The sequence below is a fragment of the Gobius niger genome (assembly GCF_951799975.1).
Source record: "Gobius niger genome assembly, chromosome: 6".
Classification (NCBI taxonomy): Eukaryota; Metazoa; Chordata; class Actinopteri; order Gobiiformes; family Gobiidae; genus Gobius; species Gobius niger.
Genome location: NC_136857.1, coordinates 33,288,606 through 33,340,543, shown reverse-complemented (window position 1 = coordinate 33,340,543; position 51,938 = coordinate 33,288,606). Strand labels below are relative to the sequence as shown.

The window sequence follows — 51,938 nt, the reverse complement described above, 5'->3', positions numbered from 1 at the left end:
TCACATTTCATTTACAATGGGTCATAGCCGAGTGGTTTTCTCCCGGAGCTAACAAGCTAGCCGCGACAAGCTAACGGGAAAATTCACTGAATACAAGCAGCATATTATGCATTGAAAACGTCACTAAAACAGGCAACTGCTTGAAGCAGCCTTTATGACGATCACACACTGGGCCGGGCTTGTTGATTTCGTAGTTTATTGCTCACATTTCATCTACAGTGAGTCGTAGCCGAGTGGTTTCTCCCGGAGCTAAGGCACTATTAGCCGCGACAAGCTAACAACCTTCACCTTCACAACATTCGTTGAAAACAGGCAGCATATTATGCACAAATAACGTCAATAAAGCAGCAACTACTCGAAGCAGCCTTTACGATGATCACACAATGAGCCTGGCTTTACACATTTGTGGTTTATTGCAGACTTTTCATCAACAATGAGCTGTAGTCGATTATAACAAGCTAACGGGTAACCTCGAAAAAACATTGTCCACCTGCACAGATAATGTCCGTCTTTTGAATCGTATGGGCTCCTGCAGATCCTGGTGTCGTCCATGGGGGTATAGTTAGAGATCCATAGGGCATGGCAGATGCAAAGAGAGAGCCTCCAAACAGCAGTTATTTTTCAGGCAAGAGCCCCTTCCAAGCGTCCGGTGTGGAAGGTTCGTCTCCAAAAAATATCCTGTGTGGCCATTGTTCACAAAGTGATAAACAGTAGCTCCTTTCCAACAATAAAAAATAAAATGCACCGATCGTAGTTTCAGTACTGTTGAGACAAGCGGAGTGTTGTTGTGATGCCACAGACAGCGTGTGGAGGGGGCGTGTCGGAAAGGGTCAGAGGTTCTTAAAGAGACAGAGGCCTATTTCAAGTCATTTGCTACAGCCATTTTGAAAGAGCAATTTTATACAAGGCAGTTATTCTAATTTACTGCATTTACAGAACAACAGAAGGTTTGGTCATCATTGTAGTGTGCTATAGACTGGTGCTATGTGGCTGAAAAAAGCATAATACCCCCTCTTTAAGAAATAAAACATGCAATATTGTTAATGCCACAAACATGACATTTGGGCATTATAATGGCATTAAAAAGTATTACATTTGACTTGCTGCTAACCCTGATGGATGTATTTTCTTCTAAATGAAGATAACACAAAGTGGTTCAACAGCCCAAATGACATATTATATTATAATATTCTAACGTTAGCCTCACACTACCTACGACGACTGGCTTTGAGCGCCTCTGCCTTCTGTCATCTGTATCAATGTATCTGTGGCTTTAATGTGCTTTTATTTATTCTATTTTCCATCACGGTCCTCTGGCCAAACGCCTTTGAACTGCTCGTGTCATTCAATGATGATTTTCTGAGATGTCATGCATTGTGCCAAGCTGTATGTTTAAACATGTTATTGATTATTGTCATTGTTCACAGAAAACATACAAAACTCAATAGCATCATTGTTTCTGTGTTGAGTATGGAATTGTAGATATTTCAGTTTTACGCGGTCAAACAAGCTCTGACCAACTCTCAATGTTGAATTTGGTGAATAAAGATTATATTTTAAGCCACACCAATCGAAACAATCTGTTTTAATGGTCATTTTCTCCCCACATAGACTTGAAGTGCACATGAATGGTTAGACTTAAACTTAACACACATGCTTTTGAGAAAAGGTCACATTAATTAATAATAAACATTTATTTTCATGTGTATTTGACCTTTCTGTGGTTAGCATAGCGCCTTTGGCCTGTAGGAATTGTTTTTTAGCTTTCTGGTCGATTTTAAGTGTTGATGGAACTGTCTCCATGGTTACGGATATATTGCATTCTTAGGGGCCACCGGGATGGAAAGTAAAGGCACTAAACTAAACACCCATACACCCACTGGGTCACTGAAAGGTCAAATAGGCAATAATATATAACTTTTTTGTACATAAAAAGTTGCACAGTGCACCTTTAAGTAAGCGAGTAATGTAACGGGATTACAATTACAAGACTGGTAATTAGATTGGAATTAATTTATAAAGTAACTTTAACTTTTTGATATACACTGCTCACAAAAACTTAGGGCACACTCAAAAAACACATCCTAGATGTCAATCAATTCGATTTTTCGGATGAAAATCTTTATTTATAGTGTAGGGCAATGTGTTAAGAACAAAATAACATAAGAATGATAAATGGAAATCAAATTCTCAGCCCCTGGAGGTCTGGATCCAAAATTATAGTCAAAATCAAAGTGACAAATCAGGTCACTGGTTGATCCAGATTCTGTAGAAATTCCTCCAAACGAGTCTGTATCATCCTCAGTAGTGTGTGTGGCCTCCACGTGCCTGAATGCACTCCCTACAACGCCTGGGCATGCTCCTGATGAGACCACGGATGTCCTCCTGAGGGATCTCCTCCCAGACCTGGATTAGAGCATCAGTCAGCTCCTGGACAGTCTGTGGTGTGACGTGGCGTTGATGGATGGACCGAGACATGATGTCCCAGATGTGCTCTATTGGATTTAAGTCTGGGGAACGGGCAGGCCAGTCCAGAACATCAATACCTTCATCATGCAGGACCTGCTGACACACTCTTGCCACATGTGGCCTGGCATTATCAGGCATCAGAAGGAACCCAGGGCCCACAGCACCAGCATATGGTCTTACAATAGGTCTGAGGATCTCATCCCGGTCCCCAATGCCAGTCAGGGAACCTCTGGTTAGCACATGGAGGGCTGTGCGGCCCTCCAATGAAATGCCTCCCTAGACCATCACTGACCCACCACCAAACCGGTCATGCTGGATGATGTTGCATCAGCAGAACGTTCTCCAGGGCGTCTCCAGACTCTGTCACATCTGTCACATGTGCTCAGGGTGACAGTCTGATATCCCAGAAATTTGACTGACTTGGAGTTACATTGTGTTTTTTGAGTGTGCCCTAAGTTTTGGTGAGCAGTGTATATTTTTTTCAAAGCTTAAGTAACAAGTAATCAGATTACTTCAGAAATAAAATAATCAGTAACTAGATAACTTCTAGAAGGAGCAATCAGTAGTGGGACTACATTTATGCAGTAATCCCAACAACCCTGCTGTGCAGGAATACTGTGCACACATGAGCAATGGAGGTCTCCCTCTTCCTTTGTGTTTTAGAACAGAACCACTCTGGAGTCCTATGAGGTTCATCAGCTCTTCTTGTAATGATGCAATATCAGAATGTGAAAAGGAAATATTGCACACGAGCCACCAGACGATGAGCAGAAAGAGCAGCTGAAGTCACAGACACTGCAAGAGAGAGCGCCTCCTCATGGACGGGACAATGGCCATGTCCTCAGCGCCGAGAGCAACAAACACCAGCGCTGGATCAGAGAAACCATCGATGAACCATAATCAGTGCTTCATTTGTAAGTTAGTATTTTCAGGAACACTTTTGGTCTAATGTGATGGATTGGGGGAACAGTCCAAAACATTTGCTGTAACACTCTCATTAAACACCATTATATCAAATACATTTTTTGCCGGATCCTCCTAAATATTTCCCGGATCCTTTACACAGAGAAAAATGTAATTGGGGGAATAAGTTCCCCGAAATGGGGGATCAAATTAAGCACTGACCATAATGAACCGGGACGAGGGGGCGTACCAACTCTCCAACACCTGGGACACAGTTCTGAAGAAGTCAGACTGCAGATGGCGCTGTCTTCCTGACTGAGAGAATTGTGTCAGTGCCTCAAAAAGTCTTCTACCTCGAACATTTAACACCCTTGTGTTCCATTGGAAACACTATCCTCCTGTGCCATTAGCAGCTTTGTATGACACGTTTTGACCGGTATAAAATATTATAAACAGCAACGACTTTGATTTGAATGTTTTTTTTGTTTATGTAAAGTGGAGTTTTCATGTTCTCCCAAGTGTTATACGTTAGCTGCATTGTCCCATTGACTTCCATTATAAACTCACTTTTTCATCGCTCCGCCATATGACTACAAAATAAAATACATGTGGTTCCTTCTGTTCAAAAGATGTAACATTTGTAATTTGTATAGTTCATAGTGACATGTGAGTTTTTACAGTTCAAATAGGACTGTGTAAAGAAAGCTGTGTTTCCCATTCATGTCCTATAGGGCCCTGTGTAGCAGACTGTGCGTCAGAGCGAGCTGATGTTTGTGTGGAGTCTGGGACAGCGGGCTGTGGGTGCGTTGAGTGGATCTGGGGGTGTTGGAGGTGCGTGTGAGAGTATTAGTACTTTCTGTAAGCCTTTGTGCTCTGCTAGTTGTGCTACAGATAATCTAAAGCAGTCATGGTTTGCCATAGTAACCAGCCACTACGGAGGAGACCAGGGCTTGTTCAGATGGGCCCCTCGGAATACAACGGTGCATTCAACATGATTTTAATAGTGGTTAAATAAATACAGCCAATCAGGATACAAGCTGAATGAAATTGCATCAAATATCACGTAAGGTGCTGAACAAGGCCAAAAATGTGTAAAAAGTGTAACAATTTCTGTGTACAAAACGTATCCCCTACAAGCGAATGCAATCCACGTCAGTCCAGCAGAGAAGTCCGAACCACCGAACCTGAAAACCTGTCTTTGGTTCAAACAGCAGCACTTTGGAAAAGCCACCACAGAAGATCCCTGAAGAGAGCAAGTGTCCTGGAAGCCCTTAGTCCAACGCCGTGGAGCTGGAGGGAATGGAATGCTGGTTTTTCGGAAATAAGTCCCATTGGAAACAAAGGCAAGCAGTTTGTACGGTTGAAAGCGGATATTACCAGACACTGTATAAAAACACACAACACATGTTCCCCACTGTCGGACATCAAATTAACGTTAAATTCCTCTGCGCCCATTTCGTAAGAATCACCTAAAGCTGTGGCGGCGGCCGTTGGATGGAAGCGTCCCAGGTGATGGTCATTCGTGGATTGAGAGGAAATGTGGCAAAAGCAGGTCCACACTCTGAACCAGGTGTGCAGAATTATGACGCTGCTTCTTTTCTCACACAAAATGGTAAGGAAAAGACAAGTCAAAAACGGTTGAAAACAAACACATGCGGCCCTTCGGGAACTCCAAAACTATTGGGACCGGGCCACAGAATCATCAAATATTTTGTTAGTGATTGTCAACAAGGTTGTAAGAAGCAAGTTTACAGGAAAAAACCATAAGGTGACCATCACAGACTGAAGAAAAATGAAATGGTTTCCACTTTTCTCCCTTTGAGGATGTTTCTGAGCACTGAACACCTTGTATTTCTGGACACTTCAGGTGGGACACTTGAGCTGCTGAAAAGGTCAGCACTGGGAGATCCTAGTGGTTCCATGCTGGATTGTTCGTCAGTCTATGACGGTTACTTTGTGTTTTTATTTCTTGCTTCTTCCGACCTTGTGGGCTGTGGGCAACAAAATGTTTGATGGTTCTGTGGTCCCGTCACAATATTTAAGACATTTCAAGAGTGCCACACTTCTTCCAAGTCCACAGATGGATCACCTGGGACACTTCCTTCCAACAGCCTTTCAGTTTCACAGTTTAGAGTTGGTAATTACACTTTCCTAAAGATCATGTATGTACTATAGGAATCAGCAAAATTAGAGCCTGGCGCGACAGCTTCTCCTACTTTGTTTTGGAATACAGGAGGAGGTGGCATGAGGAGGTAAAGTAGTAGGGCAGATTAAGACATTTTTTTGTGACCAAGCCCCTCACTACTGTGTGTGAAGCAAGAGCAACAGTTTGCATAGATGTTGCCTTGAGCCATGCGCACAAATCCAGAATAACACAAGACATTATAGCCCTTTTGGCGGCACATGTGGCGGCCATTTTGAGATTGACTTTAAAACCAAATTATAATTGAAAGAAATGTAAAAAGGGGCACAAATCTATGAAGAAAAAAAAAAATAGATGCTGTGGTGATTTTGGGGTCACAGACAAGTCCATCTGTCTTTGTCAGGACATGATTCTAGTGAAAGGTGAACGAGGAAATCCAAACACAGCCCAGAATGTCAACACACTTTGGATACATTCCACAACATGGCCGTGGATCTTGTAGTGACCCTGCAGATGTATGGTTAGCATGGTGCCTTTGCTTTCCATCACGGTGACTTCTACAGCGCTCCAGGATCAGTTGTTTGGATCAGGCATACATTGAAGTACACTTAAAAGAAAAGAAGTGTAGTATTCAAAGTGTACATAAGTTCTTGATTATAATGAACAGTCACAACCTGGACCCCAGAGCTGGACATTATGCTGCATTCCAGGCAAATGGAAACTAGGAATTGGAAACGACGACTTGCACCTTATTACATTTGACCTGCAGTTTGACAGAATGAGCCCAGCCTACATTCAGCCAGTGGGATTCCTTGTAGTTTGATGTCAGACAGTGGGGCAAAAGGCTGTGTGTTTTTACAGTGTGTGTAAGTATCGGTTTCAGCAGTATGTGCGAGAAGAGTCCGGTCCCGAGTGGCGAGAGTGAACAGTTCCTATGGTCGCCCCACGTGTGTGGCTCGCCTCATCTCTTCCCGGACTTCATGTAGGACGGGATGGCCCCTCGCGCCGTCAGCCCCTCGAAGCGTTTGTACGTGTAGTTGATGAAGACCCAGTCCTTGTTTTTCAGCTCCGTCTCCGTCTGGTTGGACACAGTCGTGGCTGCAGACAGGACAAGAACATACATTCAAGTTGACCGTGATGTGGACTTTTCTAACAGAAAAATACTATCTCTTTAGCACAGGGTTACATTTCAGTGCAGCGATGAATGAAATGAACGCTGAGGGCTCCAACAATCGGTTAAAGACTGAAAAGAAAACGTGCATCTCAAGTGGAAAATGCACTATCATGAAACCAGACTTTCAATGTTTTGCACCTTATATAATCATAAATGCTCATTTTTAGGAACCCCTGGTCTGCCCCAGTGTTAAATCTTAAATAGACCTAAAACTCTTCAGATGCGGGTTAGCACCATAGAAATATATACACCCCTGGTTAGCAGCTAGCGGCTAGCTAAAAGGCTAACTGGATAGAATAAGTGCAGCATAACTTTAAAGGCTGCTTTAAATGTAGGCGATGGTTTTAGTGACTGTATTGGTGCTGATCTTGTGATCATCGATCAGATGATCAGCACTAATGTTAGCTGTGGCTCTGGTGATGTGAGTCTTCGGTCTCATGGCCCAACACGTTCTCAGCGCTGATCCAGCCACTAAAACGATCTCCTGTCTTCTGTGTTGTATTAGTGCCTGTTAGCCTTGGAATTCTCACTGACCGTGGTCCGTACTTTATTAATCTCCGTACTGAAACTGATTCTCTGTATTTGACCCATCCTCAACACAGCTGGGGCGACCTGTAGGAGCAGTAAGCTGCCAGCATGGGCCGGCCCTCAGGGACCCATCTCCAGATGTGGAGCCAGGCTAATGGTCAGAAACACCTGGCTGGAGGAGTAACCTATTGTACATGTTTTAGTGGTAGGGGAAACTGGAGCACAGACACAGGGAGAACATGAACTCCACACAGGCCCGTCCAGGTGGGAATCGAACCCGGGGCTGCTGTGAAGCACGAGCGCTAACCGCTGCGCCACCGACTCAAAGGAATGATCGGATTTTTTTCACTTACTGGAGTTAATATTTAGGCCACATATTTTTACTTGCATTTGTAAAATAATTTAAAAATTCTGTAAATATTTCTCTACCCACCTCTGATTGTGGGTGAGCCTGTACCTGGGTGCAGGATGTCGGAGTCGGGGAACTCATCAAAGTGTGACGTGTCGTCGATGCTCTTGATCTCTATGGGGATGGCAGCAGGACGCTCTCTGCACAGGACACACAGGAAACACATGGGAGAGGACATTTACATGTATCCGCTTATACAAGCCAATACAGCCTTTATATATTTATTTTATTATTGCTCTACATTTGGGACCCAATTTATTTTCGATTAGCACAAACATTTATTATAGGCTACGGCAGGGGTGGCCAACTAGTCTCTGACTAGTTACTACCAAGAGCCGAAATGTTCAACCTTGATCCTGTGAAGAGCCACGAACACACATTCGAAGAAACTGTATCCATCATCTGAATTTGCAACAACATAACCACCTCTTCTACATCATAAAGACACTGGTGAAACGGAGACGCCGTTTGAAAAGAGGAGGAAAAGCTTCATGACAAGCGCTTTAAAATGCCTTCCCGAGTCCGGCATTCGGATCAGAGGAATTATACGCTTCAATAGACTTAATCTGTTTTAATAAACGGACACGAGCGCAATAAAGAACGCACTGGATTATGTCTAAAAGGGGATTTCATCATGACATGAAGCTGGACAGACAGATAATGCACACTCAAACCACACATATTGAAATAATATCCGGGAGAGGGAGTGAGGAAAGACGTGAGGTTTACGTTAAGTGTCGAGTGTCAGAGAAAGGTAGTAAAACTTTCTCTTTGCTTGTCCCAAAGCACAAGCAAAGAATCAGGAAACTATTTTCATTCACATCTTAGTGTTTCCATACGTTCACCACCCTAGTGTACAAAAATGTACACGCCTAAAAGCAGCCAGTAAAACCTGAGGGAGACACGTGAATAAATCCAGACTGCAGCTCTTTGTCCAGCTTTTTTTGTGTGTTGAGGTCACCTTCAGCTGCTAATGACTATGAGTTTAGGCTCCGCCCACCGCACTCTGGTTATCACATAAACACAGAGGAAACAAACTGTGGAATATGTCAGAAAAAGGTAGAATTTCATTTCATTTCATCAAATTTAACACATTTTCTTTCAGATTAAGTGATTTTGTGCAGTATTTCAGTGAGATTTAAAAATGGAAGTTTTCAGGGTAATTGGAAATGTTATTTTCATTATATTCTCTAGGAAAAAATACAGTAATTTTATTCAAGCTCCAACAATGAGAATGAGGTCCAATCTGATGAAATTCAGTTTAATTTCACATTTTACAATGTCAGCATTTCATTTGGAAGAAAAGGAGTGAAGTTTATGTTAAACTCCAAAGATTTTTTAACGATAATGCTAATGCGTCAGCCTCATTAGCTAATGCTAAACCAGGACAGAACAATAGGCAGATAACTAGCAGTAATCCACTGAGATTAGGGCCATTCAGACTGAAACTCAGGTGTGAGTTAGAACTACAAAGATGTTTACCCACAGGTGAGAGCCGCCGTTAATAGAGGTGAGTGACTGAGCAAAGCTGAACTCCTTCCTGTGGTCTATATATAGTCTGCGGGCTGAGCTTTAACTGTAGTTTGCTGAAGAAGCCTTTTGGATGAGAGGCAAACGTTCGATACTTCAGCTCCAGAGTACAGAAGATGACTAGAAAACCTTTATTGAACACAGAGACTATTGGCATGTTTTATTTTAATAACGTTGTTCAACACAGCTACGTGATGGTGATGAAAATAAACACTGGAGACAGTCCTGGATCCTGCAGGTCGCATTTGCCTACATTATAAACTCGAGGCAAAAGCTGCATTTGCATTAGTCTGAACAACATCAAAACAGAGTGAGCATGTTGGAATATACAGCGCAAAACTTTCACCTCAGCATTACAGCGCTGACCTGTCTCGACCTACGCTGCTCCCTCGAGGCGCACATGGACTGTTGTTCTTTCACAAATGCCACGTTTACTATCTATGGTGCCATACTCGACTACAAGAGAATCACTTGGTTACCACAGCTTTAACCGTGTTTGATGTGGCCGCCCCAGTACCTGATGTGGTCGTAGTCCACCCCCTCAAAGAAAGGGTTGGTCTTGATCTCCTCCACTCCAGCCGCTCCGACCCTGTGCTCCTCCTCACAGCAGAACCTGCAGGACACACATGAGTGAGAACCTCCCGTCATCACACCGTGCGACCAGTGGGACCAGTGGGACCAGTGGGCCAGCGTGCATCAGCAGCAGCACGTGCCTGAGGATGAGGTCTTTGGCCTTCTCTGAGATGGGCACCTCCGGGGGGAAGATGAGCGTCTCTCTCCAGTTCATCACCTTCCGGTAGGTCTCCTGAGGCGTCTCCGAGCAGAACGGGGGGTACCCTGGGACAGAGGGACACAGGATCTTTTACACTCCTATCACACTCTTAGCATTCTTAATCAGTGCAGCATAAAGTAAGAATAAATCAACAGAGTGTGCAGGAATCTTGAAGACAAATGTCACACCTTTTTAAGAACCTCACTCACAAAACATCACAGCAAATTATTTATTCATTTCGTCTTACAATAGATTTTAGGGGGAAATAAAATGCAGAAGTTAAGTTATTGTCTGGCACATGTCATGCCATGTGCGTGGTATGAGCCGTCCACCTTATTATGACCATGTTATAATCGCCACAATAGTGCACGCATGCTGTATCATATTAAGGAAAAATAAATAGTGGAAATTACTGCACCTCCTACTTTGATTAGCATAGGTCCTGCGACTTTAAGGCCCTGTACTCGATTTATTTTTGTCCTTGAATATATTGTAATTTGCCTTACATGGTTCTCAATCTCAGCCTTTTTTAGTTTGAGATCAAATATAGTGCCAGTGAAGATCTGCCTTGCTTCTCCTTGTGTGGTGTGAGAAATGTGTTTGGACCACAACTGACTAATTAAACTTGACGTTCTCCATCTTGTTTTTAAATATCAGCCGGTCCAGGGCCTTTAAACGTTTGAAATGCTATTATACAGAACACTATCTGCAAAGAGTACACAGTGAAACTATTTGTCACAAGCTACAAAATAAAGCTGGTTAATGCGGGCCACGTGTGTGTGGTGAACAAGTGAAGAGACAGAAGATGGCTTTACCTATGAGCATCTCGTACATGATGACCCCCAGGCTCCACCAGTCACACAGCTTGTTGTAGCCGTTCTGCATGAAGACCTCTGGGGCGATGTAGTCAGGGGTCCCCACTGTGGAGAAGGCCTGGGGAGGAAACAGACACCAGTGTTCACCATCGACTTGTAAGGGCTTAAAGGAGCTACCAAACTGCAGTCCAGTGACCCCCCACGTCTCGGGCAGTTCCCTACAGTGACCCTCCACGTCAGGACAGCTCCTACAGTGACCCTCCACATCAGGACAGCTCCTATAGTGACCCCCCACGTCAGGACAGCTCCTATAGTGACCCTCCACGTCAGGACAGCTCCTACAGTGACCCTCCACATCAGGACAGCTCCTATAGTGACCCTCCACGTCAGGACAGTTCCCTACAGTGACCCTCCACATCAGGACAGCTCCTACAGTGACCCTCCACATCAGGACAGCTCCTACAGTGACCCTCCACATCAGGACAGCTCCTACAGTGACCCTCCACATCAGGACAGCTCCTATAGTGAACCTCCACTCACCAGTTGCCTCCGGTTCCTCTTCCAGGTCTCTGCTTTCCTCTTGGAGTTCATGTTCTGGGCTGTGGGCAGAGGAGTCTTAGTATTGATGGTACAGTATTAGACACACATGGAATGGAGGGGTCTGCAGAGGGATGGCTCACTCTGTTTGCTCAGGTCGCTGGGCAGGCTGTGGTTCAGGTTCTTGTAAAAGTCGGTACGGTGCGCCCTCTTCAGGCCGGTGCAAAGGCCAAAGTCTGACAGCTTCACGTGGCCCTACAGAGCACAGAACACCAGTCAGAGGAGGATGAACCCTGTACTTTAAAGCTGGATGAGAGGGTTAGTGACGATCTGATTTAAGCTGAGCAAACTCTACACTACTATCTTCACGGTTTTAAACTTTACCACATGAAATTAAATATGTGGTGTTTCCGTGTACAGGCACTGCATGAGATTCCCTTTAGAAACAGCAACTATTTGATCAAAACAGGTGTGTTGAAATAATGAAAGGGAGAGAAAGCTGTTCTCTGACCCTGGAGTCCAGCAGCAGGTTGTCTGGTTTGATGTCCCGGTGAATGAAGCCCAGCTGGTGGATGGAGTCTATGGCCAGGACAGTCTCTGCGATGTAGAACTGAGTGGCCTCTTCGCTCAGAGTGTCCATCTTCATCAGCAGGGTCATCATGTCGCCTAGCAACACACAAACAACACTTTACAAACAACCCAAACCCCAGACCGAGCCCCACAGCCGCCCAGTGAGCGTGAGCATGAAGTGGAATGCTGGAAGTTGTCAACAAAATGCCTTGGTCCTCATTCAAACGCCGTGTGGTGGGCGACGGCTGGGTACCGGTACCAGTTCTTTAAAGATACTCGGTTTTCGATACAGACACCTGAACGATACTTTTTCCGATATTCATACAATAATATTTGTCATCCAGAACCAGATTTTGCAGTTTACAACATCGGGTTCATCTCCAATGTCAAGAAAATGGGAAATAATTTGGGCGGATTTGGGGGGGGGGGCAAAATGTGGGAATTAAAATTGGGAGAAAATGGGGCAAAAATAGGGGGAAAAACTTGGGCTAAACTAGGGGGAAAAATGGGCAAAAATATGATAAATTGTGTTAAAATGGGGCAAAAATTGGGAAATAATTTGGAGAAAAAACGGTTTTATTTGCGCTCAAACAACCAAGTCACTTCCTTTAACGCTGTCCCTGGACCAACAGCATTAAACGTTGGATTTAAAGAAATACGTTTTTTTTTAGTACCTGCTTTCGATACTTTCATTCTTTCCACACTGGTTGCATCGTGGTTGTGAAAACCACGATGCAAACGCAATTAAAGGCTAATAATATAATAATATCCTATTTCTCTCCCTCTCCTGCGTGTGTTTCTGAGGCTGTGCGTGTAGTGTGGTGATGACAACTGGTAAATACTGTCCCGTTCACCCACTGTTTCATAAGCATTACGTTAAAATCTAGATCATTGAGGTAGTAAATAATAAGCTCCACTTTACATTTGTATTAATGGAATATGAGCCTTGATATTGACGAGCTGATGACGCGCTGAATAAGTCGTCCTCCTTTGAGACTTAACGAGTTTATACACATTTCTGTTACAAAATGTGTGTTCCATAACTGTTTAGTTTAGCTCCATTTATCCTGCGATCTCACATTTTTCCTAACATTAACGATATGCAGCCTAGATAAGGTATATATATAGTTCTTTAAAAAAAACGCTCATGAGAGATAATTAATGACGGATAAACGTAGCTCATGACAGATTTTTTACAACCCTGTCCGTCAAAATAAAGGAGAGAAATGATCCCTGACGAAACCACTGGGTAGTACCTAAACTTTCTTCCAATACCAGGCTGGTACCGCTTAACAGTACCCAGCCCTAGAAGTGGCGGTCTCTAAGCGTGCGGCAACTCTGTACTTTTATCAAGTTGAGCAAATGGTGCACATAAAGTGACACTTGCAACATAATCAGCCCAAGGGAGCCCAACACCTCAAAAACAGGGGGTCGCGAGACAGATTTGGGGGGGTTGCCAGAACATATAGATAAAAATATATATTATTATTAGTGTATTGTAGCATACATGCTATTTTACAAGGGTGCTATTATTTGTTCTAAATTCGATTCATTTTATTTTAGCCATTGTTTATTCTTTGCTTTTTAAGAATTATATAGGTCAATGTCCCTGTTATTCCCATGGTCTGACCCAGGTGGGGGTCACCATCCTCATGAACTGTTATAATGGGGGTGGCGGCTCCAAAAGGTTGAGAACCACTGCTGTTGGCTGCAGTGCGGTGTTTCACAGTGAAGAGGGAGCAATTACCTCCGGGCAGGAACTCCATGATGAGGTACAGGTTCATCTTGTCCTGAAAGCTGTAGAACATCTTCACCACCCACAGACTGTCGGCCTCCACCAGGATGTCCCTCTCTGCTCGGATATGTCCCAGCTGCACACAGGAGCGAGGGACGCGTGTCAGTCCACAGCTACAGTCGCCAGAGCTTTTCAGAAGGGCTACTCTGGCAGAAGGCTTGGCTTATTTGAAACCTAAACTGCCAATCCCAGTCTGGGAACATTGTGGTTTCTGACAAGTTCGAGTCTGGTTTTCACTACAACACTAATTATTACATTGGACACTAAGATGCTGAATACATGTTGAATTCGCTACTTGCGCAATACCATAATGCATTGCACCTAAACAATATGGCGTTGAGAGCTGTCATCGAAGAAACTAATAATCTTCCAAATACCATAAAAAAAATATCCAATTCCTCTCGTTAACCTCGTGTGCAGTGTTTTGTAGTTCCAGTTTACGTTTTTGATTGTTGGAGCAGTTATGAGCGCAGCAGAAGTTGTTCTTCGTCATTCACTCGCACTCAAAGGCCTTCAGCTCGTAGCTACTCCCCCCAAGGCGCAAAGCATTATGGGTTATGTGCAAGTCGTGAAGATTGTTTGTTGCTACAATCGTGTCACACTGCGATCAATCAATCCTGCGCGGAGGAAAAGCATCAGTTGTGTTTTATTGAAGAGGTCAGCAAGTTAAAGTATCACACGTTAATCAGCTCCGTGAATCCTGATTCATTTAGCCGTTTCTTCTTCTGCGGTGTCAGCGCTTTGATCTGCACTTCCTGTATACTATGGGCACAATGGTGCCCAAAGTGCGGCCCAGGGGCCAAATGCGACCCTCTGGCCTTCTTATTGAAATGGCACCCTTTGCCAAAGATGGTACTTTTAAAAGCATTATTGTTCCATTATTGAGCCTGTCTTTAGTACTTTTTAGTTTAACTATTTGTTAATTTGTGCAGGATATCGCAAATCACCTTAAAGATATCAGAGACACAATAAATAATACAAATGATTGAATAGAAGTGGAAAATGAAAGCTAAACACATTTCCAACTGTGGAAGAGAATCCACTTGCTAACCCTGCGCTCCTACACACACGAACCTGCTCCTTCTCCAGCATGTCGGCCTTACGCAGGATCTTCATGGCGTACACATGACCTGTGTCCTTCTTCTGCACCAGTCGAACCTGAAACAAAGAGGAGCACACCAAAATGCATCAAGAACTATTTCACTTCATCTTTACTGCACCGCTTTTTGACTGAGCAACAATGATAGACCCACAGCGCAATCAGTTTCTTTAACGTGAACGGATCACATGGATCTCATTTGTGAAGAGCATCTGATCTTTGTCTTCTTCTTTGTTTAAAGCGATCAGAGTGTTCAAACATAAAAAAGAGCATGATTTATCTGTGGCACCTGCTGTGTCCCCTCCTGACAGTAAGCAGTGCCGTGAACAGGAAAAGTGTATACTAACTTCCTGTCCCTGATCTTGAACACTTTCTGGTTTGCGTACTACAGATGGAGCAACGTCTACGTTACATCAGTGGTGCCAAAAGGTTAAAAACAGCAGGAGCTGTTGAAATGAATGAGGAAAGAACTGAGAAGTCTGAGAACTTTTCATTTACATGAAAAAATGTGTATTTGTTTTATTTGTTCAAATGTGAAAAGGAAGCCATGGAAGTGATCTGTGGCTTCAGAGTGGTGTCTGTGTCCTGTGGGTGCTCAGGTGGAGGTGTGGTGTCTGTGTCCTGTGGATGCTCAGGTGGAGGTGTGGTGTCTGTGTCCTGTGGGTGCTCAGGTGGAGGTGTGGTGTCTGTGTCCTGTGGGTGCTCAGGTGGAGGTGTGGTGTCTGTGTCCTGTGGGTGCTCAGGTGGAGGTGTGGTGTCTGTGTCCTGTGGGTGCTCAGGTGGAGGTGTGGTGTCTGTGTCCTGTGGGTGCTCAGGTGGAGGTGTGGTGTCTGTGTCCTGTGGGTGCTCAGGTGGAGGTGTGGTGTCTCTCCTGGGTCAGTGGCCTGTAGTTGTGCTGGACTGCTGCTCCTCAAATGGGGTTTCCACACTAATCCTGTAATCTGTACGTCTGTGTGTGCACGTGCGCGTGCGTGAGCGTGTGTGTGTGTGAGTAAGGGGGTGTGTGCATAGACGGTGAGGCTAAAGTTTGAGCGTGTGTGTATATATCCGGAGGGATGCGAGGGTGTGCCATTGTTTTAAATGTTGTAATCTGTAAAGCACTTTGTGATACCTTTCGCTATGAAAAGCGCTTTATAAATAAAGTTTTATTTGATTTGATTATTGGAGCAAAACACCAGCGCAATATCCACCAGATCAAGGCAAAACGTATTAAAAAATGTAACGAAGGGGTCAGTACAGAGGAATATATTCAGGATAGTAAGTAAGTAAGTGCTTGATTGTCATTGTACAAGTGTACAACGAAATAGTGTTCAGGGGTCAGTCTGAGCCGCGTATCCACTGTGTGTCAGCCTGACCCGCATGACCTTGGAGGTTGTAACTATATTGTAAGGCCTAATAATACCAGGAGTAGTTCGAAATCCGCGCAGTGACATCTTCACTTTACTGTGCGGATACCAAACTACTCCTGGTATTATTACGCCTTAAAATATAGTTCCCTCTTTTATCCGCTTAGAAAATCCACATTGTTTAATTTTGTGTAATTATATTTTGTTGTTGCTTCACGTAACCATATTTAAATAGGGAACATGTGGAAGAGCTTGGTAGCTTCTATCTTGACCTGTTTTGGAGCTATAGTGGAGAGAGGGAGAGGCTAAATGCTAACGCCGTCTGTGCTGTGTTTACGTGACTGAGGGCACATGTGAAGACCAGACAGGTCCTAAAGAACTTGTCAAAGCTAAGGTAAGAACATATCTCAGCAGGCAAAAACGGTGGCTTATTCCTTTAAATGAAGGTCAAATGAAATACACATAAATAGGGTGCCCGTCGTACTGCTCAGACATTTAGCATCCTGTGCTCTAATTTATAAAGTGTCTTACTTTTCATTGTAGCCTACCCGCGAATTCTTAAGAGAGATTCAATATTTGATTTGTGTTTTCTGCTTGAAAGGGCTTTGTAATACAGTATACAGTGATTTAAAAAAGTTGAAATAAACAGACGAAGCGAGCCGGGAGTCGGGTGGGCAGTCCTCACCTCTCCAAACGCTCCTCGGCCGATGACTTTGAGCGACTCGAAGTCCTCCAGGCCCAGCCGCGTGCGCTTCAGACGCAGGAACTCCGTCTCTTTGCGAGCGTGTTGAGAGCGCCGCATTCGCTTCTGCGCACACACACACACACACACAGATTCAGCTCACTGTGACATCTTTGATAGAAGACTGAAACATGAACTTAAATATATATATATATATATATATATATATATATATATATATATATATAATACACCAATAACATGCATTTGAAAATAGGTAGTGTTTCATTCTTATACAAGTCTCTCTCTTCTACACATTATTATAACCTTATCGCAACATTTATCAATTTGGATTTAGAGCTGTGTTTGTGTCTTTCTCACATCAGAGTTAGAAATAGGTGAATGTATCAGAGCGCTCCACCAGTGCTATAACACCTGCCTTTAAAAAAAAAAGTGAAAGGAGCATGAAAAAAATGCAACAAAAAAGTGACAAAAAAGCATTGAAAATGCAACAATAAAGCCACAAAAGAGCAACAGAAAAGCAGCAGAAGAGAATCAGAAAAGCGACGAAAATGTGACAAAAAGGCACAAAAAAAGATAAGAAAACAATTTCTACAAAGTGACTACAACGTTGCAACAATGCGAGGAAAAAGATCCTTCTGGATCAGCTTTGTAGGTCTTGGCTTTACTCTGGCCTTTAGGCTGTGACCAAATGTCCAAATGTGTGGTGCATAATCCTGTAAAAACCAGCAGAGGCCGATTTTATTTTATTACTTTAGGTGTCTGTCCCAGCCTTGATTATTTGCGTTAACATTAGCATGCTGTTGCTAGCCATGGCATTTTTCAACGCAATCAAAAAATGCAATTGCGGAGGTTAAAACTAACTCACGATTGAATTCTCCAGATTCTGTGTTTCAAAGTGGGCTTCTCTGTTCCCCTGAGGCCTAGGGAGTTGTGGGGAGACTCATCTTAAAATCCTGACTTCGCTCTTTCCAATCTATCACTTTCGGTCCCAGATATATAATGGCTGTTTTCGGTGCTAGATCGGCTGATAGCTGATATTTAAAAAATCCAAATATCAGTCGATCTCCACTGATATAGATAGATATAACACAAAATTATTTTCCAACTCAGCCGGCCAAAGTGTCCGGCAAAAACAAAGTCTAGCTGAACCTCTGGTCACGCTCGAACATTTCCTTCGGGCTACATGAGTGACTGACCTCCTCGTCGGCCAGCCCCTCCTGGTCCATCACCTTCTCCAGCTTCTGCTGCCTGCAAACACACCACAGAGGCACTTAAAGGGAGCACATTTCATTTCAAATCAACAAATCAGGTCAGTCTGCAGATAACAGACCCAGGGACCTGACAAACAAAGAAACAGAAGAAAAACATTGACCAACAGTCGACTGTACTGTGCCGTTTTGCCTCTCCGCTGAAGGGGTATTTACAGGCAGGACTTTGAAAGGGGCTGGATCCAAGGAGCTATCGTACAGTATTAGTGCAGGGCTGGCTCACTAGTCGGCTACAAATGCACCAATGACTGGTGAGGTCCAGAGATCAGCATCACATCATATTCAATCAGAATAAACAACATTTATTCCTGGTCTTAAGTCAATTTATTAACAAACGTGGTCCTGACTGGACGGTACAAAGACGGCACTTGTCTCGTTCAACTTTAATCAGCCTCTGCAGGACGTATGAGATTCTGCTTTATGTTGTACAGTATATAAAACATTTAAGGCGATGCTGTGATGTCATGTTTCACATCATGTTTTGTTAGAGCTCGTCTTTATCATTTGCTAATTTGGATCTTTTTCAGTGAATCATCATCAAATAAGGAATGATCAGAGAGTTGACAATCACAGAAGTTGTTCCCAGAGCCTGTTGTTTAACCGGTGTCTGGCTTTGACTGAAGCTGATGCACCTTTTACAGGACACTGACCTCAACAGAGCAAGGAGAGTGACAGACTCACTCAGGTGTTCTACAGAGAGATGGCAAACAGACCACTTGATTCTTACTGACTTTTATGTCATTATATCAGATTATGCCGTTGTGTCCGGGCCATAATGTACAAATTCTTATGCAAAGAGCCACATTATATTAGGGCCCGACCGATATATCGGCCGGTCTGTTAGCTTCTTCTTCGTCATTCCATTAGTGTGTATTGGTGGCTCTGACCCGGTGCAGGCAAAGTTGCAATTGTGGTTTTCTGGCCAGAGACACTAGGGGGAGATGAAAGACAAAGAGCTGCACTCTGATTGGCCAAGAGCTCTGTATTAGAGGAAGTTGAGTGACATCACAGCTTCTATTCTTTTCAATGTCGCAGGTAAACTGTTCATTAGGCCCGAGCGCCATCAGGGTTGGGGGACTGCGCTCCACTTCGCTCCGCACACTCCCCCAAAGTGTGCGCACAAAACAAGCGTGAAGCGCTCGTCCTCCTCTCAAACATGCATGCACTCCTCTCGCCGTACACTTTCCGTGAAAACAAAAACAAACATTGTAATTGGACAGTGCACGGAGCGAAGCGGAGCACTCCTGACAAATCAGCTTGTAAACAAACCGGCCTCCAATGATGTTATGTTGGAAAACTCCTGTACGACTGAGAACAGGACATGAACAGGACATGAACAGGATGACACAGTGCAGTCATGTAGTTTGAGGGTTCAGAATGGATCAAAAGTGGCACAAGGCCCCGGGTGAAGAGGGAGAGCAGCTCCAGTTGCACAGGCCGGCTCTGAGAGGTGTCAGATACACAGAAACAAACAGATCACATGATAAACTGTACCTCATCTCCCGCTCCTCGTGCTGGGCGATGAGGTTACTGTAGAAGTTCTCCAGCGTGACTTTGGCCATGTTGACCCGCTCCTTGGTGTGGTTACTCATGGGGGGGCAGGGGCTCTGGGCCGGCATTGCCATGCTTTATCTACGACGACACACAGAGTCAGTTATTTGACACTTCTCTAAAGCAGCTTCTCTCTTACGGTCAGTTATGACATAAGTTACAGATAGTTTGGGTCGAAAAAGAGGAAGGAACAGGGCGTGAAGCAAAAATCACCAGCTGTGTCAGATTACAACATTTATCAAGAAATATGCCCTGCGCAGGGTTTGAGTACAAGTTCAAACATGGACTGAGTGAGTAAGATACACTACGCTTTAATAACAGCCGTTACTTTTTTATCCCAATACCAGTAACAATACTTGGTTTTCGATAAGGACACCTTAAATATTTGTCATCTACAACCAGAACACAGCGCAACACAGATTTGCAACATCGGGTTCATCTCCAATGTCGAGAAATGTGTGGAAAATTTGGGTAAAAAACTTAAACAACAATAAGGGAAATTGGGAATAAAATGGGTAAAACAAATTGGGAAAACAGGGGAAATGGGGAAAATATCAGTAATAAAAAAATTAGCAAAAATAAGGGGAAAACATTGGGCAATTAAAAAAAAATATATAATCATTTATTGGAGCTGAAACAACCAAGTCACTTCCTGGACCAACACCATCAAAACCTGGATCTAAAGAGAGAAGACTTGTTTTTCGATACTTTCATTTTTCCGACACCGGTAGTGAGTAACTAAACTCTTTTCCGATACCAGACTGGTCTTCTTTAACGGTGAGCTGTAACCTGAGCTGCTGTTTGCTTGTGTCTTGGATCCTGGCAGTGTGGAACTGGACGGTGGAGCAGCAGCAGATGGAGCACAGGGGGATTGTAGTGGATAGAAGCGGCTCAGGTGAGGGCTTATCTCCAGGTCTGTCTGCTGGAGTTAAACCGCCTCCTGTCTGACGCGTCCCAACATCCCACTCAACGATAAACCAATACCCCTTTAGTATCAATAAAAAGGTTTAGGTGCTACCGGTACCGGAAAAATCAAAGTATCAAAAAATGATCGTATCTTTTCTGATTTGAGGTTTTCATCCTGTTGGTCCAGGGGCAGCATTACAGGAAGTTGGTTCAGCTCAAAGAAATGAAACTAATTTGACCATTATATTTTTAACCTCTTAACCGAGCGTATTTTCTCCAGCTCAGTTTTACCCAAACCCAAAAGTGTCTCGACTGGAGCGTACAGCCTATGGGCCAAAGTAAACGTTTTTGTCACTATATGTATGTCACATTTTTGAAACACTTTTGTCCTGTTTGTGTCACTTTTTTGTTGCATTTTTGCCACTTGTTGTGTTATTGTTCCTTTTCTGGCTTTTGTCACTTTTTTGTCGGATTTTCATCCTCGTTTACATCGCTATTTTGACACATTTGTCAAGAAGCTTTTAGATTTGGGTATAGCCAAACTGGAGAAAACGTGCTCGGTTCAGGTGGGGGTTACGAGGTTAATGGCACAAATCCCAAAAAGTTTTCTTTTGGTATAATAACAGAGTCAATGTTGATATTCAAAGCCAAATTGGACCAATTGGAGCAAAAGATTGGGTGAAATGTCAGTCAAAACTGCAACAGAATTAGTTGAGCGACGTCACTGAGTGGGTTCTGTCTCTAAAGAAAAACATATTTTAAGGAATTTAGATCTAATGCCACTTTGAATCCAATATAAGGCCTTCAATGACTTTCATTTGCATATAAATCATTTAATAACCTTTAATGACCTGCGGAAGCCATAATTATTGTTGCGCTTTCTAGTTCTAGACGACCAATATTTTGTATAGGTATAGAAAATCAAGTATAATTTAAAGTACTGGTTTTGTAACAGTGGCATACTTGTAAAGGTGCCGACTTTAAGTGCCCTGTCATCATCCACTGGCTCATGCTCCATCTATAACAGTCCCCTCCGCGTAAAACACTACGAGACTGTCTCCGATTATTAGTCGTCCTTTCACTGCTGCTGATAATTATGGAAATTATGTCCAAAATAAACTGAAGCTGGAATCACTCTCTCTCGCCTTAAAGGAACAGGCCACCGATTTCACATCCTGAGATATGTTCTTACCTGAGCATAGACGAGTTGATGCGTACCCGTCTGGTCTTTGTGCGTGCGCTCAGTCACGCAAAACGACCAAAGATGTTGTTAGGATTTGGCTTCTCCCAATGTATTCCTATAGCTCCAAAACGGGGGTGAAGTTAGAAGCGACCACACTGTTCCACGAGCACAAAGACCAGACAGGTACGAAACAACTCGTCTAAGCTCAGGTAAGAACATATCTCAGTATGGAAAAACGGCGGCCTGTTCCGTTAACCGAGTGCATTTCCTCCACTTCAGTTTTACCCAAACCTAAAAGCGTACAGCCTATAAGCCAGAGTAATGCCTCATTTGAAAGCGAACACCTACAAAGCGGATCTAGAAGGGTGTCTGTCTTTTTTGTCACTCTTTTGGCACTTTTGGTTAAAGTCGAAATGGAGCAAATGTGCTCGGTTGAGGCGGGGGTTAAGAGGTTAAACACAGGCTGAGGGCCGTTTTTGCATCCTCTCCCCTGTGAGTGCACTTTGATCACTTTCGGGCCCACATTGTCAGTAAGAATGTGAAGAGCAGGAGCAGTTTCCTGAAGAGCTCAGGTTTGGTCTGACAGCTGCACCCGGAACAGGCCGCTGTCAGGGCGTTTCTGGACACGATCTTACTCCATTTAGAACATGACACTATCTTCACCTGGACACACACAAAAAGACTATCACTATCTAGTTGTGGTTACTTTACAAACTTTACATCGCATCTCCACTTCCCCCTTTCCCAATGCGACGTGATGATACTGAATCACACATACAGCTTCAAATCAACTTAAAGGAAAAGGCAACAATGTTTAACACATAAACCTGCCAACCGCTTATTTTGAGTCAATGTTTGTTTATTCTTGGACTTTAGACTTTCATCTCCCGGGCATTCGCTTGGAATCCATTCTGTCCTGCTTCCTACGGTCCATATCTCCACACTCACACATACTTTCATACTCATTTTTTTTAAAAAGAAAGGGAGTTTCGGGACGGATCAAGTGAAGCAAAGGTGAAGTGAACTAAGTAATCGCTAGCTCCGCGTCGCTACATGAAGGCTTTAAACTCTTGTGTTCCGGTTAAACGGTGTTATCTGCGGCTCAGTCCACGTCCAGGCGGTACAAGAGCGGAACTAGTGCTACTTCAGGCCCAGGTCGCTCGTTATTCCGCCGCTGGTCGTTGTTTTGCGGTGTTTTTGGTAGTTTTGTGTTAGCTTACCTCTGTCGAAGCTACGGGCCGCTCGCTCTTCTTCTGTGGAGCCTCCTGAGCGGAGCGCGAGACTCGCTCATGCGGAGGCGACCCCTAGCGGACAGGACGCTCATTGCTTCCAGGGCAGTGGAAGTGACATTTAACCTCTTAACCTGAACCGAGAGGATCTTTTTCCTCACGTCATCAGATTTTTTTTTTCCATCATTTTTTTGTTGGGTATTCAACTCATTTTTGTAACTTTTTTTTGTCTTTTTTTTTCTCACATTTTTGTCATCTTTTCGTCATTTTTTAACCGCATTTTTGTCACATTTTTTGTAATTTTTTGTGAACTTTTTGTAATTTTTTTCGTCCAATTTTTATCACATTTTTGTAATTTTTTTGTCACATTTTTGTAATTTTTTTCACATTTTGTTTTCATTTTTGCGTCAATTTTTTATCACATTTTTGTCATATTTTTGTCATTTTTTTGTCACATTTTTTTGGTCACATTTATGTCATTTTTTTCGTCCATTTTTTATCACATTTTTGTCACATTTTTTGGAATTTTTGTAATTTTTTTCGTCCAATTCTTATCACATTTTTGTCATTTTTTTGTCACATTTTGTCACATTTTTGTCATTTTTTTTCACATTTTTTCACATTTTTGTTTTCATTTTTGCGTCAATTTTTTATCACATTTTTGTCATATTTTTGTAATTTTTTTGTCACATTTTTGTCATTTTTTCATGCATTTTTTGTCAATTTCTTGTGACATTTTTGCCACTTTTTCATCGATTTTCCGTCACTTTTTTGTCACATTTCCATCATTGTTTTCGTCTCCGTTTTGTTGCTATTTTCACAGCTTTTTTCCAGAAGCTTTTGGACTGGGGTAAAGCCAAAATGGAGAAAATGTGCTCGGTTCAGGTGGGAGTTAAGGGGTTAAAAGAGATATGTGTTCTTTCAAGGTAACTAGCTATTTAGGTGTTTGACCAGCCGCAGGTTAACTCAGCAAGAATTGGAAATGGGAGAAAAAAAGAATTGTTTATGAAAAATTAAAAGTGTGTGTTTTAATGGCTTACACTACAAGCCTGGGTTACTAAGTTTCATTATTCATCATTCATTCACGCCATACTCTGTGGTGGTAAGCAACTGTTGTAGCCACAGCCGCCTCTGGGGTAGACTGATGTCAGCGAGGCAGCTACTCTGTGGTATCAGCCCCTCTCTCCCTCAACTCACTACATTCATATTGGTCTATTGTGCATGTTTTAGTTGTAGTTTGTGTTGTACCTAAAGCAAACTTTTTTCAAATGTTGGTTGGTCATTGTTCAGTGTACAGTATGAAAGCAGCAGCTCAGTTTCCTCTTTGATAAACACAAATATCTTGATCTTGCATAGAAATGGACAAGTGTTGCTTATGAGCAGTTTTGCTATAACACTAAAAACAATGTAGGTTATCTGGTCTTAGCAATGCTGTTTTTGTGTCCAAATGAAATAAGAAAATAAGAAATCCTAATGTGGTAAGATCAGGGTTCGGGTTTTAATGAGCTGCCTCTCTGGCTCCATAAAGAACAAAGGAAGCATAAGTCTGTGTGGCCAAGGACAGTTGCATTTTAAGAATGATCAATATCTTAAATGATCATACAAACAACCGGAAACCCCCACTGCAAAATGTCGCTTAATTTCAGGAGCAGGACATTAAAAATGCTCTTTTTTATTTTTTTAGTAGTGCAGATACACACAGTCTCACAAGAACACACTGACATGAGACAGTACAGTAAAGGAAATGGAATGCGTACAAAGGCAACAAAACAGAAAAAGTGTATGTATGTGTGTACATGTCTGAACATGTTGACATAATCTACAAACGTATGCTTCAATGTAGTAAAATGTGAGCACAAAACTCAAGACATATGTTTTTGAGATATCATCTTGGTTTATTAAGCCAAGTACTGCTTCAGTTGTCACTACCTCTGTTGTTGAATGGTTCTTATTGGGATTCGTAAGGATTATGCAGACTACGATTTTTTTTATTATTGATTGACTGCGGAATTCTTCCGCAGTCAATTATTGTTTTTCATGTTCTTTATTATTATTCCTCTTCCATCTTTTTCCCGATTTTCTAGAGCTTTCAGCACCTTCATGCTTTGTGCAATTTATGCAAGTTATGCATCAAAATGTTCCGCATGTTGAGGAGAAGGGTGCTATTACTTTTGGGACTTCTGCAATTTACGTTTTTTCCACAATCGGCCAAAATGTCGGAGATTTTTCCCATTGACTTATAATGGGGCTGCCGCAAATCCATGCTTTTCTGCACTTTTTTCTGCATTTTATGCAATTTCTGCACTTTGTGCATGTTCAGCTTCTGCAACTTGTGGGTTTTGAGAAAAAATTGTCCTTGTGCAGTTTTCCAGTTTTTTTTATGCGAGAGTTTGAAATTTTTGCATTAGTGTGTATGTGGACCTGTCGCATTAGTGTGTATGTGGGAATCCAGCCAATGGGGAGACTCCAGGCCTTTCAGCCATTTGTGCAGCTTCTGCCAATCAAGCACTGAGGCCATTTCAACAGTTTGACCAGTTTATGGAATATAAAAGTTTATGCAACTTAAGAGTTTACGCAAATTGACCCATTCATGCATTTTACCACTTTATGCAGTTTATACAGTTTATGCAACATGACATTTTATGCATTTTACCAGTTTATGCAAATTAGATATTGCAAATTAAACAATCTATGCAATTTGAACAGTTTATGCAATTTCTGCATTCGCTTCCCGCAATTCCGCAGTCAATCGCAATGGCACAGTGCCTCATTCAGCTGCGGAAAAAATGCGTATCATGCAAACTTTATAACTTCTCTCTCCTGTAATGAAATAGTTTTCATTACGATATTTCTTGTTACTTTTAATGTTTCTTCGTACTCAAGTAAGAGGCACACGTTTCTCTGATTGGTTAATCTGCCTGTTAGGAATTGGAAAAGAGTATAGCCTACTCTAGCTGGCCAGTCAGCAAAAAATATTTTTCCTAGGATAAACAGTAAACAGTAGACATTCATCATCCAATAATAGGGCTTTTCCACCAAGGTGTTGGTTCTGGGCTGGTTCAGAGCTGGTTCTGGTGCCGGGTTGGTTCCATACTGAGAGCTGTGCCTATTGTCATAGCAACGCTTCGGGAAGTCAACATCAAAAATGGATAGCAAAACAACAGTTTCCTCCACAGAGACTGTTTTGGCTTCTCCAGGAAGTTATAAGCACAAACTAACTAATATTGATTGTTTGTTGGAGGAGAGAGCCACGCCCCCAGCTGCTGACATCACTGGTGCTCGTTTCTTGGTCCAGCTTTTAATTGGTTCCCAACCGGCACCAGATTTGGGAACCAAGAGCCAGCGTTTTTTCAGTGGAAAACGAAAGAACCGGTTCTGAAACTGGAACTGGCCCAGAACCAGCACCGGCACCAGCTTGGTGGAAAAGGGCTAGATGAGATTAGGCACCAGCCTACTATCCTTAAGGTCAGTGGCTAGGGCAGGGTCAGGGTTAAGCTGATTGGTTGATATACGTGTGACCTTTCAGGATCATGACTTGTGACTAGTTGATCTACCAACTATCCTAGGAAAAATATTGTCACGGCCAGGCAAGGTCTGAGGAGAAGTGAGACATTTTCCAGCAAATACACAAAATAAATGCTTGCATATGATTTTCTTTGGGTGAAATGTTTACGGATTGCGTCTTTTAACTTCTCGCGCCTCATTTCTGTGCGTCTTCGGTTGAAATAACTGTCCGTATTCCAACGCAGGAGTACACCATGACCGTGTTCTTACGTCAGAGCTGGCACGACGACCGTCTCTCCTACAACCACATCAACAAGACGCTGGGCCTGGACAGCCGCTTCGTGGACAAGCTGTGGCTTCCCGACACCTTCATCGTCAACGCCAAGTCGGCCTGGTTCCACGACGTCACCGTGGAGAACAAGCTGATCAGACTGCAGCCCAACGGGGTCATCCTCTACAGCAGCAGGTACCGCCGGGGGATACGCTCCCGAAAGTGACCCCACGCCCCGTCTTTACAGAGCACAGCGCTCTCTCTACTCACTGCCACTTCTTGTGTGTAGGATCACATCCACGGTGGCGTGCGACATGGACCTCACCAAGTACCCCATGGATGAACAGGAGTGTATGCTGGACCTGGAGAGCTGTGAGTAAACGTTCAAATATGTCAGTAACAGGGCTGCCAACTCTCACGCTTTCACCGTGAGACACACGCATTTGAGCGCCTTCACACGCTCTCACGCCACACTCCTCATATCACACGCTCAACTAAAAATCATCCCTGACTTTTTGCAGTGAGCGGCTGCAGACGCTTTATTTTGTCTGTGTGCCTGTCCACGGCTCCTCTGGTGTGTGTTTGTGTGTCTGTCGGCGGCTCTAGTGATGTGATATGAACGGGTTCGCGGAGGTGAACGGCTCATTTTTGTACAGTATTATTCGAATGCACGACCCGCGGGACGTGAGCGCGGCCTGCGGAGAAAGGGTTTTAGAGCGTGGCTCCGGGGAAACAGCGAGAGAGCGCGCCCAAACGCCCCCAGCGCCAGCTCTCCCGGGCCATGGGAGAGAAAAAGGCGCATGGGTATGTGACGAGGCGGCTACAGGAGCCCCGACACTCACATCTTCCACCTGTTCGCTCAGCTCACTCCACTCCTGGCCGCCTCCGAAGCGACATCACAGCACACTGCCTCCTCCTCCGCCCCGGTCACCTCCGCCGCTTCTGCCCCACGAGGAGCTCAAAGTGAGCAGCATAAGGCAACGAGTTTGAGAAATAAAAGTCCTAATGAAATAATAAACAACGGTTACAGCGGAGATCGCGTTGAGGCTCGACCTTTTTTTTTACTTACGTTTTTTTTTCCCTCTTGCGCAAGGGAGAGAGAGGCAGAGAAAAAGTAGTTATTACATTGAATCATTCAAAGTTTAATCATCAAACATGCTCTAACATATTGCAAAACAGGGATCAAATTTTCATATTTTCTAAAGCTTGTGGTACTTGATTTTTGTTGGTAATAATTGGAATGACTTACGCAGAGAAACAGAGACATTGTGTCATTATACCTTTTGGCAGGGCTGTAACATGAAGGGGCCTCTGGGCATTTACTGAGAGGCCCCAATTTGAAAGGGGCCCAGAAATATAATTCTTTAGCACCAGTAAATAGACCAGCTACAATTATTATTTATGATCTAAAATGTACCAGATTGCAGGAAATCATATCTGAATTATAAAAAAATTCTTGGGGGAGGACCCCCAAACCCCCCCCCCCCTCAGAGTGCCTCCCCACACTTTCAATAGGTTCTGATGGTCATGTGGGGTGGAGCCAAAGCCCCTCTGATCCATATGCAGCTCCTGATGTGACTATAATCCGCTATGGTCCGCTATGGTCCGCTATGGTCCACTATAATCCGCTACAGTCCGCTATGGTCCGCTATAGTCCGCTATGGTCCACTATGGTCCGCTATGATCCACTATGGTCCACTATGGTCCGCTATGGTCCGCTATGGTCCACTATAATCCGCTACAGTCCGCTATGGTCCGCTATGGTCCGCTATGGTCCACTATGGTCCACTATGATCCACTATGGTCCACTATGGTCCGCTATGGTCCGCTATGGTCCGCTATGGTCCGCTATGGTCCGCTATGGTCCACTATGGTCCACTATGGTCCACTATGGTCCGCTATGGTCCGCTATGGTCCACTATAATCCGCTACAGTCCGCTACGGTCCGCTATGGTCCGCTATGGTCCACTATGGTCCACTATGATCCACTATGGTCCACTATGGTCCGCTATGGTCCGCTATGGTCCGCTATGGTCCGCTATGGTCCACTATGGTCCACTATGGTCCACTATGATCCACTATGGTCCGCTATGGTCCGCTATGGTCCGCTATGGTCCGCTATGGTCCACTATAATCCGCTATGGTCCGCTATGGTCCACTATGATCCGCTATGGTCCGCTATGGTCCACTATGATCCGCTATGGTCCACTATAATCCGCTATGGTCCGCTATGATCCGCTATGGTCCACTATGGTCCACTATGGTCCACTATGATCCACTATGGTCCACTATGGTCCACTATGGTCCACTATAATCCGCTATGGTCCGCTATGGTCCACTATGATCCACTATGGTCCGCTATGGTCCACTATGATCCACTATGGTCCACTATGGTCCACTATGGTCCACTATGATCCGCTATGGTCCGCTATGGTCCACTATGATCCACTATGGTCCACTATGATCCACTATGGTCCGCTATGGTCCGCTATGATCCACTATGGTCCACTATGGTCCGCTATGGTCCACTATGATCCACTATGGTCCGCTATGGTCCGCTATGGTCCGCTATGGTCCGCTATGGTCCGCTATGGTCCACTATGGTCCACTATGATCCACTATGGTCCGCTATGGTCCGCTATGGTCCGCTATGGTCCACTATGGTCCACTATGATCCACTATGGTCCGCTATGGTCCGCTATGGTCCGCTATGGTCCGCTATGGTCCAATATAATCCGCTATGGTCCGCTATGGTCCGCTAAGGTCCGCTAAGGTCCGCTATGGTCCGCTTTGGTCCGCTAAGGTCCGCTATGGTCCGCTATGGTCCGCTATGGTCCGCTATTGTCCGCTATGGTCCGCTACGGTCCACTATAATCCGCTACGGTCCGCTATGGTCCACTAAGGTCCGCTATGGTCCACTATGGTCCACTATGATCCACTATGGTCCACTATGGTCCGCTATGGTCCGCTATGGTCCGCTATGGTCCGCTATGGTCCACTATGGTCCGCTATGGTCCACTATAATCCGCTACAGTCCGCTATGGTCCGCTATGGTCCGCTATGGTCCACTATGGTCCGCTATGATCCACTATGGTCCACTATGGTCCGCTATGGTCCGCTATGGTCCACTATAATCCGCTATTGTCCGCTATGGTCCACTATAGTCCGCTATGGTCCGCTATGGTCCGCTATGGTTCGCTATGGTCCGCTATGGTCCACTATGGTCCACTATGATCCACTATGGTCCACTATGGTCCGCTATGGTCCGCTATGGTCCGCTATGGTCCGCTATGGTCCACTATGATCCACTATGGTCCGCTATGGTCCACTATGGTCCGCTATGATCCACTATGGTCCACTATGGTCCGCTATGGTCCGCTATGGTCCACTATAATCCGCTACAGTCCGCTATGGTTCGCTATGGTCCGCTATGGTCCACTATGGTCCACTATGGTCCACTATGGTCCACTATGATCCACTATGGTCCGCTATGGTCCGCTATGATCCGCTATGGTCCGCTATGGTCCACTATAATCCGCTATGGTCCGCTATGGTCCACTATGATCCGCTATGGTCCGCTATGGTCCACTATGATCCGCTATGGTCCACTATAATCCGCTATGGTCCGCTATGATCCGCTATGGTCCGCTATGGTCCACTATGGTCCACTATGATCCACTATGGTCCACTATGGTCCGCTATTATCCGCTACAGTCCGCTACGGTCCGCTATGGTCCGCTATGGTCCGCTATGGTCCGCTATGGTCCGCTACGGTCCACTATAATCCGCTACGGTCCGCTATGGTCCACTATGGTCCGCTATGGTCCGCTATGGTCCGCTATGGTCCACTATGGTCCGCTATGGTCCACTATAATCCGCTATGGTCCGCTATGGTCCACTATGATCCGCTATGGTCCGCTATGGTCCGCTATGGTCCGCTATGGTCCGCTATGGTCCGCTATGGTCCACTATGGTCCGCTATGATCCACTATGGTCCGCTATGGTCCGCTATGGTCCGCTATGGTCCACTATGGTCCGCTATAATCCGCTACAGTCCGCTACGGTCCGCTATGGTCCGCTATGGTCCGCTATGGTCCGCTACGGTCCACTATAATCCGCTACGGTCCGCTATGGTCCACTATGGTCCGCTATGGTCCGCTATGGTCCGCTATGGTCCACTATGGTCCGCTATGGTCCACTATAATCCGCTACGGTCCACTATGTTCCACTATGGTCCACTATAATCCGCTATGGTCCGCTATGGTCCGCTATGGTCCACTATGATCCGCTACAGTCCGCTATGGTCCGCTATGGTCCGCTATGGTCCACTATGGTCCGCTATGATCCACTATGGTCCACTATGGTCCGCTATGGTCCGCTATGGTCCACTATAATCCGCTACAGTCCGCTATGGTCCGCTATGGTCCGCTATGGTCCACTATGGTCCACTATGATCCACTATGGTCCACTATGGTCCGCTATGGTCCGCTATGGTCCGCTATGGTCCGCTATGGTCCGCTATGGTCCACTATGGTCCACTATGGTCCACTATGATCCACTATGGTCCGCTATGGTCCGCTATGGTCCGCTATGGTCCGCTATGGTCCACTATAATCCGCTATGGTCCGCTATGGTCCGCTATGATCCGCTATGGTCCGCTATGGTCCACTATGATCCGCTATGGTCCACTATAATCCGCTATGGTCCGCTATGATCCGCTATGGTCCACTATGGTCCACTATGGTCCACTATGGTCCACTATGGTCCGCTACGGTCCACTATAATCTGCTACGGTCCGCTATGGTCCACTATGGTCCGCTATGGTCCGCTATGGTCCGCTATGGTCCACTATGGTCCGCTATGGTCCACTATAATCCGCTATGGTCCGCTATGGTCCACTATGATCCGCTATGGTCCGCTATGGTCCGCTATGGTCCGCTATGGTCCGCTATGGTCCGCTATGGTCCACTATGGTCCGCTATGATCCACTATGGTCCGCTATGTTCCGCTATGGTCCGCTATGGTCCACTATGGTCCGCTATAATCCGCTACAGTCCGCTACGGTCCGCTATGGTCCGCTATGGTCCGCTATGGTCCGCTATGGTCCGCTACGGTCCACTATAATCCGCTACGGTCCGCTATGGTCCATTATGGTCCGCTATGGTCCGCTATGGTCCGCTATGGTCCACTATGGTCCGCTATGGTCCACTATAATCCGCTACGGTCCACTATGTTCCACTATGGTCCACTATAATCCGCTATGGTCCGCTATGGTCCGCTATGGTCCACTATAATCCGCTACAGTCCGCTACGGTCCGCTATGGTCCGCTATGGTCCACTATGGTCCGCTATGATCCACTATGGTCCACTATGGTCCGCTATGGTCCGCTATGGTCCACTATAATCCGCTACAGTCCGCTATGGTCCGCTATGGTCCGCTATGGTCCACTATGGTCCACTATGATCCACTATGGTCCACTATGGTCCGCTATTGTCCGCTATGGTCCGCTATGGTCCGCTATGGTCCACTATGGTCCACTATGATCCACTATGGTCCGCTATGGTCCGCTATGATCCGCTATGGTCCGCTATGGTCCACTATAATCCGCTATGGTCCGCTATGGTCCGCTATGGTCCGCTATGGTCCGCTACGGTCCACTATAATCCGCTACGGTCCGCTATGGTCCATTATGGTCCGCTATGGTCCGCTATGGTCCGCTATGGTCCACTATGGTCCGCTATGGTCCACTATAATCCGCTACGGTCCACTATGTTCCACTATGGTCCACTATAATCCGCTATGGTCCGCTATGGTCCGCTATGGTCCACTATAATCCGCTACAGTCCGCTATGGTCCGCTATGGTCCGCTATGGTCCACTATGGTCCGCTATGATCCACTATGGTCCACTATGGTCCGCTATGGTCCGCTATGGTCCACTATAATCCGCTACAGTCCGCTATGGTCCGCTATGGTCCGCTATGGTCCACTATGGTCCACTATGATCCACTATGGTCCACTATGGTCCGCTATGGTCCGCTATGGTCCGCTATGGTCCGCTATGGTCCACTATGGTCCACTATGGTCCACTATGATCCACTATGGTCCGCTATGGTCCGCTATGGTCCGCTATGGTCCGCTATGGTCCACTATAATCCGCTATGGTCCGCTATGGTCCACTATGATCCGCTATGGTCCGCTATGGTCCACTATGATCCGCTATGGTCCACTATAATCCGCTATGGTCCGCTATGGTCCACTATGGTCCACTATGGTCCACTATGATCCACTATGGTCCGCTATGGTCCGCTATGGTCCGCTATGGTCCGCTATGGTCCGCTATGGTCCACTATAATCCGCTATGGTCCGCTATGGTCCGCTAAGGTCCGCTAAGGTCCGCTATGGTCCGCTTTGGTCCGCTAAGGTCCGCTATGGTCCGCTATGGTCCGCTATGATCCGCTATGGTCCGCTATGGTCCGCTACGGTCCACTATAATCCGCTACGGTCCGCTATGGTCCACTATGGTCCGCTATGGTCCACTATGGTCCACTATGATCCACTATGGTCCACTATGGTCCGCTATGGTCCGCTATGGTCCGCTATGGTCCGCTATGGTCCACTATGATCCACTATGGTCCGCTATGGTCCACTATAATCCGCTACGGTCCACTATGTTCCACTATGGTCCACTATAATCCGCTATGGTCCGCTATGGTCCGCTATGGTCCACTATAATCCGCTACAGTCCGCTATGGTCCGCTATGGTCCGCTATGGTCCACTATGGTCCGCTATGATCCACTATGGTCCACTATGGTCCGCTATGGTCCGCTATGGTCCACTATAATCCGCTACAGTCCGCTATGGTTCGCTATGGTCCGCTATGGTCCACTATGGTCCACTATGATCCACTATGGTCCACTATGTTCCGCTATGGTCCGCTATGGTCCGCTATGGTCCACTATGATCCACTATGGTCCGCTATGGTCCACTATGGTCCGCTATGATCCACTATGGTCCACTATGGTCCGCTATGGTCCGCTATGGTCCACTATAATCCGCTACAGTCCGCTATGGTTCGCTATGGTCCGCTATGGTCCACTATGGTCCACTATGATCCACTATGGTCCACTATGGTCCGCTATGGTCCGCTATGGTCCGCTATGGTCCACTATGGTCCACTATGGTCCACTATGATCCACTATGGTCCGCTATGGTCCGCTATGATCCGCTATGGTCCGCTATGGTCCACTATAATCCGCTATGGTCCGCTATGGTCCACTATGATCCACTATGGTCCACTATGGTCCGCTATGGTCCGCTATGGTCCGCTATGGTCCACTATGGTCCACTATGGTCCACTATGATCCACTATGGTCCGCTATGGTCCGCTATGATCCGCTATGGTCCGCTATGGTCCACTATAATCCGCTATGGTCCGCTATGGTCCGCTATGGTCCGCTATGGTCCGCTACGGTCCACTATAATCCGCTACGGTCCGCTATGGTCCATTATGGTCCGCTATGGTCCGCTATGGTCCGCTATGGTCCACTATGGTCCGCTATGGTCCACTATAATCCGCTACGGTCCACTATGTTCCACTATGGTCCACTATAATCCACTATGGTCCGCTATGGTCCGCTATGGTCCGCTATGGTCCACTATAATCCGCTACAGTCCGCTATGGTCCGCTATGGTCCGCTATGGTCCACTATGGTCCGCTATGATCCACTATGGTCCACTATGGTCCGCTATGGTCCGCTATGGTCCACTATAATCCGCTACAGTCCGCTATGGTCCGCTATGGTCCACTATGGTCCACTATGGTCCACTATGATCCACTATGGTCCGCTATGGTCCGCTATGGTCCGCTATGGTCCGCTATGGTCCACTATGGTCCACTATGGTCCACTATGATCCACTATGGTCCGCTATGGTCCGCTATGGTCCGCTATGGTCCGCTATGGTCCGCTATGGTCCACTATAATCCGCTATGGTCCGCTATGGTCCGCTAAGGTCCGCTAAGGTCCGCTATGGTCCGCTTTGGTCCGCTAAGGTCCGCTATGGTCCGCTATGGTCCGCTATGATCCGCTATGGTCCGCTATGGTCCGCTACGGTCCACTATAATCCGCTACGGTCCGCTATGGTCCACTATGGTCCGCTATGGTCCACTATGGTCCACTATGATCCACTATGGTCCACTATGGTCCGCTATGGTCCGCTATGGTCCGCTATGGTCCGCTATGGTCCACTATGGTCCACTATGGTCCGCTATGGTCCACTATAATCCGCTACGGTCCACTATGTTCCACTATGGTCCACTATAATCCGCTATGGTCCGCTATGGTCCGCTATGGTCCACTATAATCCGCTACAGTCCGCTATGGTCCGCTATGGTCCGCTATGGTCCACTATGGTCCGCTATGATCCACTATGGTCCACTATGGTCCGCTATGGTCCGCTATGGTCCACTATAATCCGCTACAGTCCGCTATGGTCCGCTATGGTCCGCTATGGTCCACTATGGTCCACTATGATCCACTATGGTCCGCTATGGTCCGCTATGGTCCGCTATGGTCCGCTATGGTCCGCTATGGTCCACTATGGTCCACTATGGTCCACTATGATCCACTATGGTCCGCTATGGTCCGCTATGGTCCGCTATGGTCCGCTATGGTCCACTATAATCCGCTATGGTCCGCTATGGTCCACTATGATCCGCTATGGTCCGCTATGGTCCACTATGATCCGCTATGGTCCACTATAATCCGCTATGGTCCGCTATGGTCCACTATGGTCCACTATGGTCCACTCTGATCCACTATGGTCCGCTATGGTCCGCTATGGTCCGCTATGGTCCGCTATGGTCCGCTATGGTCCACTATAATCCGCTATGGTCCGCTATGGTCCGCTAAGGTCCGCTAAGGTCCGCTATGGTCCGCTTTGGTCCGCTAAGGTCCGCTATGGTCCGCTATGGTCCGCTATGATCCGCTATGGTCCGCTATGGTCCGCTATGGTCCACTATAATCCGCTACGGTCCGCTATGGTCCACTATGGTCCGCTATGGTCCACTATGGTCCACTATGATCCACTATGGTCCACTATGGTCCGCTATGGTCCGCTATGGTCCGCTATGGTCCGCTATGGTCCACTATGGTCCACTATGGTCCGCTATGGTCCACTATAATCCGCTACGGTCCACTATGTTCCACTATGGTCCACTATAATCCGCTATGGTCCGCTATGGTCCGCTATGGTCCACTATAATCCGCTACATTCCGCTATGGTCCACTATGATCCACTATGGTCCACTATGTTCCGCTATGGTCCGCTATGGTCCGCTATGGTCCACTATGATCCACTATGGTCCACTATGGTCCGCTATGGTCCACTATGGTCCACTATGATCCACTATGGTCCACTATGGTCCGCTATGGTCCGCTATGGTCCGCTATGGTCCGCTATGGTCCACTATGGTCCACTATGGTCCGCTATGGTCCACTATAATCCGCTACGGTCCACTATGTTCCACTATGGTCCACTATAATCCGCTATGGTCCGCTATGGTCCGCTATGGTCCACTATAATCCGCTACAGTCCGCTATGGTCCGCTATGGTCCGCTATGGTCCACTATGGTCCGCTATGATCCACTATGGTCCACTATCGTCCGCTATGGTCCGCTATGGTCCACTATAATCCGCTACAGTCCGCTATGGTTCGCTATGGTCCGCTATGGTCCACTATGGTCCACTATGATCCACTATGGTCCACTATGTTCCGCTATGGTCCGCTATGGTCCGCTATGGTCCACTATGATCCACTATGGTCCGCTATGGTCCACTATGGTCCGCTATGATCCACTATGGTCCACTATGGTCCGCTATGGTCCGCTATGGTCCACTATAATCCGCTACAGTCCGCTATGGTTCGCTATGGTCCGCTATGGTCCACTATGGTCCACTATGATCCACTATGGTCCACTATGGTCCGCTATGGTCCGCTATGGTCCGCTATGGTCCACTATGGTCCACTATGGTCCACTATGATCCACTATGGTCCGCTATGGTCCGCTATGATCCGCTATGGTCCGCTATGGTCCACTATAATCCGCTATGGTCCGCTATGGTCCGCTATGGTCCGCTATGGTCCGCTACGGTCCACTATAATCCGCTACGCTCCGCTATGGTCCATTATGGTCCGCTATGGTCCGCTATGGTCCGCTATGGTCCACTATGGTCCGCTATGGTCCACTATAATCCGCTACGGTCCACTATGTTCCACTATGGTCCACTATAATCCGCTATGGTCCGCTATGGTCCGCTATGGTCCACTATAATCCGCTACAGTCCGCTATGGTCCGCTATGGTCCGCTATGGTCCACTATGGTCCGCTATGATCCACTATGGTCCACTATGGTCCGCTATGGTCCGCTATGGTCCACTATAATCCGCTACAGTCCGCTATGGTCCGCTATGGTCCGCTATGGTCCACTATGGTCCACTATGATCCACTATGGTCCACTATGGTCCGCTATGGTCCGCTATGGTCCGCTATGGTCCGCTATGGTCCGCTATGGTCCACTATGGTCCACTATGGTCCACTATGATCCACTATGGTCCGCTATGGTCCGCTATGGTCCGCTATGGTCCGCTATGGTCCACTATAATCCGCTATGGTCCGCTATGGTCCACTATGATCCGCTATGGTCCGCTATGGTCCACTATGATCCGCTATGGTCCACTATAATCCGCTATGGTCCGCTATGGTCCACTATGGTCCACTATGGTCCACTATGATCCACTATGGTCCGCTATGGTCCGCTATGGTCCGCTATGGTCCGCTATGGTCCGCTATGGTCCACTATAATCCGCTATGGTCCGCTATGGTCCGCTAAGGTCCGCTAAGGTCCGCTATGGTCCGCTTTGGTCCGCTAAGGTCCGCTATGGTCCGCTATGGTCCGCTATGATCCGCTATGGTCCGCTATGGTCCGCTACGGTCCACTATAATCCGCTACGGTCCGCTATGGTCCACTATGGTCCGCTATGGTCCACTATGGTCCACTATGATCCACTATAATCCGCTATGGTCCGCTATGGTCCGCTATGGTCCACTATAATCCGCTACAGTCCGCTATGGTCCGCTATGGTCCGCTATGGTCCACTATGGTCCGCTATGATCCACTATGGTCCACTATGGTCCGCTATGGTCCGCTATGGTCCACTATAATCCGCTACAGTCCGCTATGGTTCGCTATGGTCCGCTATGGTCCACTATGGTCCACTATGATCCACTATGGTCCACTATGTTCCGCTATGGTCCGCTATGGTCCGCTATGGTCCACTATGATCCACTATGGTCCGCTATGGTCCACTATGGTCCGCTATGATCCACTATGGTCCACTATGGTCCGCTATGGTCCGCGATGGTCCACTATAATCCGCTACAGTCCGCTATGGTTCGCTATGGTCCGCTATGGTCCACTATGGTCCACTATGATCCACTATGGTCCACTATGGTCCGCTATGGTCCGCTATGGTCCGCTATGGTCCACTATGGTCCACTATGGTCCACTATGATCCACTATGGTCCGCTATGGTCCGCTATGGTCCGCTATGGTCCACTATAATCCGCTATGGTCCGCTATGGTCCACTATGATCCACTATGGTCCACTATGGTCCGCTATGGTCCGCTATGGTCCGCTATGGTCCACTATGGTCCACTATGGTCCACTATGATCCACTATGGTCCGCTATGGTCCGCTATGATCCGCTATGGTCCGCTATGGTCCACTATAATCTGCTATGGTCCGCTATGGTCCGCTATGGTCCGCTATGGTCCGCTACGGTCCACTATAATCCGCTACGGTCCGCTATGGTCCATTATGGTCCGCTATGGTCCGCTATGGTCCGCTATGGTCCACTATGGTCCGCTATGGTCCACTATGATCCACTATGGTCCACTATGGTCCGCTATGGTCCGCTATGGTCCGCTATGGTCCGCTATGGTCCACTATGGTCCACTATGGTCCACTATGATCCACTATGGTCCGCTATGGTCCGCTATGGTCCGCTATGGTCCGCTATGGTCCACTATAATCCGCTATGGTCCGCTATGGTCCACTATGATCCGCTATGGTCCGCTATGGTCCACTATGATCCGCTATGGTCCACTATAATCCGCTATGGTCCGCTATGGTCCACTATGGTCCACTATGGTCCACTATGATCCACTATGGTCCGCTATGGTCCGCTATGGTCCGCTATGGTCCGCTATGGTCCGCTATGGTCCACTATAATCCGCTATGGTCCGCTATGGTCCGCTAAGGTCCGCTAAGGTCCGCTATGGTCCGCTTTGGTCCGCTAAGGTCCGCTATGGTCCGCTATGGTCCGCTATGATCCGCTATGGTCCGCTATGGTCCGCTACGGTCCACTATAATCCGCTACGGTCCGCTATGGTCCACTATGGTCCGCTATGGTCCACTATGGTCCACTATGATCCACTATGGTCCACTATGGTCCGCTATGGTCCGCTATGGTCCGCTATGGTCCGCTATGGTCCACTATGATCCACTATGGTCCGCTATGGTCCACTATAATCCGCTACGGTCCACTATGTTCCACTATGGTCCACTATAATCCGCTATGGTCCGCTATGGTCCGCTATGGTCCACTATAATCCGCTACAGTCCGCTATGGTCCGCTATGGTCCGCTATGGTCCACTATGGTCCGCTATGATCCACTATGGTCCACTATGGTCCGCTATGGTCCGCTATGGTCCACTATAATCCGCTACAGTCCGCTATGGTTCGCTATGGTCCGCTATGGTCCACTATGGTCCACTATGATCCACTATGGTCCACTATGTTCCGCTATGGTCCGCTATGGTCCGCTATGGTCCACTATGATCCACTATGGTCCGCTATGGTCCACTATGGTCCGCTATGATCCACTATGGTCCACTATGGTCCGCTATGGTCCGCTATGGTCCACTATAATCCGCTACAGTCCGCTATGGTTCGCTATGGTCCGCTATGGTCCACTATGGTCCACTATGATCCACTATGGTCCACTATGGTCCGCTATGGTCCGCTATGGTCCGCTATGGTCCACTATGGTCCACTATGGTCCACTATGATCCACTATGGTCCGCTATGGTCCGCTATGATCCGCTATGGTCCGCTATGGTCCACTATAATCCGCTATGGTCCGCTATGGTCCACTATGATCCACTATGGTCCACTATGGTCCGCTATGGTCCGCTATGGTCCGCTATGGTCCACTATGGTCCACTATGGTCCACTATGATCCACTATGGTCCGCTATGGTCCGCTATGATCCGCTATGGTCCGCTATGGTCCACTATAATCCGCTATGGTCCGCTATGGTCCGCTATGGTCCGCTACGGTCCACTATAATCCGCTACGGTCCGCTATGGTCCATTATGGTCCGCTATGGTCCGCTATGGTCCGCTATGGTCCACTATGGTCCGCTATGGTCCACTATAATCCGCTACGGTCCACTATGTTCCACTATGGTCCACTATAATCCGCTATGGTCCGCTATGGTCCGCTATGGTCCGCTATGGTCCACTATAATCCGCTACAGTCCGCTATGGTCCGCTATGGTCCGCTATGGTCCACTATGGTCCGCTATGATCCACTATGGTCCACTATGGTCCGCTATGGTCCGCTATGGTCCACTATAATCCGCTACAGTCCGCTATGGTCCGCTATGGTCCGCTATGGTCCACTATGGTCCACTATGATCCACTATGGTCCGCTATGGTCCGCTATGGTCCGCTATGGTCCGCTATGGTCCACTATGGTCCACTATGGTCCACTATGATCCACTATGGTCCGCTATGGTCCGCTATGGTCCGCTATGGTCCGCTATGGTCCGCTATGGTCCACTATAATCCGCTATGGTCCGCTATGGTCCGCTAAGGTCCGCTAAGGTCCGCTATGGTCCGCTTTGGTCCGCTAAGGTCCGCTATGGTCCGCTATGGTCCGCTATGATCCGCTATGGTCCGCTATGGTCCGCTACGGTCCACTATAATCCGCTACGGTCCGCTATGGTCCACTATGGTCCGCTATGGTCCACTATGGTCCACTATGATCCACTATGGTCCACTATGGTCCGCTATGGTCCGCTATGGTCCGCTATGGTCCGCTATGGTCCACTATGGTCCACTATGGTCCGCTATGGTCCACTATAATCCGCTACGGTCCACTATGTTCCACTATGGTCCACTATAATCCGCTATGGTCCGCTATGGTCCGCTATGGTCCACTATAATCCGCTACAGTCCGCTATGGTCCGCTATGGTCCGCTATGGTCCACTATGGTCCGCTATGATCCACTATGGTCCACTATGGTCCGCTATGGTCCGCTATGGTCCACTATAATCCGCTACAGTCCGCTATGGTCCGCTATGGTCCGCTATGGTCCACTATGTCCACTATGATCCACTATGGTCCGCTATGGTCCGCTATGGTCCGCTATGGTCCGCTATGGTCCGCTATGGTCCACTATGGTCCACTATGGTCCACTATGATCCACTATGGTCCGCTATGGTCCGCTATGGTCCGCTATGGTCCGCTATGGTCCACTATAATCCGCTATGGTCCGCTATGGTCCACTATGATCCGCTATGGTCCGCTATGGTCCACTATGATCCGCTATGGTCCACTATAATCCGCTATGGTCCGCTATGGTCCACTATGGTCCACTATGGTCCACTCTGATCCACTATGGTCCGCTATGGTCCGCTATGGTCCGCTATGGTCCGCTATGGTCCGCTATGGTCCACTATAATCCGCTATGGTCCGCTATGGTCCGCTAAGGTCCGCTAAGGTCCGCTATGGTCCGCTTTGGTCCGCTAAGGTCCGCTATGGTCCGCTATGGTCCGCAATGATCCGCTATGGTCCGCTATGGTCCGCTATGGTCCACTATAATCCGCTACGGTCCGCTATGGTCCACTATGGTCCGCTATGGTCCACTATGGTCCACTATGATCCACTATGGTCCACTATGGTCCGCTATGGTCCGCTATGGTCCGCTATGGTCCGCTATGGTCCACTATGGTCCACTATGGTCCGCTATGGTCCACTATAATCCGCTACGGTCCACTATGTTCCACTATGGTCCACTATAATCCGCTATGGTCCGCTATGGTCCGCTATGGTCCACTATAATCCGCTACATTCCGCTATGGTCCACTATGATCCACTATGGTCCACTATGTTCCGCTATGGTCCGCTATGGTCCGCTATGGTCCACTATGATCCACTATGGTCCACTATGGTCCGCTATGGTCCACTATGGTCCACTATGATCCACTATGGTCCACTATGGTCCGCTATGGTCCGCTATGGTCCGCTATGGTCCGCTATGGTCCACTATGGTCCACTATGGTCCGCTATGGTCCACTATAATCCGCTACGGTCCACTATGTTCCACTATGGTCCACTATAATCCGCTATGGTCCGCTATGGTCCGCTATGGTCCACTATAATCCGCTACAGTCCGCTATGGTCCGCTATGGTCCGCTATGGTCCACTATGGTCCGCTATGATCCACTATGGTCCACTATCGTCCGCTATGGTCCGCTATGGTCCACTATAATCCGCTACAGTCCGCTATGGTTCGCTATGGTCCGCTATGGTCCACTATGGTCCACTATGATCCACTATGGTCCACTATGTTCCGCTATGGTCCGCTATGGTCCGCTATGGTCCACTATGATCCACTATGGTCCGCTATGGTCCACTATGGTCCGCTATGATCCACTATGGTCCACTATGGTCCGCTATGGTCCGCTATGGTCCACTATAATCCGCTACAGTCCGCTATGGTTCGCTATGGTCCGCTATGGTCCACTATGGTCCACTATGATCCACTATGGTCCACTATGGTCCGCTATGGTCCGCTATGGTCCGCTATGGTCCACTATGGTCCACTATGGTCCACTATGATCCACTATGGTCCGCTATGGTCCGCTATGATCCGCTATGGTCCGCTATGGTCCACTATAATCCGCTATGGTCCGCTATGGTCCGCTATGGTCCGCTATGGTCCGCTACGGTCCACTATAATCCGCTACGCTCCGCTATGGTCCATTATGGTCCGCTATGGTCCGCTATGGTCCGCTATGGTCCACTATGGTCCGCTATGGTCCACTATAATCCGCTACGGTCCACTATGTTCCACTATGGTCCACTATAATCCGCTATGGTCCGCTATGGTCCGCTATGGTCCACTATAATCCGCTACAGTCCGCTATGGTCCGCTATGGTCCGCTATGGTCCACTATGGTCCGCTATGATCCACTATGGTCCACTATGGTCTGCTATGGTCCGCTATGGTCCACTATAATCCGCTACAGTCCGCTATGGTCCGCTATGGTCCGCTATGGTCCACTATGGTCCACTATGATCCACTATGGTCCACTATGGTCCGCTATGGTCCGCTATGGTCCGCTATGGTCCGCTATGGTCCGCTATGGTCCACTATGGTCCACTATGGTCCACTATGATCCACTATGGTCCGCTATGGTCCGCTATGGTCCGCTATGGTCCGCTATGGTCCACTATAATCCGCTATGGTCCGCTATGGTCCACTATGATCCGCTATGGTCCGCTATGGTCCACTATGATCCGCTATGGTCCACTATAATCCGCTATGGTCCGCTATGGTCCACTATGGTCCACTATGGTCCACTATGATCCACTATGGTCCGCTATGGTCCGCTATGGTCCGCTATGGTCCGCTATGGTCCGCTATGGTCCACTATAATCCGCTATGGTCCGCTATGGTCCGCTAAGGTCCGCTAAGGTCCGCTATGGTCCGCTTTGGTCCGCTAAGGTCCGCTATGGTCCGCTATGGTCCGCTATGATCCGCTATGGTCCGCTATGGTCCGCTACGGTCCACTATAATCCGCTACGGTCCGCTATGGTCCACTATGGTCCGCTATGGTCCACTATGGTCCACTATGATCCACTATGGTCCGCTATGGTCCGCTATGGTCCGCTATGGTCCGCTATGGTCCACTATGGTCCACTATGGTCCGCTATGGTCCACTATAATCCGCTACGGTCCACTATGTTCCACTATGGTCCACTATAATCCGCTATGGTCCGCTATGGTCCGCTATGGTCCACTATAATCCGCTACAGTCCGCTATGGTCCGCTATGGTCCGCTATGGTCCACTATGGTCCGCTATGATCCACTATGGTCCACTATGGTCCGCTATGGTCCGCTATGGTCCACTATAATCCGCTACAGTCCGCTATGGTTCGCTATGGTCCGCTATGGTCCACTATGGTCCACTATGATCCACTATGGTCCACTATGTTCCGCTATGGTCCGCTATGGTCCGCTATGGTCCACTATGATCCACTATGGTCCGCTATGGTCCACTATGGTCCGCTATGATCCACTATGGTCCACTATGGTCCGCTATGGTCCGCTATGGTCCACTATAATCCGCTACAGTCCGCTATGGTTCGCTATGGTCCGCTATGGTCCACTATGGTCCACTATGATCCACTATGGTCCACTATGGTCCGCTATGGTCCGCTATGGTCCGCTATGGTCCACTATGGTCCACTATGGTCCACTATGATCCACTATGGTCCGCTATGGTCCGCTATGGTCCGCTATGGTCCACTATAATCCGCTATGGTCCGCTATGGTCCACTATGATCCACTATGGTCCACTATGGTCCGCTATGGTCCGCTATGGTCCGCTATGGTCCACTATGGTCCACTATGGTCCACTATGATCCACTATGGTCCGCTATGGTCCGCTATGATCCGCTATGGTCCGCTATGGTCCACTATAATCTGCTATGGTCCGCTATGGTCCGCTATGGTCCGCTATGGTCCGCTACGGTCCACTATAATCCGCTACGGTCCGCTATGGTCCATTATGGTCCGCTATGGTCCGCTATGGTCCGCTATGGTCCACTATGGTCCGCTATGGTCCACTATAATCCGCTACGGTCCACTATGTTCCACTATGGTCCACTATAATCCGCTATGGTCCGCTATGGTCCGCTATGGTCCGCTATGGTCCACTATAATCCGCTACAGTCCGCTATGGTCCGCTATGGTCCGCTATGGTCCACTATGGTCCGCTATGATCCACTATGGTCCACTATGGTCCGCTATGGTCCGCTATGGTCCACTATAATCCGCTACAGTCCGCTATGGTCCGCTATGGTCCGCTATGGTCCACTATGGTCCACTATGATCCACTATGGTCCGCTATGGTCCGCTATGGTCCGCTATGGTCCGCTATGGTCCGCTATGGTCCACTATGGTCCACTATGGTCCACTATGATCCACTATGGTCCGCTATGGTCCGCTATGGTCCGCTATTGTCCGCTATGGTCCACTATAATCCGCTATGGTCCGCTATGGTCCACTATGATCCGCTATGGTCCGCTATGGTCCACTATGATCCGCTATGGTCCACTATAATCCGCTATGGTCCGCTATGGTCCACTATGGTCCACTATGGTCCACTATGATCCACTATGGTCCGCTATGGTCCGCTATGGTCCGCTATGGTCCGCTATGGTCCGCTATGGTCCACTATAATCCGCTATGGTCCGCTATGGTCCGCTAAGGTCCGCTAAGGTCCGCTATGGTCCGCTTTGGTCCGCTAAGGTCCGCTATGGTCCGCTATGGTCCGCTATGATCCGCTATGGTCCGCTATGGTCCGCTACGGTCCACTATAATCCGCTACGGTCCGCTATGGTCCACTATGGTCCGCTATGGTCCACTATGGTCCACTATGATCCACTATGGTCCACTATGGTCCGCTATGGTCCGCTATGGTCCGCTATGGTCCGCTATGGTCCACTATGGTCCACTATGGTCCGCTATGGTCCACTATAATCCGCTACGGTCCACTATGTTCCACTATGGTCCACTATAATCCGCTATGGTCCGCTATGGTCCGCTATGGTCCACTATAATCCGCTACAGTCCGCTATGGTCCGCTATGGTCCGCTATGGTCCACTATGGTCCGCTATGATCCACTATGGTCCACTATGGTCCGCTATGGTCCGCTATGGTCCACTATAATCCGCTACAGTCCGCTATTGTTCGCTATGGTCCGCTATGGTCCACTATGGTCCACTATGATCCACTATGGTCCACTATGTTCCGCTATGGTCCGCTATGGTCCGCTATGGTCCACTATGATCCACTATGGTCCGCTATGGTCCACTATGGTCCGCTATGATCCACTATGGTCCACTATGGTCCGCTATGGTCCGCTATGGTCCACTATAATCCGCTACAGTCCGCTATGGTTCGCTATGGTCCGCTATGGTCCACTATGGTCCACTATGATCCACTATGGTCCACTATGGTCCGCTATGGTCCGCTATGGTCCGCTATTGTCCACTATGGTCCACTATGGTCCACTATGATCCACTATGGTCCGCTATGGTCCGCTATGATCCGCTATGGTCCGCTATGGTCCACTATAATCCGCTATGGTCCGCTATGGTCCACTATGATCCGCTATGGTCCGCTATGGTCCACTATGATCCGCTATGGTCCACTATAATCCGCTATGGTCCGCTATGATCCGCTATGGTCCACTATGGTCCACTATGGTCCACTATGATCCACTATGGTCCACTATGGTCCACTATGGTCCACTGTAATCCGCTATGGTCCGCTATGGTCCACTATGATCCACTATGGTCCACTATGGTCCGCTATGGTCCACTATGATCCACTATGGTCCACTATGGTCCACTATGGTCCACTATGATCCGCTATGGTCCGCTATGGTCCACTATGATCCACTATGGTCCACTATGATCCACTATGGTCCGCTATGGTCCGCTATGATCCACTATGGTCCACTATGATCCACTATGGTCCACTATGATCCACTATGGTCCACTATAATCCGCTATGGTCCGCTATGGTCCGCTATGGTCCGCTATGGTCCACTATGGTCCACTATGATCCACTATGGTCCGCTATGGTCCGCTATGGTCCACTATGATCCACTATGGTCCGCTATGGTCCGCTATGGTCCACTATGGTCCACTATGATCCACTATGGTCCGCTATGGTCCGCTATGGTCCGCTATGGTCCACTATGGTCCGCTATGGTCCACTATGATCCACTATGGTCCGCTATGGTCCGCTATGGTCCGCTATGGTCCGCTATGGTCCGCTATGGTCCACTATGGTCCACTATGATCCACTATGGTCCGCTATGGTCCGCTATGGTCCGCTATGGTCCACTATGGTCCGCTATAATCCGCTACAGTCCGCTACGGTCCGCTATGGTCCGCTATGGTCCACTATGGTCCGCTATGGTCCACTATGGTCCACTATGGTCCACTATGATCCACTATGGTCCGCTATGGTCCGCTAAGGTCCGCTATGGTCCGCTATGGTCCGCTATGGTCCACTATGATCCACTATGGTCCGCTATGGTCCGCTATGGTCCGCTATGGTCCGCTATGGTCCACTATGGTCCTCTATGGTCCACTATGATCCGCTATGGTCCGCTATGGTCCGCTATGGTCCGCTATGGTCCACTATGGTCCGCTACGGTCCACTATAATCCGCTACGGTCCGCTATGGTCCACTATGGTCCGCTATGGTCCACTATGGTCCACTATGATCCACTATGGTCCGCTATGGTCCGCTATGGTCCGCTATGGTCCGCTATGGTCCACTATGGTCCACTATGGTCCACTATGGTCCGCTACGGTCCACTATAATCCGCTCAGAGCTACAACCACTGCGCTAGTTCGAAAGAGACGTTAATGCTGCTTCTGAAAATAGCCGCCCAAACATTTACACAAACAGAGAAGAGCCCCCATGGAGATTACTGTTGGCCTCCCAAACCAGCTGTGTGGAGCTCTGGCTCCCCCCTGTGGTGTATGGACACGATGCAACAGCAAGGGTGGCGGTGGAGTGGTTAGTGCTCTTATGACCTGACCCTCTGACCAAGCACAACTCTCAGCCCCCCTGCAATCCTAGAACCACAGCTCTAGGGGAGGGGTCGGCAACCCTAACCCTAACCCTAACCCTAACCAAACAAGTACGTATCAACTCGTCTAAGCTCAGATAGAACATATCACAGTATGGATCAATGGTGGCCTGTTCCTTTAAACTGAAGTCAGTTGGATTGGATCCAGAAGGACTTACAAAGAGAAAATGGCATTGAATTTAGCACATACCTGTACAAGCACCAGGTTCAGTCTGTTTTCAACACCTCTTTCTCTCTTTACTGAACAATATGTATTTCCTGTTTTTTGTTTTTTGTTTGACTTTTTATTACATTACTGGTTTGATTATTTGAAAACCATTTCCATTGTAGTATTAGTATTGTCCAGGTAATCTTTCAAATGGACCTGTGTAAAGGAAACTCTGACAGTACGTTTCCCTTCCAGGCATCACCACAGTCCTGACCATGACCACCCTGATGGTGAGCGCCCGCTCCTCGCTGCCTCGCGCCTCCGCCATCAAGGCCCTGGACGTGTACTTCTGGATCTGCTATGTGTTTGTGTTCGCGGCGCTCATCGAGTACGCCTTCGCTCACTACAACGCTGACTACAGGCTGAAGGAGAAGGCCAAGGTCAAGGCCAACAAGCTGGGCTCAGAGGTGAGAGTGGACGAAAACACGCAGATAAGTGGGCATTGTTGGAAACATCGAGAAGAAGAAATCACAGGCTCCAAATCAGCGCAATGTATTTCTAATTTAATGGATCCCTGTGAACCATTAGGATTTGAGGGAGGTATCATAAGAGCTAGAATTGAGTTGGGGCGGCAGCTAACAGTTTATGCTCAACTGCCTGATACTTTAAAATGGGTAGAGCAGCTTTAACATGCAGTCACTTAGTACAGCGTAGGAAACTTCAGTGTAGGTTTGCTGTGTTAGAAATAAAGCGTCAATCTCCTCCAGTCTGCTCATTAACATTCTAACAACTTAGTTTAGACTAAGCCCACAGCGTTGGCAACTCTTTAGTCCGTATTTTAAACCACTAAGTTAAGGTCCAGTCATCACCGAGGTGTCGAGACTAGTACGTAGATAAGTTGTACGCACGCACATGTCATAAAAATCTTGTGGTACTTCCATATGAACAAACGTTTGCTGCTGGGGGGGTGAGGGGAGCGGGGAATGGTGCTAGCACATGGCTTAATGGAGAAATTAGCAAAGTTCTTCACAGTCATGGTAATGTGAACGCTGATATTTTTATAAACACATGGAGGAACGTACAGAGCGTTCAGAGGATCTGGCCAGTGAAGTATCTCCTCAGGGTTAGAAAACAAAGGTCTGTGTACAAATATAGCTGCCTGGACTCACCGCTGTATCAGCGATTGAGTCTGGTGACAGCCACAGCCACAGCCGACCATACGCAAGCAAACGTTGCCAATTGTTGCCAATTTGAATTAGAGGCCCCCCTCGAAAACGAGAGGGTTCATCTCAAGGGGCTATTCCTCCTGGAATAAATAAATGTCAAATGATCAACAGGAAGAGGAGTAAACCAAGCGAAGGGCAGGTGTCTGCTGTTGATACGGTGTTATTAGCTCCCTCTCTCCCATGTGCCATCCGTAGATTGTTATTGACGGACTTCCACGTCCCAAAAGTGACGCTGCTCACGAACAACACATGACCGCACAGAAACAAATCGGATTGCATAGACTCGTTTGAGTTTTTTATTGTCGCCAACAAGGGAGTTGGTCCCAGACTGATATGTCTCTGTATAAAAAAATACAGAGGGGATCATTCTGGTCTTGCTAGGCGACAAATGTAGAGGATGCATCATACTTCCCAACTTCATTGTTTAGCATAAAGAAGCCACCCTGCATAACGTTTCTCTTAAATCCAGGTCTACTCCAGATCTTAGGTCATAGCTGAAAATCGCAGGCCTTGGGTCGTATAGTGAGGCAGGGACAAAGATTTAAAAACAGAGCCATCGTTCAACCAAAGACAAACGTGATATTTTAGATCGCTAGTCTCGGATTGAGCCTCCTCTCGCTGCAACTAGGATCTCTGTCAAGTGTCTCGTCAACAAAATGATCATGAGCAACACAGGCCAGGCATTTTTCCTCACGCTAATCAGTGGAAATAAACACCGCTAGCATGCGGCACTTGCCTCAGCTAAACAGATAAACGATAAACTTTGGTCGGAGCTACTTGGTGTCCATGGTATGTTCTTTATTCTTAAGACTTATTTAGTGACCTGGACTGCTCCACAGTGTGACTCGACCTGTAACCTCTCCTCTCTCCTGTGCGCAGACCATCGTGAAGAACGGCAAACAGGCCATGGTGCTGTTCTCTCTGTCAGCGACCGGCCTCAACCAGGGCGTCATGATCTCCAACCGGCAGAGAGCTCACCGCCCCAGCGGGCAGATCCCCGGGGAGGGCCACCACCCGGAGACCCCCGAGGAGCAGCGGAGGTCCCAGCAGACCACTGAGGAGAGCCAGGACGACAAGAAGTGCTGCTCCAAGTGCGCGTGCAAGCCCATCGACGCCGACACCATCGACATCTACGCCCGCGCCGTCTTCCCCTTCACCTTCGCCCTGGTCAACGTCATCTACTGGGTGGCCTATACCATGTGAGGCCAGCAGGGGGCAGGAGAAATGGACAGGCAAATGGAGGAGCTTAGAACTGGACCTACGGCGATGCGTTTTCTTGTTATAGATGACTTTTCAGGACTTTTGGCCAACTCTTGAGGACGTTTGGCCGACCTTTGAGGACTTTTGACGACTTTTAGCCATACGAATGGTAGAATATTTTGTTTTGAATTGCTACAGCAACGATTTGAAGTCATCTCTGAAGGCCCATGGATTAACTACTGTAATGGACAGAAGAGATTTCGTTTTTCTTTTTAAGTTTCTCACTTGGCTGCAGTCACTCCGTCTGGGGTCATCACAGCGCGCTAGTTGCACGGCGGTTGGACGGATTTTGACGTCAGTAAGCCCCTCCAGACCCTCTCTCCACACTGTCAGAGTCAGTGTGCGACTATCTAAAGCCGTAGCTGCCCTGACGGAAGCGTGACTGCCGGTCAATGCCACAGAGCGAGAAAGCTTTACCAAAAACAACGAAGCGGCTCTTCCAAGGAGGACATACTAAATGACCATACATTGCTGTGGCTGTGCATTGGCTCGCTACAGATGTACAGTGGACCCTTTCATGTTTAGCTCCAGCGGAACAAATCATCAAAAGCGAAATCATGATTACTTTAGGACACTAAGAATACAAGAATAAATTCATAAGGAGACTCTAAATCACTAGTTTGTATGTACAGGGGTAGGCAACATGGACTTAGATAAGGATGAGTATTATCCCGGCATATATGATATGTTCACAAGCTGTTATTTTAGATTGTCCATTTTCTTTGCTCAAAACGAAAAAAGACAGGAGAATCAAGACGCTAATTTATCAGTTACGCTAAAAGCATTTGCAACAAAGCCTTCCTTATCATTTGCCAATCGCTTGGAAGCAAATATAGCGATAAATGTTCAGACCGTTAAAATGTTCAGATCCTAGAGCTCGAGGAAAAAAGGATTTGTGGGAATAGTAGGGATACTGGGATATATAGGGATATTGGCAGCTAATGGAGTTGTTCCACAGCTCTTTTCCACTTATTGTATCATTCCTGTACTTTTTAGTCGGTGTTGTTGTAACCAGACGAGCCCAAACCCTTTTCGTAACCGTACCCATAAAGTTAGAACGCAGTGGTTATCAACTAGTGTGGCCTCAGGACCATCCCATTATACACTTTTGCAAGAGGCCACATGAACCACACCCACAATAACTTGAACTTAATTCTGCTCGACTTTTTTTTAAAATAAATAAATGATAAATCAAATAAATGATCCAGTTTCCAACCACTGTTCCTGACCTCGAAGTTAAACTATGAAGGCCTCAGCAATGGCTAGCCCTCCAAGCAGACTTTAAAAACCCGAGGCACATGGCCCTTAGTTTTCTGTTTGGACATTTAAAAGAAACGCTCCCCGGGAAAGGCCCCTGTGGAAATGGTTCCCCAATCCATTTTTTGGTCCGACCCTCCAGTTGATGAACATCTGGATTTCTGTAGTCTGCTAAGTGTATTTTTGCTGTAGCCGGTAGCATATTTAGTGGCTAGTTGAACATGTTAACGCTGGCAGAACTACATACGTTACACAAATGTCATGAAATCCATATACACAGACTGACATAGGGATGCAGTGCGCG

The 51,938-nt window shown here is 47.3% G+C and overlaps 2 protein-coding genes across 3 annotated transcripts; one reads left to right on the top strand and one right to left on the bottom strand.

Annotated features, from left to right (window-relative positions):
* Positions 1 to 6,476: 6,476 nt before the first annotated feature.
* On the bottom strand, positions 6,477 to 22,992 carry LOC306964664 (serine/threonine-protein kinase 38; the record flags this gene model as incomplete). 2 transcript variants are annotated; one of them, XM_079558746.1, is made up of 14 exons in its annotated part: positions 22,925 to 22,992; positions 19,559 to 19,696; positions 17,993 to 18,044; positions 16,776 to 16,898; positions 14,720 to 14,803; positions 13,598 to 13,721; positions 11,792 to 11,946; positions 11,424 to 11,535; positions 11,284 to 11,342; positions 10,744 to 10,861; positions 9,870 to 9,993; positions 9,674 to 9,769; positions 7,651 to 7,766; positions 6,477 to 6,613 (listed from the first exon to the last, which is right to left on the bottom strand). In XM_079558746.1, the coding sequence occupies exons 2-14, from the start codon at positions 19,687 to 19,689 to the stop codon at positions 6,477 to 6,479; spliced, it is 1,431 nt and encodes a 476-aa protein (XP_079414872.1). In that variant the 5' UTR covers positions 19,690 to 19,696; positions 22,925 to 22,992. The 2 variants fall into 2 exon arrangements, with proteins under 2 accessions (XP_079414872.1, XP_079414873.1); XM_079558747.1 differs by having other exon boundaries at positions 7,675 to 7,766.
* Positions 22,993 to 26,637: 3,645 nt separating this feature from the next.
* gabrd (gamma-aminobutyric acid type A receptor subunit delta) lies at positions 26,638 to 50,435 on the top strand (the record flags this gene model as incomplete). The annotated part of the gene is made up of 4 exons (XM_079558312.1): positions 26,638 to 26,903; positions 26,998 to 27,080; positions 48,147 to 48,358; positions 49,997 to 50,435. Coding segments are annotated over 4 exons (885 nt in total), but the record flags the coding sequence as incomplete, so codon positions are not given.
* Positions 50,436 to 51,938: the final 1,503 nt, after the last annotated feature.